Source organism: Triticum urartu, chromosome 1A (genome assembly GCF_056163025.1).
Source record: "Triticum urartu cultivar PI428250 chromosome 1A, HENAU_Tu73, whole genome shotgun sequence".
Classification (NCBI taxonomy): domain Eukaryota; kingdom Viridiplantae; phylum Streptophyta; class Magnoliopsida; order Poales; family Poaceae; genus Triticum; species Triticum urartu.
In genome coordinates, this window is record NC_141873.1 from 287,239,921 (window position 1) to 287,312,009 (window position 72,089).

Sequence of the window (72,089 nt, forward strand, 5' to 3'; positions counted from 1 at the left end):
GGGCCCACAAGAAAGGGGGCACACCCTACCCCCCTGGGTACACCCTCCACCCTTGTGGCCGCCTCGTGGATCCTCTGACTTGATCTCCAAGTCTCCTGGGTGTCTTCTGCTCCAAGAAAGATCATCGCGAAGGTTTTACTCCGTTTGGAATCTGTTTGGTATTCCTTTTCTATGAAACTCAAAAACAAGGAAAAAATATAAACTGGCACTGGGCCCTAGGTTAATAGGTTAGTCCCAAAAATAATATAAAATAGCATATTAATGCATATAAAACATCCAAAATAGATAATATAATAGCATGGAACAATCTAAAATTATAGATACATTGGAGACGTATCAAGCATCCCAAGCTTAATTCATGCTCGTCCTCGAGTAAGTAAATGATAAAAATAGAATTTTTTATGTGGAATGCTGCCTAACACATTTATCCATGTAATTTTCTGTATTGTGGCATGAATGTTCAGATCCATAAGATTCAAAACAAAAGTTTAATGTTGACATAAAAACAATGATACTTGAAGCATACTAACAAGGAAATTATGTCTTCTCAAAATAACATGGCCAAAGAAAGCTTATCCCTACAAAATCATATAGTCTGGCTATGCTCCATCTTCATCACACAAAATATTCAAATCATGCACAACCCCAATGACAAGCCAAGCAATTGTTTCATACTTTTGATGTTCTCAAACTTTTTCAACTTTCACGCAATACATGAGCGTGAGCCATGGACATAGCACTATAGGTGGAATAGAATATGGTGGTTGTGGAGAAGACAAAAAGAAGGAGATAGTCTCACATCAACTAGGCGTATCAACGGGCTATGGAGATGCCCATCAATAGACATCAATGTGAGTGAGTAGGGATTGCCATGCAATGGATGCACTAGAGCTATAAGTTTATGAAAGCTCAAAAAGAAACTAAGTGGGTGTGCATCCAACTTGCTTGCTCACGAAGACCTAGGGCAATTTAAGGAATCCCATCATTGGAATATACAAGCCAAGTTCTATAATGAAAAATTCCCACTAGTGTATGAAAGTGACAACGTAGGAGACTCTCTATCATGAAGATCATGGTGCTACTTTGAAGCACAAGTGTGGTAAAAGGATAGTAACATTGCCCCTTCTCTTTTTTCTCTCATTTTTTATTTGGGCCTTCTCTCATTTTTTGGGCCTTTTTTTCATCCGGGGTCTCATCCCGACTTGTGGGGGAATCATAATCTCCATCATCCTTTCCTCGCATGGGACAATGCTCTAATAATGAAGATCACCACACTTTTATTTACTTACAACTCAAGAATTACAACTTGATACTTAGAACAAAATATGACTCTATATGAATGCCTCCGGCGGTGTACCGGGATGTGTAATGAATCAAGAGTGACATGTATGAAAGAGTTATGAATGGTGGCTTTGCCACAAATACGATGTCAACTACATGATCATGCAAAGCAATATGACAATGATGGAATGTGTCATAATAAATGGAATGGTGAAATGTTGCATGGCAATATATCTCGGTATGGCTATGGAAATGCCATAATAGGTAGGTATGGTGGCTGTTTTGAGGAAGGTATATGGTGGGTGTATGGTACCGGCAAAAGTTGCGTGGCACTAGAGAGGCTCGCAATGGTGGAAGAGTGAGAGTGCGTATAATCCATGGACTCAACATTAGTCATAAAGAACTCACATACTTATTGTAAAAATCTATTAGTTAGCGAAACAAAGTACTACGCACATGCTCCTAGGGGAATAGATTGGTAGGAAAAGATCGTCGCTCATCCCCGACCGCCACTCATAAGGAAGACAATCAATAAATAAATCATGCTCCGACTTCATCACATAACGGTTCACCATACGTGCATGCTACGGGAATCACAAACTTTAACACAAGTATTTCTCAAATTCACAATTACTCACTAGCATGACTCTAATATCACCATCTTTATATCTCAAAACAATCATAAGGAATCAAACTTCTCATACTATTAACTGCACTTTATATGAAAGTTTTTATTATATCCCTCTTGAATGCCTATCATATTAGGACTAAATTTATAACCAAAGCAAATTACCATGCTGTTTAGAGACTCTCGAAATAATATAGGTGAAGCATGAGAGTTCAACAATTTCTATAAAATAAAGCCACTGTCATGCTCTAAGAAGATATATGTGAAGCACTAGAGCAAAATTGCCTAGCTCAAAAGATATAAGTGAGCACAAAGAGTATTCTAATAAATCACGATTCATGCATGTCCCTCTCAAAAGGTGTGTACAGCAAGGATGATTGTGGAAAACTAAAAAGCAAAGACTCAAATCATACAAGACGCTCCAAGCAAGACACATATCATGTGGTGAATAAAAATATAGCCTCAAGTAAAGTTACCGATAGACAAAGACGAAAGAGGGGATGCCTTTCGGGGCATCCCCAAGCTTAGGCTCTTGGTTGTCCTTAAATATTACCTTGGGGTGCCTTGGGCATCCCCAATCTTAGGCTCTTGCCAATCCTTATTCCATAGTCCATCAAATTCTTACCCAAAACTTGAAAACTTCACGACACAAAACTCAATAGAAAATGTAATAAGATCCGTTAGTATAAGAAAATAAATCAGCACTTTTGGTACTGTTGTGAACTCATTATTTATTTATATTGGTGTAATATCTAGTGTAGTCCAACTTTTCCATGGTTCATACCCCCCCCCCCCCGATACTACCCATAGATTCATCAAAATAAGCAAACAACACATAGAAAACAGAATCTGTCAAAAAGAGAATAGTCTGTAGTAATTTGTAACTCTCGAATACTTCTGTAACTCCAAAAAAATTAAAAATAAGGACAACCTAAGCAATTTTTTTATAAATCTTCTTAAAAATAATCAGTATTATCACGCTTCTGTTAAAAATGAGAATTTTTTTTCTTGAGCGCAAAAGTTTCTGTTTTTCAGCAAGATCAAATCAACTATCACTGTAAGCCATCCCAAAGGTCTTACTTGGCACAAACACTAATTTAAAACACAAAACCCCATCTAACCAGAGGCTAGATGAATTATTTATTGCAAAACAGAACCTTAAAAGCAAATAAAAAAATAAAACCGGGTTGCCTCCCAACAAGCGCTATGGTTTAACGCCCTTAGCTAGGCATAAAACACAAATAGATCTAGGTATTGTCATCTTTGGTATGCAATCCATAAGTTGCTCTCATAATAGACTCATAAGGCAATTTAATTTTCTTTCTTGGAAAGTATTCCATGCCCTTCCTTAACAGAAATTGAAATCTAATGTTTCCTTCTTTCATATCAATAATTGCACCAATCGTTCTAAGGAAAGGTCTACCAAGAATAATAGGACATTTAGGATTGCAATCTATATCAAGAACAATGAAATCTACGGGAACATAATTCCTATTTGCAACAATAAGAACATCATTAATCCTTCCCATGGGTTTCTTAATAGTGGAATCCACAATATGCACATTAAGGGACAATCATCAAATTCATGGAAACCTAACACATCACATAAAGTTTTTGGAATCGTGGAAACACTAGCACCCAAATCACACAAAGAATGGCACTCATAATATTTAATATTAATCTTAATATTAGGTTCCCACTCATCATAAAGTTTTCTAGGGATAGAAACTTCTAATTCAAGCTTTTCTTCAAAAGATTGCATCATAGCATCAACGATATGTTTAGTAAAAGTTTTGTTTTGATTATAAGCATGAGGGGAATTCAACATGGATTGCAATAAGGAAATACAATCTATGAAAGAACAATTATCATAATTAAATTCCTTAAAATCCAAAAGAGTGGGTTCATTGCTACTTAAAGTTTTGACCTCTCCAATCCCACTTTTATTAATTTTTGCATCAAGATCTAAAAACTCTGAATCCTTGGGATGCCTTTTAACTAAAGTTGACTCATCTCCAGTCCCATCTTTATCAAGATTTATATTGGAAAACAAAGATTCAATAGGAGCACATCAATCACTTTAAGAACTTCATCATTATTTAAAGACTCCGGTTTAGCGGCCATCTTATTTACTAAGGTAGCTTGTTTATCAGAAATTTGTCCTACTAAATTTTCAGCATGAGAAAACTGAGATTTCAAACCATAAAATTCCTTAGACATATCATCGAGCTCTTTATTCATGTACTCCATAAAACTTTTCTGCTCCTCAAGCTCATTTCTAAAGAAACTATTATGCTCAAATTGTAAAGACATGAAGCTCCTAACATTATTTTCAAATTATTCCAACCTCCTAAAGTGAGGCTCAACGCTCTTTGGTTGAGCCATAAAGGAAAGCAAGCACACCGACGCACGGGCAAACAAAAAGCAACGAAGAAGATGAACGGAAGAGGGGTGTAGAAAAAGGCAAATCTTTTCGAAAATCATTTTAGAAGTGGGGGAGAGGAAAACGAGAGGCAAATGAAAAATAATGTAACGCAAGAGATGAGAGTTTATGATGGGTAATTGGTATGTCGTAACTTGGCATACATCTCCCCGGCAATGGCGCCAGAAATTCTTCCTGCCACTTCTTGAGCTTGCGTTGGGTTTTCCCTTAAAGAGGAAAGGGTGATGAAGCAAAGTAGAGATAAGTATTTCCCTCAGTTTGAGAACCAATGTATCAATCCAGTAAGAGACAACGCACAAATCACCTAATACCTGCACCAACAATCAAACAACTTGCATTCAACGCGATAAAGGGGTTGTCAATCCCTTCACGGTTACTTACAAAAGTGAGATCTGATAGAGATAGATGAAACTAAACAAAAGGGTAAAGTAAATATTTTTGGTTTGTAGATCGGAAAGTAAAAGATTGCAAAATAGTATATCAGAAACTAATACGATGGAAAATAGAAGATCAAAAACTTATATGATGAAAAATAGACCCGGGGGGCATAGGTTTCACTAGAGGCTTCTCTCAAGATAGCAAATAATACGGTGGATGAACAAATTACTGCCAAGCAATTGATAGAAAAGCGCAAAGTTATGATATATCTAAGGCAATGATTATGAAATATAGGCATCGCATCCATGTCAAGTAGATCGAAACGATTATGCATCTATTACTATTACTCCACACATTGACCGACTCCTGCCTGCATCTAGAGTATTAAGTTCATGAAGAACAGAGTAACACATTAAGTAAGATGACATGATGTAGATGAATTAACTCAAGCAATATGATGAAAACCCCATATTTTTATCCTCGATGGCAACAATACAATACGTGCCTTGTTGCCCCTACTGTCACTGGGAAAGGACACCGCAAGATTGAACCCAAAGCTAAGCACTTCTCCCATTGCAAGAAAAACCAATCTAGTTGGCCAAACCAAACCGATAGTTCGAAGAGAATTACAAACATATCAAATCATGCATATAAGAATTCAGAGAAGATTCAAATAATATTCATAGATAAGCTGATCATAAATCCACAATTCATGGATCTCGGCAAACACACCGCAAAAAAGTATTACATCGAATAGATCTCCAAGAATATTGAGAGAACATGGTATTGAGAATCAAAGAGAGATAAGAAGCCATCTAGCTTCTAGCTATGGACCCGTAGGTCTGAGGTAAACTACTCACACTTCATCGGAAGGGCAATAGAGTTGATGTAGAAGCCCTTTGTGATTGAACCCCCTTCCGGTAGGGTGCCAGAAAAGGTCCCTAGATGGGATCTCACGGGTAAAGAAGGTTACAGCGGTGGAAAAGTGTTTTTGTGGATGCCTCTGGTGGTTTGGGAATATATATGAATATATAGGCGAAGGAATTAGGTCAGGGGAGTCACGGGGGGCACAAGATAGGGGGTGCACCCTACCCCCCTGGGCGCGCCCTCCACTCTTGTGGCCGCCTCATGGCTCCTCCGACTTGAGCTCCAAGTCTCCTGGATGTCTTCTGGTCCAGAAGGTTTTATTTCGTTTGGACTCCATTTGGTATTCCTTTTCTGCGAAACTCAAAAACAAGGAAAAAACAGAAACTTGCACTGGGCTCTAGATTAATAGGTTAGTCCCAAAAATAATATAAAATAGCATATTAATGCATATAAAACATCCAAAACAGATAATATAATAGCATGGAACCGTAAAAAATTATAGATACGTTGGATACGTATCACGCACATCGGCGCTTATCTCGTCATCGAACTCATGCAACAGACGCCTGCGAGGATAAGATTTGGGTGCGCTATGGTGTCACTCTTCGAGATCTTGTTCAACCGAGAGTACTTCAACCCACTTTTTCTTTAGTGCATCTATATTGTCTTGTAGCTGCTGCTCCTTGCCTTTCATACTTTGGGCGGTGGCAACGAGGCGTGTAAGTGCATCTAGTGCCCCTTAGTGATTTTTGTGTATTGAAGACTTATAGGAAAAGGGACTAATGCGTTTGTGAGTGTACACAGGACTATAAGTCTATGAGGAGTTTGATATTTATAGAGAAAGTCGACCCCTAAAAATGAATGTCTTCAACTGAGACTTTGGATTTTTGAAGACTTTCTGAAGACTTTGAAAGTGAAGAAATTGGTGTGACTGTGAAGACTTGGTATTCATGCGAGCAACATGAAGCGTGAAGACTATTGTTTTCATAGTTTCATTTTCTCTTTCTTGAGTCATAGGAAACACCGTACTATTAAACGGGTCGAGGTAAAACTAAGGAAGAGTTTCCAAGTGATCCTCATCTCAAAATCCTACACCTACCAATCCCTTTGAGTGAGCCATTGGAAATCTCATATAGTTCAGTCAATTTCTTCAGTGAGTAGAGACGAAGTTCTTCTGCTCTCTGAGGAATTTGTTCTGACTGAGGAGTTATGAATTCGCCAGTGCGGATTGCCTACGAGTGAGGAACATGATAGCCCTGAGGAATTTGAACCTCAAATTTCCGACCGTTCTTGTGCTATGCGCCAGCTGTCCCAAAATATCTAGTCACCTAACGGTCATATCATTGAAGGGCATTTATGTCTTATCATGTTGGGCTGCTCCCTAGGCTATAAATAGTCGCGCCCCTACAACCACTAGCTAGTTGGCTGCTCCGCGAGAAACTGACACTTGTCATTGAGAGCATCCCATCCTTCGAGGACTTTGAGCGGAAATCATCAAGTGAGGAAAAACCAAAACCCCAAACCAAACACCTACAAACCCAAAGTGATTAAGCATCACTGAAGAGATTGTTCATGTGTGGAACTAACGATTATTACCTTTGAGTACTGTGCATCCTCCAGACGGTTAGGCGTCATGGTCTAGAGCATCCAAGAGGAAATTGTGGATCGCTGAGTGACCGAGTATGTGAAGGTTTGGAAGTCACCTGAAGACTTACCACGAGTGATTGGACAAGGCCTGTGTGACCTTAGTTCAAGGAGAATACGGTGAGGACTGCGTGTCCGGGACTGTGTCCTCGGGTTTAAATACCTAGCCGCTCCAACCAGATGTACGACTGTCACAGCAGTTGGAACTGGTCTACCAAATCATTGTCTTCACCGAGCTAACTGGTTCTATTTCCTCAACCCTTCCATTTCCTCATTACTGTGTTGTGTACCTGTTCATATCTGTTTGAAGACTTTGACTGAAGACTTTCTCAATTTCCTCGGTTCAATTTCTTCAGTCAGTTTGTCTTCAGCCTGCATATCCTGTGTTTACGCTTTCTGTACTCTGCGCTTGCTTTCATTTCTTCATGATGACTCTGCTATGCTCTGTTATGTTTGCACCTGAGTACTTATTCCGCCGCAAGTAGTTCTTCGCTTAGGAATTTCCTCACCCTGAAATTCCTCAATGAAGAATTCATAAAAATCGCCTATTCACCCCCCTCTAGTCGACTTAACGCACTTTCAATTGGTATCAGAGTAAGGTACTCCCTTGTTCTGTGTGATTTTGGTTTAACTGCCTGGAGTTTTAGTTATGTCGACCGCGGGAATGAAGACAGTGACAAGCCCCATCTTTGACGGTCATGATTATTCCAAGTGGAAGGCCATGATGAAGAAGCGCCTCATGGCGATGAACAACGAACTTTGGACCATCACTGAGATTGGTCTTACTGACCTATGCAAGATGGAGGAGGCTGATGATATTCAAAAGTACACTCTACTCAACCTCACGGCGAAAGACATCATCTGCTCTCGCTTGTTGCAAAGTCAGTTCAGGAACGTTATGCATCTCTGCCATGCGAAGCTCATCTGGGACCGTCTATCTGAGGTCTATGAAGGTCATCGAACTCATCATGATCCCTGGTTTGGGGAATTCATGGAATCACGAAAGGCTATGACCTTCAATCTGGGAACATCATCCTCTTCACCATGCCTTATGGCAAAAGGTGCCAAGGTAACTGAATGTTATCTATTTGAGTCCAGTGATGATGAATCTGGTGATGAATTTGGACCCAGCTATACCAAACTTGCTTCCTTGCCATTAAACAACAAATAGCTTTGGAAAAATTTCAAAACATGTTGGATGAGAACGATGATATGTTAGGTTAAGAAATGGATAGTCGAAAGCTTTGGCTGAAAGTCTTCAGAGACTTCAGACTCAGTTTGATAATCTTCAGAGTCATCATAACACTCTCTTATCTGATCATGAGAAGCTTTCTTATGAATTTGTTCAAAGAAAGCATGATTTTGAGAAGTTAAGAGTGAGTTATGAAGATCTTCAGAAGGAGCATGATTCATTACTTGCTCAACAAATCAGCGCTACTCAGAAAGAATGTATTCCTCCATGTTTGAAGTGCATTGAACGTGAATCTGCTTATTCTTCACCTGAAAGTTCAAATGCTTCTATTTCTGCAAATTGTTCACCTGACTATGTTGTCACAAATTCCTCATCTGAGGATGCTGCTAGTATCACTGACCATGCAGGGCTAAAGGAATTGTATTTGACAGACATGTACAAAAGCCTCAAAGGGCATCAGGCTCTTTGTGATGTGCTTAAGAAGCAGATCCTCAACAGGAACCCTAGAAAAGATGGTATTGCCTTTGAGAGGAAACTCAATGCTGATGGGACCTACTGGAAGCCTGAGCAGTATCCCAAAACCTCATGGGTTGCTGCAAAGGGACCTTCAATGGATCCATCTACTTTATCTGGGTTTACATGTGAATCTTCGTATTCTTATGATGAGTCATTTGACTCCAATTATAAATCGTTCAAAAATCAGAATGGTGAAGTATTTGCTAGATATGTTGGCACTAACTGCAGGAACGGTCCTCCTATGAAGAAAATCTAGGTTCCCAAAAGGTGCCTTGAAAGTCTTCAGGTGAATGTCATCATGACACCACCTGTGAAGAATAGGAACCCCAGATCAAATTCTTCATATGGACCAAAGTCTTCTTATGGACCAAAGTCTTCATATGGATCCAAGTCCTCATATGGACCACATTCCTCACATGGATCAAAGTTCTCATATGAACATTATCGTGCTAACACCTCTGATTTGCAGGGAAAGGCTAAGGGTTATGGATATGTGCATTATTCTTCAAATCATTATGTTCATAAATCCTTGAAGAATTTCTCTGCTTACTCATATGCTTACCCTAACCCCTCTTATGTGAAACGAAGTGGATTGGCATCTATGCCACCTTTCTCTTATGGAGCTCGCAGAATGATGAACTCTTTGCCACCCCTCCAGATGTGGGTGGTGAAGAAAAAGAACTAACTTCTTATGCATGGTCAGGTCTCCAAACGAACCTAAACGTCTGAAGAATTTGCTGGAGACCTGAATATGCTTGAAAGGACGCAAGCTAATCATGAAGAAATGAATTTTCATTTCTCATGTCCTCATACTACTTTACATGTTCTATCGCTTGATGAAATTGATCCAATAAAACTGATGTCATATTCTTCACTGATGAAGTATATGAGATCGTAGGATGCACCAATTCATCTGCAGGATGATCAAGCCCAAGCCACCGAGTGGGGCCTCGATAGTGGATGTACAAATCACATGACTGGTGACAGGAGCTTATTGATGGACATTGCTTTATCTCCATCGCATCTGAAGCATATCACCTACGCTGACAAAGGAAAAAAGCAAGGTATTGGGTCTAGGCAAGGTTGCAATCTCAAAGGATTGACACATGGAGAAAGTCATGCTTGTCGAGTCCTTAGGGTTCAACCTCATGTCTGTCTCAATGCTTTGTGATCTTGATATGGTTGGTGTGTTGTGATCATGGAAGCTGACAATTCCAAAGTCTTCGAAGGCTTTAGGAGAGGAGATTTGTATATTATTGATTTCTCTACAGGACCACAACCTGCTACATGTCTACTTGCAAAAGCTTTAGAAGGCTGGCTATGGCATCGATGACTTGGTCATGCTGGCATGAGGAACTTGCACAAGCTCGCGAAGAAGAAGCATGTCATCGGCATCGAGGGTGTCAAATTCCTCAAGGACCATTTGTGTGGAGCTTGTGAAGCCAGAAAGATGACCAAGGCCAAGCATCCCTCAAAGACCATCATGACTACCACTCGTCCATTTTAATTTCTTCACATGGATCTCTTTGGCCCTACTCATTATGCCACATTTACCAATGCTGCATCTCTATATGGCTTTGTCATTGTTGATGATTATTCTCATTATACATGGGTGCATATCATCACTTACAAAACTGAAGTGCAGGAAGTCTTCAAACGGTTTTCCTCGAGGGCTTCAACCAACTTTTGTGTGAAGATCAAGCACATCAGAAGTGACAATGGAACTGAGTTCAAGAACACCGTTCTTGATGACTATCTTGATGAACTTGGTATTACTCATGAGTTATTTGCTCCTTATACTCCTCAGCAGAATGGCGTCGTGGAGCGCAAGAACGGGACTCTTGTTGAGATGGCTCGCACTATGCTTGATGAGTACAAGATGCCTTCTCACTTCTGGCCTGAGGCAATTGATATTGCGTGCCACATCATCAACATGTTATATCTTCACAAATTCTTCAGAAAGACCTCATATGAACTCCTCATGGACAAGAAGCCCAATGTGAGTTATTTCAAAGTTTTCGGTGCTAAATGTTGGATTAGAGATCCGCATCACAATTCTGAATTTGCACGGAAAGCACATGAAGGTTTCATGCTTGGTTACGGTAAGGACTCGCACACCTACAGAGTCTTCAACACCTATCACCACAAGGTTGTTGAAACTGTAGATGTGCGGTTCGATGAGACTCATGGCTTGCAAAGAGATCACCTACCTCCTGTGCTAGATGAAACACCACCTAAGGAATCCATTAAGTTCAAGGCTACTAAGGATGTCATTCCTACCGAAGAATCTACTAAAGAAGTCATTCCAGAACGTGAAGAACATTATGCTGGTGCACCTGAAGAAAATGGCTCTGAAGAAAATGTTGAGCAAATTCCTCGTCGTCAACCAGCTCATCCTCGCGTTGCTAATGAAGTGGAGATTGAGAGAATCATCAACGACATCAAAGCACTAGGTCCTCTCACACGCTCAAAAGCTTCACATTTGTCTAACTTCTGTGGGCACTTTGCTTTCGTCTCTATCACAGAGCCCACTAAGGTAGATGAAGCATTTCTGGAGCCTGAGTGGATTCAAGCGATGCAAGAGGAATTACATCAGTTCGAGCTCAACAATGTGTGGGAACTTGCCAAGCGACCAGACCCTCGCAAGCACAATATCATCGGCACAAAATGGATCTACCGCAACAAGCAAGATGAAAATGGCCTTGTGGTGATGAATAAGGCACGGCTTGTAGCTCAAGGCTACACACAGGTTGAAGGAATTGATTTTGATGAAACTTTTGCACCTGTTGCTAGACTTGAGGCTATTCGCATATGACTTGCTTATGCTAACCATCATAATATCATCTTATATCAAATGGATGTGAAAAGTGCATTCCTCAATGGTAAGCTTGAGGAAGAAGTATATGTTACTCAACCCCCAGGTTTTGAGGATCCAAAGCATCCTGACAAAGTCTTCAGACTCAATAAGGCCCTCTATGGCCTCAAGCAGGCCCCTCGGGCGTGGTATGACACTTTGAAGGAATTCCTCATGAAGAAAGGCTTCAAACCCGTGATGAATTTGCCTATATGATGAGTGAAGAATATCAAGTGTCTATGATGGGGGAATTAAAATTCTTCTTAGGTCTTCAGATTCGTCAACAACGAAATGGCATATTCATATCTCAGGAGAAATACCGCAAGGATGTGTTGAGGAAATTCGGCATGCAAGATTGCAAAGGCGTCAAAATCCCTATGCCCACAAATGGCCATCTATGACTGATGAAAATGGTATTGACTTCGATCAAAAGGTATATCGCTCCATGATGGCTCCTTATTGTATTTATGTGCATCTAGGCCAGATATTATGCTTAGTGTTTACATGTGTGCCCATTTTCAAGCTACACCAAAGGAATCACACCATAAGGCTGTGAAGCATATTCTTCGATATCTAGCTCACACTCCAACACTTGGATTATGGTATCCCAAGGGCTCGACTTTTGATCTCATTGGATATTCAGATTCTGACTATGCTGGTGATCGTGTGGACCGCAAATCAACATCAGGCACATGCCATTTCCTCAGACGATCCTTGGTCTGTTGGTCTTCGAAGAAACAGAACTATGTATCACTTTCTACTGCTGAAGCTGAGTACATTGTTGCTGGTTCGTGTTGTGCTCAATTGCTATGGATGAAGCAAACTCTCAAGGACTACAACATCAATGTGAAGAATGTGCCACTCTATTGTGACAACGAAAGTGCTATCAAGATTGCTCATAACCCACTTCAGCACTCAAAGACAAAGCACATTCAGATCCGTCATCATTTTCTTCGTGATCATGTGTTGAAGAGATTTAGCATGTTGCGGTGTGAGCTAAATATCTTAGAATCTTCGAATGTCCTTTTAAAAGGACACACATCCTAACACTTATGGAAATTGATGACTTAGATGTGCAACAAGCGAAGTAACATTTTTCGTCAATCAATGAAGACTAACCCTCTAACTGTGAAGAAATTAATGAAGAATTTGATTTGCAGAGCCCTACGCCAATTGTACGCGGCATCTGAAATCAACATTCTTATACGGTGGGTCACGCCACCAACAAAATTTGAAAATCTTCAATTTGAGTTTTTCTTTAGTCTTGAAATTCCTCAGTTGATTTCTTCAACTTTGCAATGTCTTCTATCTCTCCGTCGTTTTTCTTCATTGACTATATATATTTATATGAGCTGATGTCCTCTACAACATTCACTTATAGCTATTTCTTCAACTTGATCTTTCTGCTAAGTGAATGTGATCAGACCCTTCCCCCTCTATGCTATACTCAACCCAGTCTGTTCACAAATTCTTCATGTGCGTTCTATTTGAAACCCGTTCAAAATTTTCACTGTGTCCTTGTCAGCTGAAGATTCTGCGAACGAAACCTTAAAATATTCTAATCTGAATTTTCGGCTGTTGCCGCCTAAACCGTTCCACGTCCCACGATAATACTTATCTTTTCACCCATGATCTCACACGATCTCCACCTCTCCGTACGTGGGTGACACATGTCACAAGGATGAGAAAGGTCAGGGGCACGTTCATCCATTTTCCTTGGGAGAGCAGTTTTTCGTCGTGGCTATAAATACCCCCTTCCCTTCCTCACCCCCTCGCTCGAGCTCTCAAAACCTAGTGCCGCCGCTGTCGGTGTCAAAACCGACATATCTCGGGTAGGGGGTCCCGAACTGTGCGTCTGAGGTTGATGGTAACAGGAGACAGGGAACACAATGTTTACCCAGGTTCGGGCCCTCTCGATGGAGGTAAAACCCTACGTCCTGCTAGATTAATATTGATGAGTATGGGGGTTACAAGAGTTGATCTACCACGAGATCATAATGGCTAAAACCCTAGAAGTCTAGCCTATCTGATTATGATTGTCTCCATGGACTAAGCCCTCCGGTTTATATAGACACCGGAGGGGACTAGGGTTATACAAAGTCGGATACAGAGAAAGGAATCTTTATATCCGAACGCCAAGCTTGCCATCCATGCCAAGGAGAGTCCCATCCAGACACGGGTGAGAGTCTTTGGTCTTGTATCTTCGTAGCCCATCAGTCCGGCCCATGTCCAACAGGGCAGACGCTCGAGGACCCCTTAGTCCAGGACTCCCTCAGTAGCCCATGAACCAGGCTTCAATGACGAGGTGTCCGGCGCGCAGATTGTCTTCGGCATTGCAAGGTGGGTTCCTCCTCCGAATACTCCAATACAGTCTTCGAATACGACTAACATGTCTGGATCTGCAAAACAAGTACTACACACCACCGCAGAGAGTATAATATTTCACGAGTCCAATCTGCTGACAATTTTTTATAATGTGACACCACGTCATCACCCGGTCATTATTTCGAACCTTTTTTGTCCTGCCGCTTCGAGATGCGGTCTCATTGGCATGTCTTGTCAAAGCAGAGATCGTGTACCCTTATTACGGCATTCTCATCAATACGGGCATGGGTAATCAAACCGTGCCATTTGCACAGCCCTTGGGAACAGGCGAGTTTTAAGGTGAGTGGGGAGGCACCCAAGTCCTCATCTTTTTCGCCTCAAGAAAGCACTCGACCATGTCCGGATCTGGAGCGCAAGGCAAGTGGATGGCCTCCTCCGTCAAGGAGAAGGACATCACCGATCTTCGGGAGGCCGGGTACCTGGCGAAAGAAATCGCCCACCGGCTTTCGGCCAAGGGTCAAATCATCCCCACCCTGAAGCCCAATGAGAGGGTGGTGTTCATCCCCCATTTCGTCTGCGGGTTAGTGTTTCCTCTCCACCCATTTGTCCGCGGACTCATGTTCTATTATGGGCTAGATTTCCATGATCTAGCCCCAAACTCCTTCCTCAACATCTCGACATTCATTGTCGTGTGCGAGGCCTTCCTCCGAAATCCACCCCACTTCGGACTGTGGCTCAAGATCTTCAACGTGAAGCCGGAGGTGGTGGACGGCCAATACGCAGAGTGTGGAGGTGCCATGGTGCGCAAGATGCCCAATGTCCAGTGGCCCAAAGGTACCTTCGTGGAGACCATCAAGGGGTGGCACAAGCTGTGGTCCTGGGCCACAGCTCCCGAATTCAAATCCGGGGGCCCCAACGTGGCTTATCTCCTGGCAAGAGAAGGGCCTGGATTGGTCTTCGTCGGACGAGCTGACAGCGCTTCAGGCGCGCATCAGGAGCATGATGGACAAGAACGTCCAGCTTGTTGATGTGATTCAGGTGATGCAAATTCGTCGGATCCTTCCATGCCAGAGCTGGGCTTGCCACCTATGGGAATTTGATTCGGCCGAACACAAGACCCTGCAACGGTTCTTCGGGACTACACACGAAGACATCTGGAAGGTGCTCTTCAAGGCCAATGAGACGTGGCCGAAGACAACCGAAGACCATGGGCACGACCTGGCTCATCCCGCCAGTTCGGTAAGTTCTCCATGTTTCAAGGCATATCCCTTACTTGCTTACTCAAGGAGGATGTCCCAACTTCCCTATCTGTTTTTTTTCAGGGTTGGGCGAAGAAGGCGGAGTGGATTCAGTGTCCGGCTCCGCTGCCTGAGGACCCAGCCATCCCGCGCTTGGCGAAGATGCTAGTTCCGACGCCCTACAAGGCACCGAAGAAGAAGGCCAAGAAGAAGGCCAAGGGGACCAGAGGTGGCCTCCGCCCCAAGGGTACTTCGGACATGGTGTCCGAAGACGCCGAAACTCACTCCGCCGCTGAAGATGACAAGGAGGAGGAAGAGGAAGAAGAAAGCAACTCCCCCTCCCCGAGGGGGGAAAGAAGAGGGCGGCCTCCACAAATCTGGAGGCGGAGGTGTCCAAGAAGGGGAAGACCTCCCTCACGGATAGCTCCGCATGGGACGTCGACAGCAGCCCAGAACGGCGCCCCAGGATAAGCCCCTGGTCGAATCATGAGTATCCGAAGACCCCGACGCATTCATATACCAGCCTTTTTTACTTTATGATTTTAACATGTTGAACCATGTACTTGTAGTCCGGCTCATTCCGCCCTTGAGGGATCCTCGTCTTCGGGGAACTCGCTGGACCCGAAGGCGATGGACAGCGGGTCCCTTCCGACGGCCTCCTCTCCCAAGGTCATGGATGACACCGAGGTGTTGTCCCGAAGGATCCCAGGCCAGGGAGAGACGCAGGAGGCTGTCAGGTCGGCGCCAGAGGGCAAGACCTCAGCCGCCGAACACATGGGGGAGCAGATCCCCATGGAGACTGGCGATGGGGGTCATGTCCAATTCGGCCCCCAGCCGGATACGGTCCTGGAGACCTATACGGCTCCGAAATCTGGCAGACAGCCTCCTTCATCAGAAGGAGGTGTGCCTATTACGCCGGTGAACTCTATCCAACCAGAGGCACTGGATACTCTACTGGAAGCACTAGAAAGTGCTTCCATCGTTGAGGAACACCGTACCCTTACGGGTGTGGTGATTGAGAAGATTCAATCCGTGGAAAGCGGACTGACCGAAGCATGCACAAGTCTTCTAACAGGCTTTGAGGTAAGCAATGTAACTTTGTGAAAAGAAAATCACAGTATAGATAGTAGCCCCTAAGACTCTGTTCGGTGTTTGGAAAGAAGAGCCGAACAGAGGATCAAACAGTTTTTTGTAGGAGACTAACCAGATATGTTTATGTGAATAAGCAGGCGTCGCTGTTGGCCGCGACCTCTCATGCCGACAAAGTCTCCGTACTGAAGCAGAGGTTGGAGCAGACCGAGGAAGAGCTCGGTCATGCGAAAAAGCAGCTGGAGGACAATCAAGGTATTCAATGTTTTTGTGTATATCCGGGAGGGATGAATGTTTGTGCACTGACCATAGTGCCGCGATATTTTCGTAGGGGCGGTGACCGAGGTAGAGGCCCTCAAGAAGGCGCTGGCCGAGGCCGGGGAGAGGGCGGCAGAGGAACGAGCCGCCCGAGAGAAGCATGAGGCCCGGATTGGTGAGCTCCAGCAGGAGCTCCAAGATGTCGTTAAAAATACGAGTCCTTGGAGCGCCAAAATGCGAACCAAGAGTACGAACTTGCGAGGGTCCGCCAAAGTGCACAAGAGGCCCGGGCTGAAGCCCAAGGCGCCCTCCAGGAAACCCAAGAGGCCAAGAAGAGTGCGCCGGGTAAGGCTTTTATTATGCAAAGCAAGTATGTGAAGACAAGATATCTCTTACTGACCCGGATTTGGAGTTCTCCAAGGGCGTTTGCGGACTTGCCGCGCAACGTTTCTGACGCTCCGGCATTCTCCCGAGCCGAAGAAGGGGGCGCAACGGAGAAGCTGTTCTGGTCACAATACCTTGCACCAGAACATCCGGTGCCCTTTAGCGACGAGCTAAAACAGCTGGTCGAGCTACATAGGATCGCCGAACTAGCCATAAAGGACTTAATAATCCGGCTGTGGCCTGTAGAAGCTATGCCCGGCAGCTACTTCGGACTCGTGAAGCGGCTGGTCCATGCCTACCCTCGACTTGACGCCGTCAAGCGGTCGGTCTGTATAGAAGGTGCGCGGATGGCCTTCGCTCGTGTCAAGATGCAATGGGCGAAGATGAATGCCATCAAGCTCGCGACTGAAGGACCGCCCGAGGGAAAGGAGCACCGCACGCCTACGCGGTATTTCGATGATGTCCTGGAGGGATCCCGCATTGTAGCGGAGCAATGTGCTAAGGACATTATTTTTGAATGAGTATATTCATGTTATCCCGTCCTGTAGTATTAAACAGAGCTGTTATGTAATAGAATGCTTGTTTATTTGTTGAAGTTTTTACCTCCTGTGCGGCCGTTTTTATTAAATCTGAGGGTTGGCCAGTCGTCGGCTTCAGCCCCCACGTAGGTAGTACGGGGGTGTTCGGGATGAATCTAAACACTCTTTATCCCAACATTTGGTCCTTAAAGGAGGTGTTTAGCACTACGAACCAGGCAATCAGACTATGTGGCTTTATCACCCTCACTTAGCCATAGGAGTTTGATAATAAAAATTTAGGCGCAGCCCCTAGTATCCGAACTAGGGTGCTGTAAACACCTGACCGGAAAAGAACCGATTCATCACATAATGCGGAAAAAATCGCTAAAGATTTGAAACCTCCGAAGAGCTGACCGGCTCACGCCGCATCATGACAGTCAGTTTTCAGCTTTCTCTACTGAGGTGCTCATCCGGATAAACCAGGACACAATCACAGTAGTTCTCCCTTTACTACCCTAGCCGATATAGAGGAATGTAAGGTAGTAAGCACAGCAGCCGGGCAACCCAACTATTGACCAAAGACATGATTCGGAGCCGATGCATATAATGCTAAATTCGGGGTGCCGAACTGTATTGTAAAAAGTGTTCGGACTTTGTTGTCGTGTTATGGGGCACAATGAAGCCCCTGGCGGAATAAAGTGTACCAAAGTGTACGGGTGCGATTTGATAAGATTATAAAAAGAACAAACTAGTGCCGCAGAAGTTGGGCTGCAAACTGTTTCCATTATAGTTTGATTAATATGTCAAAGCGTATTTTGTACAAGTAGTGCGATAAGCAACAGTGCCTATTTAACATGCCAAGACCAAGGAGGAGCTGTGTACGGGTCCTGAAAGCGGGTAGAATGATCGTCGAGAAGAACATCTAGAGATTCCCTGGCACGTCTATGCTACTTGCCACCTTGGTGTGTCCGTCCTTCGAAAGGACCGATTAGGAGGCCGTTGAGACGGGCCTGCGGAAGAGAAACCTAAAAAGGAAAAAAGAAAAAAGAAAAAAGTGAAAGTATGTGTGTCCAGGGGAGGTCAAGCCGTATTATGGATCCCAATCTGGTTATGCCTCCGTCTATGCCCATGGTATTTTGAGTGCGTAATTATGTACGCGCGGCACGAACGCCGCCACTTGGTGGGGTCTGGGACGGAGGCCAAATTGCTAGTCGAGCTCTTGACGAGCTGGGCTGTCCTGCTGTAGAGTAGTCCGGACTCGTTTGACAGTGTCCGGGAGTATGGCCGCAGAATTAAGGTTTTGCTTATGGAGGCCGCTCTGTATCTCTGGTGCCAGGGCAACGGTGTGCTCCTCGGTACGGAGGGAGCGCTCCGTGTTTCCATTCACTGTTATGACACCGCGTGGTCCGGGCATCTTGAGCTTGAGATAAGTGTAGTGTGGCACCGCATTGAATCGGGCAAACGCAGTTCATTCGAGCAGTGCGTGATAGCCATTGCGGAAGGGGACAATATCGAAGATTAACTCCTCGCTTCAGAAGTTGTCCGGAGATCCGAAGATGACCTCCAATGTAATGGAGCCCGAGCAGCGGGCGTTTACACCTGGTATAACTCCTTTAAAGCTAGTTTTGGTGGGCTTGATACTTGATGGATCAATGCCCATTTTGTGCACTATATCCTAGTAAAGCAGGTTGAGGCTACTGCCACCGTCCACCAGGACTCGTGTGAGGTGAAATCCATCAATTATTGGGTCGAGGACCAGTGCAGCTGACCCTCCATGACGGATGCTGGTCGGATGGTCCCTGCAATCGAAGGTGATCGGGCATGACGACCATGGGTTGAATTTTGGGGCGACTGCCTCTATCGCATAGACGTCCCTGAGCGCGCGCTTGCGCTCCTTCTTGGGGATATGGGTAGCATATATCATGTTCACCATTTTGAGAGGGAAACTTCTTCTGTCCCCCTGTGTTTGGTGGACGGGGCTCCTCGTCATCGTTCTCGCTTTGCTACCCCTTCTCCTTGTCTTCGGCATTTAATGTGCATGCCTGTTTGAAGACCCAACAACTCTTGTGGGTATGATTGGTTGGTTTATCAGGGGTGCCATGGATCTGACATGGGCGATCGAGTATGCGGTCTAGGCTGGAAGGGCCTTGATTATTTCTTTTATATGGCTTCTTCCGCTGTCCAGACTTGGAGCCACGGAATCCAGCGTTAACCGTCGTGTCATCGGTATGATCACCGTTGCTTCGACGCTTGTGTCTGTTGCGTCGGGGCTTGCCGTTGCTATTTCTGGCTTTCGAAGTGCCAGGTTCGCTTGTGTTGTTATTGCTACGAGCCAGCCAGCTATCTTCGCCCGTGCAAAAGCGGGTCATGAGTGCCGTGAGGGCTGCCATGGACTTTGGCTTTTCCTGGCCGAGGTGTCGGGCGAGCCATTCATCCCGGATGCTATGTTTAAATGCCGCTAGGGCTTCGGCATCCGGACAGTCGACGATCTGGTTCTTTTTGGTTAAGAATCTAGTCAAGAATTTCCTGGCTGACTCTCCGGGCTGTTGGATTATGTGACTTAAGTTGTCGGCATCCGGAGGTCGAACATATGTACCTTGGAAGTTGTCAAGGAAGGCTTCTTCCAAGTCCTCCCAGCTGCCAATGGAGTTTTCAGGCAGGCTGTTTAGCCAGTGTTGGGCTGGCCAATTGAGTTTTAGGGGGAGGTATTTGATGGCATGAAGATCATCGCATCGCGCCATGTGAATATGGAGGATAAAGTCTTCAATCCATACCGCGGGATCTGTGGTTCCATCATATTCACGGGTTTGAACCCTTCTAGGAATTCATGTTCCATTACTTCATCTGTGAAGCGGAGGGGGTGTGCGGAACCTCTATATCGGGCCAGGTCGCGACGTATTTCGGATGGAGTCCGTCTGTGATTTTCGGCTCGGACGTAACTGTGCTTGCCGTGTTCGGCTCGATAGCCGTTGTCGCGCGTCGGGGCACGCCCCCGTGATCCATAGATCGATCTGGCCAGACCTGCTTTATTCTTCAGGCCCTACCGGAGATCATATGTGTATCCTTGAGCAGTTTTGTCTCTGTCTTTACGGCGAGGTGGTACGGGCTGGTGTTCGGCTTGGGTTGCCGCTTTGTCCCAACCACATGGTGGTCGGTCAGCCGCATTGTGTGCTGATGTGCAACGCCCCGGACACACCCGCCGGTGGTCGTTACTCCTGGCGGGATCTAGACTGGCCCCACAGATCAATACTAGTCTTTTCTGCGCACTTTGTCCTCACTCATGCGCACCCGGGAGCAACTTCCCGGTCAGTCACCCATCCTGAAATTACTCCAAGCTGAGCACGCTTAACTTTGGAGTTCTGTCCGAATGGGCTCCCGGAAAAGAAGGAATTCCTTATTGATATGAGTAGTATATCATCCCTAATTGGCGTGCTCAGCTTGGAGTAGTTTCAGGATGGGTGACCGACCAGGAAGTTGGTCCCGAGTGTGCACGAGTGAGGACAAAGTGCGTAGAAAAGACTAGTATTGATCTGTGGGCCAGTCTAGATCCCACCGGGAGTAACGACCACCGGCGGGTGTGTCCGGGGCGTTACAAGTTGGTATCAGAGCCGACCCTCGCGGTTACACGGATGGTTGCGGACAGGTGTGTGGTCATGTTGTTTATGACATTTGTGACCCGTCATGGCACATGGCATGGCATATGTACTGGACTGGAAGCACAGACGTATGTGCCAAGAGGGAACATTCATGTGGCCCGATGAGGACGTCGGTTCCTCTGAGTGGGGGTGTATGTGACGGCCTGGCTTATTAGGGATGATAGACTACTCATATCAATAAGGAATTCCTTCTTTTCCGGGAGCCCATTCCAACAGAACTCCAAAGTTAAGCGTGCTCACCTTGGAGTAGTTTCAGGATGGGTGACCGACCGGGAAGTTGGTCCCGAGTGTGCACGAGTGAGGACAAAGTGCGCAGCACTAGTATTGATCTGTGGGGCCAGTCTAGATCCCGCCAGGAGTAACGACCACCGGCGGGTGTGTCTGGGCCGTTACATGATGGCACGGGCTCCAACGCCTCGTCATCGAATTGAGGTAGTAATTTGCGCTTCGGGTAACTTTTGAGTGGTCGCTTGAGGCCGTACTCCTCGGTTTCCAGGACGTTAGTCCATCTGTCATTGAGTAGATCTTGATCAGCTTGAAGATGTTGCTGCTTCTTTTTCAGGCTCCTTGCAGTGGCTATTAGCCGGCGCTTGAAGAGCTCCTGCTCGAGAGGTTCCTCAGGCACGATAAAATCCTTGTTGCCGAGGCTCCCTGTCGGTGTCAAAACCGGCGGATCTCGGGTAAGGGGTCCCGAACTGTGCGTCTAGGCCGGATGATAACAGGAGGCAAGGAACACGATGTTTTACCCAGGTTCAGGCCCTCTTGATGGAGGTAAAACCCTACGTCCTGCTTGATTAATATTGAAGATATGGGTAGTACAAGAGTAGATCTACCACGAGATCAAGAAGGCTAAACCCTAGAAGCTAGCCTATGGTATGATTGTTGTATGATGAAGTTGTCCTACGGACTAAAACCCTCCGGTTTATATAGACACCGGAGAGGGTTAGGGTTACACAAAGTCGTTTATAATGGTAGGAGATCTAAATATCCGCATCGCCAAGCTTGCCTTCCACGCCAAGGAAAGTCCCGTCCGGACATGGGACGAAGTCTTCAATCTTGTATCTTCATAGTCCTGGAGTCCGGCTGAAGGTATAGTCCGGCTACCCGGACACCCCCTAATCCAGGACTCCCTCAATAGCCCCCAAACCAGGCTTCAATGACGACAAGTCCGGCGCGCAAATTGTCTTCGGCATTGCAAGGCGGGTTCTTCTCCAAATTCCGTGTACCTGCTAAATAATGTCCGATTTTCGTAATGTAGCGCACCTTGGCTTCCACGCCCAATAATGGCCGTCTTCCACGTGTCAAACGAATGCGAAAAGTCGGGGTGTTTTTACATTCACACCCCTAGCCGCATAAATGAGCCGCCTATTTAATGGGATGGGGATTCAGATCCAAACCACACCTTCTCCTCCCCGCAAGTAATCATCAGAGCGCCTCCAGCAAAGGTCCATTCCAACATGGCCAGCCGTCACAGCTCCTCCTCTCGCCCTTCCAGTCCTAAACCTGGATACTGGGAGAGGTGCTCCATCCCGCACAACGAGCTAGTGTCGCTTCAGGCCAAGGGATTTCTCCCTCAGGCCTATATGGTCCCGGTCCGAGCCGGACTCGCCACCTATAATGGTGGAGAGCAAGCGGAGAGCACCCCCAATCCCTCCAAAGGAGAGCGGGTGTGCCTCGTCCCTTATCTAATAAGAGGACTTGGATTTCCAATTCATCCATTTCTCTGTGGGCTTCTGGAGTTCTATGGCCTCCAGCTGCACAATCTCATGCCCGCCTCTATATTGCATATCGCGGGCTTCATCGCCCTTTGCGAGCTATTCTTGGGTGTTGAGGCTCATTTCGCGCTGTGGAAGAGGTTATTCTGCTTGGTACCCCGCTCTTAAGAGGGGTCTATATATCAAGTGGGCGGAGCCGAAGTGTGGCGTATCGCCAGGACCGGATATCTATCCGGAACCCCAAAGAAGGCGTTCGAGGACTGGCCTTCAGAATGGTTTTATATAGATGATGTCCCGCTGCCAGATCCTATCCGGGTCGGTCTCCCTGAATACAATAGTGCTCCCTTAAAGAAACGCCTAAGCTGGCGTCCGCGGAGCTCTCAGAGAGAAGGCGACAGGGGCGTCCTTCACCTGATGGGTCGGATAAGACTATTGGCTCATTCCGGACTAACCATGATTGGAGTCATGGCCGCATGCATTATGCGGGGGGTGCAGCCGCTTCAATATAGAGGCCACCCCATGTGGGATTTTAACGGGGAGGATGACGCCACCCGTTACGGTCGTAAGGGGCCAGCCTCAGCTGCCGCTCTAGTAAAGACCTTATCCTCTTTGTACAAGGAAGAAGAGGAGGAATTCCTCCCCATCAACCCACAGGGTGGATTTACTATGTACAACCCTCCGAGTTGGGTAAGTGGACAATTGTGCTTACCCATCCGTTTTATATTCCCATGATTAAATATGTAGTCTAACGATTTCAACGCAGGAACTGCATCAGGAAGTAAAGGATATAAACAGCCGTCCCCCATAGCCCGAGGATCCAGAACGGTCCCTCGATCCGGACTCCGAAGAGGATCTGGACATATCGGTGGAGCTGATTGACGGGGTGTTTCATTAGCTAAGCAAGGACAATACCTTGGTGGCCATTACGGCTGATTACCCAGGGTTAATCCCGGCCTCCCAGGTAACAGAGAGCGGAGTCTCATCCCCTTGAGAAGGAATCCATTCTCACGCATTTCAGTTTTCCTGACACGACCGTGTTTTGCAGGGGAGGTTTCTGAGGCAGGAGGCTGAACCTGCGGCGGCTAGCCAACGAGGGGCCGCAGGGCCCCGTGGGGTAAAAAGGAATGTAGTCCGGACTGAGATGCCGGCGCAAAGGTATAGCGCACCCTCTTTTTCCCTGGTGTTATTCCTTCAGGGCATATTAACGTTCGTGCTATCTTTAGGACGAAGAGACCTCGTCGGACTATATCCGGAGAGGTTGCCAATCGCGCCTCCACCAGCCAAGCTCCAACGCCTGGCCCGGAAGCGGAGGCAAACACAAGGCACGCACCGGACGCTCCTCCAACAGAGGATGCGGACAGGCTGTCTGCCACCAATTATGAGGTGGAGAGTGCCATGAACCACAGGCGTCGCCGGACAGTTCTTCGCGACGCTTGTTTCTCCCAAGAGGCATTAGATGCCTTCAATTCGGGAGATGCGTACCTCCGTGCCGCTCAAAATGGTTTAGCCAGAGCCACGGAGCAATATGTAAAAGACATACGGGTAAGAAAATTTTGGCAAATATATATATACCAGTAGCCCTCGAGACTTGAAACAGTTAGAGTAACTGATTTAAGGATCATTGTTATGCAAGTTCTTACAGAGAAGAATATCGTACTGTCCCAGGAGCTGGAAGAGTGCAAAGCCCAACTGGAGGCCGCACTAGCCGCGGCAGGGGAGCCCAAAGAGACCCCCTCTGGTAAGATACACTTTGAAATATTAGTATTTTGCGAAGTGCGGCGTGGGTGTAAATCTGACAAATCATATTGCAGATGGCGCCGGACTGGATCCGAAGAGGCAACAACTCTTACGCCGGCTAAAGGCCGGTGAGAGTATGCTGACAAGGGTGAGGCGGGAGAAGAATGATCTTCAGGATGCCAACACCAAGCTGGACGTTGAACTTAAAGATGTTCGTGGCCAGCTGTCAGACTCTACTAAGGAGAATCAGCGTCCTCGACGCGGCATATTTAGTAAGTGCTTAAGCGAATCTTTGAAAGAAAAGAGTTCGGCGAGGAAGTCGACTAACAGAGTAATGTCTGTAGGTATGCTAACGGGTCGTCCTGCAGAGGAGATGCCCGGTTCGATGGGTGACCTTCTTCCCGAGCTCTTGCAACTGCACGAGCGAGTTCGGCAGGTGATGCGAGGCATTGCCCAAGCCTTATGGCCTTCCCACTCCATGCCCGAGGGCCTTGGAGAGCTTTCGGAGAAGCTTAAGGGAGCTCGGCGGCGCTTCCGGTTGTGGAAGATATCGGCCTGTTGACAAGGCGCTAGGGAGGCCTAGGCCATGGTGAAGACGCGGTACACGAAGTCTGACCCAAACCACATGGCCGAGGTCGGACCTGTGGGGCCTGACGGGAAGGAGATCCATGTAAGCTTAGTGTACGACCAAGTAGAATTGGCCGCAAAGTATTCCCAGCAGGACTGTAAGTTAGACAGCCTGCTAGATGGTATTGAAGAGGAATACAATCAGTCAGAGTGACTCTGTAATTTTTAATTGACATGTGTAATGCCTTCTAGCGGGATTGTAGATCGTTTGTAGTTGCCGACCTTTTCGCTTCAACCTCAGGACCTGACGGTCCGGAGTGTGTCCGAATACCCTACCGGTTATGTAAGAACCGGGGTATGCATGGAGACCAGGCGTAGGGGTCATTACTGCTTTATCAGACAAGTGCCCAACTAGTTATGTTATATTACATGGTTAGTAAGAAACATCTTCTAGAGAGAATAGTTCCGTTAGGGGTTCCTTTCTCTGGGAGGCATGCCCTAAAGTGCATGTCCGGACTGCAAACGCTGGAAAATCATCTGGGGGCATATATATAAATAAGTAAAAAAGGTCATCTTTTAGTTCATCGACCGAATATTCCCTTAAGAACGCTAGCTTTCGGCTTCACCCAGTCTGAGGTACACATCCGGCTGATCCGACAGTAACAATGGCAGAGGTGCTCCCTTTACCACCTAGCCGAACAATCGGGAACGTAGGGGTAAGCACAGGAGCCAGGCAACCCAGCTTGGCCAAAACTTAAGTCATATCGATGCATATAATGGTGAAGAAAAGGTACATGCGGAAGTTTGACACATGTGGTGGGCGTGAAGCCCGTATAAATAAGCTTCTGTTAAAGAAGCCCCCAGGTTTAATGAGCGCGAGTAGCACGTCACTTGAGGAGCCTTTAAGGGCTATAAAAGAAAAGAGGGGAAGGAGAGAAATGTAAGACAGAAAATGTAAAAAATGGACAGAGGAAGGAGACAAACACAGAGTTCGGCGCTAGGCATAGAATCTTCCGAGACGGGCTGTGTTCCATGGGTTCGGCTCGAGTCGGTTATCAGACGCATCTCGCAGGCGGTATGCTCCACCATTCAGGACTTGGTCGATTATGAAGGGACCTTCCCACATGGGCTTCAGCTTGTCCTTTTTCTTGTCCGGCAGGCGTAGAACTAATTCGCCAACGTTGTAGTTTTTGGCCCGCACTTCTCTGCTTTGATATCTTCGAGCCTGCTGTTGATAGAATGCGGAATGGGCTTTTGCCACGTCGCGCTCCTCCTCTAAGGCGTCCAAACTGTCCTGCCGATCGAGCTCGGCTTCACTTTCTTCGTACATGTGCACTCGAGGTGAGTCATGAATTATGTCGCAGGGCAAGACTGCCTCTGCGCCGTACACCATAAAAAATGGTGTGTATCTGGTGGTGAGATTCTGCGTGGTCCGCAGCCCCCAGAGTACGGAGTTGAGCTCCTCTACCCAGTGCGTGTTAGATTCCTTGAGGGACCGCACAAATCTGGGTTTGATGCCGCTCATGATGAGACCATTTGCACGTTCGACCTGACCGTTAGTTTGTGGGTGATAGACGGAAGCATAATCGAGCTTGATGCCCATGTTTTTGCACCAGAGTTTTACCTCATCGGCCGTAAAGTTCGTGCCGTTATCGGTGATGATGCTGTGGGGGACGCCATAACGGTGTACGACCCCGGATATAAAGTCTATCACAGGTCCGGATTTGGCCGTCTTAACAGGCTTGGCTTCTATCCATTTGGTGAACTTATCCACCATGACCAGTAAGTATTTTTTCTTGTGGGTTCCGCCTTTAAGGGGTCCCACCATGTCAAGCCCCCAGACCGCGAAAGGCCAAGTGATGGGGATAGTTTGGAGGGCGGTGGGTGGCATATGGCTTTGGTTTGCAAAAAGCTGGCAACCGACGCATCGTTGGACCAAGTCCTGAGCGTCCGCCCGGGCCGTTGGCCAATAAAAGCCTGTACGGAAAGCCTTGCTTACAAGGGACCGGGCTGCGGCGTGATGGCCATTGAGTCTGGCATGAATTTCAGCCAGCAGGTTCCGCCCTTCCTCTTCGGAGATGCACCTTTGAAGGACTCCGGTAGTGCTTTTCTTATAAAGTTCTCCCTCATGGACTTTATAGGCTTTAGATCGCCGCACTATACAGCGTGCCTCGTTTTGGTCCTCTGGGAGTTCCTGCCTAGTAAGGTAGGCTAGGAATGGTTCTGTCCACGGGGCGATAACGACCATTAGTACGTGGGCTGAGGTTGTGATTTCATTGGCAGAGCCTCCGATTATGTCAGATTGTTCGGCGTCGGACGATGCGGTTGGGTCCGGGCTAATATTGCCATGTTCCCCTTCCCATACTACGGATGGCTTGAACAACCTTTCCAGGAAGATGTTGGGGGGACCGCATCGCGTTTTGCGCCGATGCGTGCCAGGACATCTGCCGCCTGGTTGTTTTCTCGGGCTATATGGTGAAATTCGAGCCCCTCAAACCGAGCTGACATTTTGAGGACGGCGTTGCGGCAAGCTGCCATTTTTGGATCCTTGGCATCGAAGTCTCCATTTATTTGGGATATCGCGAGGTTTGAATCCCCGCGCACCTCTAGGCGTTGAATGCCCATGGATACTGCCATCCGGAGACCATGTAAAATGGCCTCATATTCGGCTGCATTGTTGGAGTCCGTGTACAAAATCTGGAGTACATATTGAACTATGTCTCTTGTGGGGGACGTCAAAACGACGCCGGCCCCTAGTCCGGCCAACATTTTGGAACCGTCGAAGTGCATGATAGCTCGCCGTACTCTTTAGGGAGTTCGGCCTCCGTCCATTCTGTGACGAAGTCGGCCAAAACTTGCGACTTGATAGCTCGCCGTGGCCTATAAGTTATGTCGAACGGGAGGAGCTCAATGGCCCATTTTGCAATCCGGCCCGTTGCGTCACGGTTGTTTATAATATCGTTGAGTGGTACTTCCGATGCTACTGTGATTGAACACTCTTGAAAGTAGTGTCGTAGCTTCCGGGATGCCATGAATACCGCGTATGCAATCTTTTGATAATGTGGGTACCATGATTTGCATGGGGTGAGGACAGTGGACACATGGTAAACCGGCTTTTGAAGGGGGAATTTGTGTCCGTCCGTTTCCCGCTCGACGACGAGTACTGCGCTGACAACTTGATGGGTTGCTGCAATGTACAATAGCATTGGTTCGCCGATGTTTGGCGCGGCCAGGACAGGGTTTGTTGCCAATATGGCTTTTATTTCCTCGAGTTCGGCCGTGGCGGCATCCGTCCACTCAAAGTGTTCGGTGCGCCGAAGGAGGCGATAGAGGGGTAGCGCCTTTTCTCCCAAACGGGAGATAAAGCGGCTTAGAGCCACCACGCATCCGGTTAATTTTTGTATTTGTTTGAGGTCCTTTGGGGTATCCAATTGTGACAAAGCTCGGATCTTGGCTGGATTTGCTTCGATTCCTCTACCGGATACAATGAAGCCCAAGAGCTTTCCGGCTGGAACGCCGAAAACGCATTTTTCCGGATTTAGCTTGATGTCATATGCTCGGAGGTTGTCAAATGTAAGCCTCAAGTCGTCTACTAGAGATTCGACATGTCTTGTTTTTACGACCACATCATCCACGTATGCCTCTACTGTTTTGCCGATCTAGTTTGCCAGACATGTCTGAATCATGCGCTGATATGTTGCGCCGGCATTTTTGAGCCCGAAAGGCATTGTGTTGAAGCAGAATGGGCCGTATGGGGTGATGAATGCCGTTGCGGCTTGGTCTGACTCGGCCATCTTGATTTGATGGTAACCGGAGTATGCGTCGAGGAAGCACAACGAATCGTGTCCTACAGTGGCGTCGATAATTTGATCGATGCGGGGGAGGGGGAAGGGATCCTTTGGGCAAGCCTTGTTAAGGTCTTTGAAGTCAACGCACAGGTGCCAGGATTTGTCCTTCTTTGGTACCATCACCAAGTTTGCTAGCCAGTCCGGATGTTTTATGTCTCTGATGAATCTGGCCTCCAATAGTTTGGCTAGCTCCTCTCCCATTGCCTGTCTCTTGGGCTCAGAGAAACGCCGAAGGGCTTGTTTGACAGGTTTGAATCCTTTTAGGATATTTAAGCTGTGTTCGGCCAGCCTGCATGGGATTCCCGGCATGTCTGAAGGGTGCCAGGCAAAAATGTCCCAGTTCTCCCGTAGGAATTCTCGCAGTGCGGCGTCTACATCGGGGTTTAATCGTGCCCCGATGGAAGCTGTTTTATTGGGGTCCGTTGGATGGACCTGGAATTTGACTATTTCATCCGCTAGTTTAAAGGAGGTGGACTTGGATCTTTTGTCGAGTTTCACATCGTCCCTGTTTACCATGGAGCGCAGCGTAGTCACTTCCTCAGTCGCTAGGGCTTCGGACAGTGCCTCAAGGGCCAATGCGGCTGTCTTGTTTTCGGCGTGGAGTGCTATGTCCAGATCACTAGCAAGAGTGATGATTCCGTTCGGCCCGGGCATCTTGAGCTTCATGTACCAGTAATGGGGTATTGCTTGGAAGATTGTAAACACTTCCCACCCCAGCAGAGCGTGGTGTCCGCTACTGAACGGGGCCACTTGGAATGTGACCTCTTCGGACCTATAATTATCCGGCGTGCCGAACACCACATCTAGTGTGATTTTTCCTGTACAGCGCGCTTCCCAACTGGGGATTATTCCTCTAAAGGTTGTGCTGCTTCGCTCAATGTGGTTCCAGTCTATTTCCATTTTTTGAAGGGTTTCCTCATAAATGAGGTTCAATCCGCTGCCTCCATCCATGAGTACCTTGGTGAGGCGAAAGCCGTCCACTATAGGACTGAGTACCAATGCGGCTGGTGCTTGAGCTGTTCGGAATTTAGGTTCATCACTGGCATTAAAAGTAATAGCCGTGATACTCCATGGGTTTATTGTTGCTACTTGATAGACTTCGGCGAGGCTGCAGAGTGTTCTTTTTCGCATACTATTTGATGCGAAAGTCTCGAAGACTGTTAAGACTGTACTGGAGTCCCTGAGGTGGCTTTCTGCGGCCTCCGGAATTAGGAGATCTTCGCCCCTTTTGGCCACCTGCCAGAGTATCCAACATGCTCTAAGGCTATGAGTTGATGTGGCGTCCTCTGTACTATGAATTTTATAGGGTCCATTGAGCCATCCCTCCAGTACGGTTCCATGCCCTGTAGAGGGTTTTGGTTTTTTGGTTTTTAACCCAGGTGTCTGATGATGATGCACCCTTTTATTTCGGACGAGGTTTCTATTCAGGGCCGGATTGTCCCAAAATTTAGTTTCGGTTATCCGGGCGCTTTCCATCGCACAGTACTTTTGTACTATGGTCGCCAAGTCAGCGAAGCGTGTAAGATCACGATGACCTGTGGCGTTGAGGATTCCCTTGTCCGTGCAATTATTGCAGAAGATTGAGATTGCGTCTTCCTCGCGGCAGTCCTTTATCCTGTTCATAACCAGGAGGAACCTTGCCCAGTAATGATGTACTGTTTCTTCGGGCTTTTGCCTGATTTGGGATAGATCGCTTATGTTCGGGTGGGTGGGTGGAATTAAATCCGGAACTTCACCCAATCTAAGACTCAGAGTCCAAGGAGTTTCCGAACTCTGAAGTTTGGATTCTTGGATGTTGTCCAGTGAATCTAGCCCATTGCCTGATTCTAAGTTCAGGTCTTGAGTTACATCCTCCCCTCCGCGGGTATCCGGCTTGGAGGGATCGGGAATCCGGACATAGCTAGTCCTTAAGATAGATGAAGAGTCGCCGCACTGTGCCTCTACCACGGCAACATGATGGGTGACTTGGGGAGAATTAATTTCTCTTAGATCGGGTTTAAGCCCAACCTGGTCATAATCCGTAGTGACCCCCAAGGCGGCGATGCGATCCAAGAGCTCGTTTATGGAAGAGAGCTCCATTGGATCTAACTGCTCGACGAGTTCCGAGCTGACGTGAAGATTGCTTTTGATGACCCGAGAGGTCACCGTCGGTGCAACGGCCGAACAGGCGGTCATGAGAAAACCGCCTAGCCGAAGAGTTTGGCCGACAGCCAAGGCTCCCTTAGTAACGGCGCCGTCTTTAAAGACGGGAAGAGGCATCCTTCCTGATTGCGACGGCACAGAGGAACTCTCAATGAAAGCACCAATGTCAGTGTCAAAACCGGCGGATCTCGGGTAGGGGTCCCGAACTGTGCGTCTAGGCCGGATGGTAACAGGAGGCAAGGAACATGATGTTTTACCCAGGTTCGGGCCCTCTTGATGGAGGTAAAACCCTACGTCCTGCTTGATTAATATTGAAGATATGGGTAGTACAAGAGTAGATCTACCACGAGATCAAGGAGGCTAAACCCTAGAAGCTAGCCTATGGTATGATTGTTGTATGATGAAGTTGTCCTACGGACTAAAACCCTCCGGTTTATATAGACACCGGAGAGGGTTAGGGTTACACAAAGTCGGTTATAATGGTAGGAGATCTAAATATCCGCATCGCCAAGCTTGCCTTCCACGCCAAGGAAAGTCCCATCCGGACACAGGACGAAGTCTTCAATCTTGTATCTTCATAGTCCTGGAGTCCGGCTGAAGGTATAGTCCGGCTACCCGGACACCCCCTAATCTAGGACTCCCTCACTCCCTCATCCTCAGAAAGTGGAAGATAATTGTTGTCCTCCGAGTCTTCATGCACAGCCTGTTCATCACGGCTGACTCGCCCATCTTCCTGTTCATCTTGTTCGGAAGTTGCCTCAACAGGGTCTTCATTGTCTTTGGCACCGTCCGGAGTGTTATCTTCTCCTGTGCCTGTGTTGTTGTCTTTGTTGCGGCGTGCTTTAGAGCGGATTCACTGACGCCGGTGTTTTGGTTGTATCTCAGGAGGTTTATCCTCAACTGGATCTTCCTTGTCATCGCCACTATTCTCTTTTGGTGCATCTAGCATGTATACATCGTATGAGGAGGTGGCCGTCCATCGTCCGGTGAACGGTGGGTTTTCGGCCTGCTCCTCTCTAGCATTGTCGTCCATACCGTCGATGTCTTCGGAGCCGTAATCAAGCATGTCGGTTAAGTCTTCGACAGTGGCTATTAAGTGGGTGGGGGTGGAAAGCGGAATTCTTCGTCGTTAGCCTCCAGTTCAAACCGGATATAGTTCGGCTGAGAGTCCCCCCGCTAAGGAGAGCATTTTTAATGAGTTTAGCACGTCACCTAAAGGCGAGTGCCGAAAGATGTCTGCGGAGCTGAATTCCATGATCGATGTCTGATAAAGCTCGTCGTACGCGGACACGCATGGTTCGGAACTTGTAGCCGGAAACGGGTCCGAGGTTTCGGTGACACGGATCCCACTCGAGGTTGGGTCGGTGTGCGGCTCTAACGCCGCTGAGTCTGCGGTTTCCAGGGTGGGGTTGAGCTTCCCGTCCTCGGATGGCGCAATATACTCCAGATCTAGGGCCAGAGCAGTTACAGGCGCTATCCCTTGGGCATGGTCCGATGACAGATTTAAGTCATGTTCATCGTGGCGATAGGGAGCGGCTGCCATGGTCTCGAATCCATCGAAGATCAAGTCTCTGCGGATATCCGCGACGTAGCTCAATCTTCCAAATCTGACCTGACGGCCAGGGGCGTAGCTATAGATCTGCTCTAGATGGCCACGCGAGTCGGCCTGCAATGCGAAGCCGCCGAATACGAAGATCTTTCTGAGGAGGAAGGTTTCTTTCTAGACAACATTGTTGTAGACGATTGACGGGGCCATCGAACCTCCTGACGACGACATGGTGGAACTCTCAATGAAAGCACCAATGTCAGTGTCAAACCCGGCGGATCACGGGTAGGGGGTCCCGAACTGTGCATCTGAGGCTAATGGTAACACGATACAGGGAACACAATGTTTACCCAGGTTCGGGCCCTCTCGACGGAGGTAAAACCCTACGTCCTGCTAGATTAATATTGATGAGTATGGGGGTTACAAGAGTTGATCTACCACGAGATCATAATGGCTAAAACCCTAGAAGTCTAGCCTATCTGATTATGATTGTCTCCACGGACTAAGCCCTCCGGTTTATATAGACAGCGAAGGGGACTAGGGTTATACAAAGTCGGTTACAGAGAAAGGAATCTTTATATCCGAACGCCAAGCTTGCCATCCACGCCAAGGAGAGTCCCATCCGGACACGGGTGAGAGTCTTCGGTCTTGTATCTTCGTAGCCCATCAGTCCAGCCCATGTCCAGCAGGTCGGACGCCTGAGGACCCCTTAGTCCAGGACTCCCTCAGCCACTACTCCCATCGTCACCGGTGAGGAAGAGCTTCGCTGCCTCGACCTCGTCGTCGTCGTACTCGCACCGGCCACGGATTTCTTCACTCCGTCGCCGCCATAGTTGTCTTCCTCTGCCAAGTTAGGGCGTGGAAGATCTGGACTGATGAACTTCCAATCTACATTCCCAGTTCGTCATGTTCTTCGTCAAGGGTAATTAAAAGCTACTTTTAATGCCCTTATTGATTCAAGTGATTTCTTCGAAATCTTCAAAAGGTGTTTATTCTTCAATCTTCACACTCTAAACACCTCATACAAACATATGTTCTTGATTTGTTTCCCTAAGCAACATTTTTCTTCAAGATTCCTCAATTGTGTGGATTTTCAATCCATACAACTCTGTAACCTAAGTCAAAGAACGCTTAGTGAAATTCCTCAAGACACATCTGGTCAAATTCCTCAAACTTGTTCTTATTTGCAAGAACTTCTGAGAACGCATATGACCTCTCCAAATTCTTCGCACCTATACTCTGTTCACGGGTACTCATGTCTGCTACTGAATCACTAGGTTCTCATCAACTTAACTCATTTGCAGTGTTCCTTGAAGAAAGACTGCATACCTCTTCAGAGAACTCAATAGTTCATAATCCTCAGCTGAAGAAAATGGAAGATGGGAAGAAACCTCATAAGAGAGGCAAGAAACTAGAAGTCAACACAGCTTTTGAAATCCCTGAATATATCTATGATGGGTACTGCACACCCCCTCAAGAAACCAAGAATGAGCGCACAGTGCGCATTCAGAAAATTGAGAGGAGATGGGCAAGAGAATGGAGGGACTACCGATATGTCACTCCAAGTACATGAAGAAATTCGCTCTTCACCCTCCTTGTCCAAGACCTCCATTGGCACCTGGCCAAATTGCAGATCACACCGGCCTCAAGCGCGGTGAGGATTATCATGATGAATGGGCAAAGCGTCAAGCTAAACTGACCAAGATAGCAAAAGAAGCAGTGAGGAAATTCAATGAAGACTCTGCTACTGCTACTGCCACTGCTGAGGCCTCTGCTAGCAAGCCCAAGAAGGCTATGCCAAAGAAGCCCGCAAATAAGCCCAATGCTTCTTATTCAATGCCCTCATGGCCAAGCTCCTCAGCTACGCCCTCATGGCCCAGTTCTGCAAAGCCCTCACGGCCAATTCCTCAAGCTGCCCCAGTTCCTCAAGCTTCAAAACCCTCAGGTCCTCCGGCAAAGTTCTCAACACCTGTGCATATCGCCTCGTGTCAAAGGACCACGGGCAAATCAATTGCCTCATAAGACTCTACAAGATCTTCAGCTCCTCCGCATTCATCAACATGCCCCACATTGCTGAAGACTAATGCCACTGCTGGACGAGGCACTAGACCAAGTCCTCAAAAGAAGCAGGTCGCCTTCCAAGTACCGTCCACTGATGACGAAGCTGATGATGAGGAACTCGCCGAAATCATGATAGACAGACAACAAAGGGCCACTAGAGCCAAAGGCACAGATGTGTCTATGCTTTTGGATCCAAAGTTGATCCTCGACTTCATTGACCTCTGGCACAAGGATCCCAACACTCCTATGCCTAACTTCAACCTCACTCCTGGCCAAAGTCACATGTTGACCGCCTTCATAGGCGAAGAAAAGTGGAAATTTGAAAAGGCCAGGAAATTGAAGAAAGTGCAGTATAAGAAGGAGTGCTTTCTGAAGAAGAACATTGTCAAAATGACAACTGATGAACTTGTGGCTATTCAATCTGAAATCAAAAATCTCAATGATGAATTTGATGCCTACCATGCAGATTGCAAGGGAGCCGAAGTCATTGTTGTGAAATTGGCAAAGACATTCACCTCCAATATTGCTACTCAAACGTACACTGAAATTCCGCAGGCTGACGCTTCTGCTCAGCCGACTGAAGAACATGCCAGCACCGCTGATGAAAATCAGGTTGCTGATGAAACTGCTAGTACCAGGGCTGATGACTCCATTCCAGCCTCTGATGAAAATGCCAGGGCAACCACTAGTGTTTCGCCTGAAGAACAAGCCAGGCCAGCTCAAGCTTCAACCGCTGTGCTTGAAGAAACTAAAAATGCCAGAGCAACTGCATCAATTGCGCCTAAGGTTACTGAACCAATTTCCTCTGCTCCTCCTGCACCAACGCCAAGTCCAGTTCTTCCTTCTGCATCAAAAGTGAAGAAACCCAAGGCTGCGGAGCGAGCAGCAGTGAAGAAAAGGAAAGCATCTACTCCATCAGATTCTTTAGCACCGAAGAAGATGAAGAAATTGACAAGCTCTTTTGTGAATCCAATTGATGCTATTCCAGTTTCAAGCATGCCATCAAAGGAACTCGTTCCCTTTGGTGAGGATTATGAGATCCCAAGCGGATCTGATGAAGATGTTCCTTTTGCTGCTTCTTCAGAGCAGTTGGACGAAGAAATTGAAGCAGATAATATCCCTTCAACCCCAGTCATCTCATCGCCTATGCCTCAGTTCACAGCTGAAGAGGCAGGCATTGAAGAATTGAATGAAGAAGATGAAGACGTGGACATTGGGTGCTCCACTCCAGTGCTGAATGATGATTATTGGGATAGTCAGCACCCCAACTCTTCGCTCTTCACGCCACTGCAACAAATTCCTCAGTCCCCAGTGCACACTGAAGTTCAAATGGGTTCTGCAGATCATCACTCCACTCCTTCCATTCATGAAGAAATTCTAGCCACTGGTGCTGATGTTAATGTTGATGAAGAATTGAAGACCCATGCTCAAAATGGCAATTTTCCCCGTGGGGGCGGGTATACGTGGGGATTTACCCGCTAAGAAGCGGTGATGGGGATCAAAATCCCCCCATGGGTATAACGGGGCGGGTACCTGAGAAGCTAGCGGGGCGGGGATGGGGGGCAAACTGGCTCCATGGAGGCTCCAGGGATACCCGAGACCCCACCTATCAATCAAACATCCAACTGAATATATAAAGAAGAAACCCTAAACTGCTCACCTCTCCACTCATTTCCTCCTCGTTCCCCCGACTCGTAGCCGCAGCCGCGTCGGCTCCTCCTCTCGACCTCTCCCCATTCCCTAGATCTAGCCGCCTCCTCTCCCTAAGTCCCCATCACCAGATCCACCACCACCGGCGGCGGGCGGCACCGGCCGGCGCCTCATCCGGCCGCCCTTCCCTTAATCCTGTCGCCCTCTCCCGCTCCTCGCCTCCTCGCGACGTCGCCTCGTCGTCCTTCGCATCAAGGCACCGTCCGGCACCTCATCTGGTCTCGTCACCGTCTCCTACTCCTCGCCTCCTCGCGACCCCGTCTCCTCGACTCCTCCTTCACCTCAAGGCCAGGCAAGGCGGCTGCAAGTGCAGGGTGGTGGCAATGGCAAGTGCTCCTCTTCCTCATCCTAGGTGACCGGCGGCTTCTTCATCGACCCAAGAGGCCGAGGCCATCAGGGTAAGCAGCTAAAACTTTCTGTTCTTGTAGTTGTTAGTTGTTAGTTCTTGTTGTTGCATCTTGAATCTTGCTGCTGACTGTGTAGGATCTTGTAGTTGTTAGTTCTTGTAGTTGTTATTTCCCCATGTAATTGAATCTTGATGTTCAATGTGTATGGATCTGTTATTCGGTCAGTTATGAGTGGGTTATGTTCACTGAATACTACAGTCGTGTTTCGTCCAACAAATTAAATCAGTGTGTGCTTCTAATGTGGAAGAAATAGGTGTTAGATTTACTTTTTGGTTGGGGTGGGTGCTTATCATTGATCAATATCTGATATTTCTCGCCCACATTAGTTAGTACCTTTTTTAGTTTTAGTTCATTTTTTGGAGTATATTTGAAGTGCTGGCATTTGCTTCTCAAGATGGCTTTAGTAACACTGAAATATCTTTGACTTGTGACTGGATTGATTTATGTATCGTGAATTGAGTGCCAGCATGTACTTCCACCTCATAATTTCACAAAAAAGCAATGCATCTGTTTGGTACCCAGATCATGCTTCACACTTACCTAATTCTATCATATGTGTTGTGTCATACATTTTTTCCTGACTGCCTTTCAAAGAAATATAATGTTCACTCACTGGAGTTCTACAATTGTTCTGTGAATTATTTGTCAGAATCATCTAAATATTTGGTCAGTCACAATTGAATGTGTATGTATCAATTATATGTGATCCTTTTATATTTATTCCAGCAGTCCACATATCCTTTTATTCCTGATTATTGTGTTGCTTATCTATGTCAAACTTCTCTAAATATTTTGTTGTGTGCCTTTGTAGCTGACCGCGACGACGACCGGAAACTCGCATCCTCTTCCTCCACCTCAAGCAAATATGCATCGACCCAAGACCATCAAGGTGAGCAGCTCACCAGCGACCCAATTAAATGTCAGGTTCAGGTGAATATGTTGAGCAAGATAAGCCACTTCATGTGAAGAGAAAGACCACATCTGTGGTTTGTAATGAGTTCAATAGGGTTCTTGTTGAGAAAAAATGGAAGGTTGAATGTGTATGGTGTCACGGGCTATTTTGTGGAGATCCAAAGTATGGAACCTCACATCTGCATGCTCATTTAGCAAGATGTGCTTCTAGGCAGGCCAATGGTAACTTGCCATCCTCAACCATCATCTTATTCTTTAATCTTAAGTAATGTTTCCATTTGCCAATGGTAACTTACTAATGTTTCCACTTGTCTAATATTCAGGTTGAGGAACTGTCGACTTACTATATGCCTGCACGGAGCATTGAAGAATGAAGATTGAAGTCCTAGATATTTGATGTTGTGGGATGTGTGTGCTTTGTTATGTTTGCCATGCTTGCTTTTGTTAAGTGTTAAGGATAGGAACTTTCAGTCGGGTAATCCATTTGCTGAATATTTGGTCAGTCATAATTGAATATGTATGTATCAATTATATGTCAAAATTATCTAAATATCCAGCAGTCCACATATCCTATTTATCTAAATATATTGCAATCCTGATTATTGTTATAATTGAATGTGTATGCTTCCATATTATTGTGACTATTGTCATCCTTTTATATTTATTCCAGCGGTCCACATATCCTTTTTATTCTTGATTATTGTGTTGCTTATTTTGTTGTGTGCCTTTGTTTTAGGTATGCTTGTTTGGATCAACAATGGCATCAAGTCCAACACAATCAGATGCAAGTGCATCGGCTGCGAATGGAGATACACCAGCCTCTAGTGCAGCTCCCACTCCAACGCCAAGCTCTAGTGCCAATACAACGCCAGCTGAATCTGTTGACTTGGAGGTGCCATCTCAAACAACAAGAGCAACTAAACCGCAGGATGCACACAAGTTGGCTGGTGTGAAGAGAAAGCTCAAGTCTAAGGTGTGGGATGAATTTGAGAGGGTTCTCGTGGGCTGAAAATGGAAGGCTGAATGTGAGTGGTGCCATAGTAATCTTGGAGGAGAAACAAAGGATGGAACATCACATCTTCACGCGCATTTGGCAACATGTGCTGCTAGGCAGACCACAACAGCCTGGAAGCAAGCAAAGCTGAAACTGACCAAGGCGGAAGATGGGAAAGTGAATGTGGAGAATTACATTTTTGATCAAGAACTATGTAGGAAAGAACTTGCTTTGATGATATGTTGTCATGAGTACCCACTTGCTATGGTAGATCATGTAGGTTTTAGGAAGTTTTGTGCTATGTTGCAGCCTATGTTCAAGGTTGTGTGTAGGAATACCATCCGGAAAGATATTCTAGAAATGCATGAAGGACAAAGAGATAAGTTGATCAAGTACTTTGCAAACTTCAAGAATAGAGTTGTTGTGACTTCGGATATGTGGACTGCTGGACATCAAAAGAGAGGATACATGGTTGTAACAGGTCACTACATTGATGGTTCTTGGAATCTAAAATCATTCCTTCTAAGGTACAATACCATTGCCCCTATCTTACTGCTTGTCTGAATACCTTTGCTCTTATTCATGCTTTCTAACCCAATAATTTATAATTTTGTAGGTTTGTATATGTACCAGCACCGCATACATCTGAAGTGATTTGTGATGTTCTACATGAAGTTCGAGGAGAGTATCATCTCGAGAGAAAGATATCAACTATTACTCTTGATGATTGCACAACCAACGACAAGGCAGTGGAAGATCTCCTAGATAAGTTAGACTCCTCCTCTCTCATGCTAGGTGGTAAACTGTTGCATATGCGTTGTTGTGCTCACATATTAAATCTGATTGTGAAAGATGGGCTTGTTGTTTTTGGGGATGGTATTGAGAGGGGGCGGGATAGTGTGGGGTATTGGTCAGCAACTCCAAAAAGACATGAGAAGTTCGAAAAAACTTGTCGCTTGATGAACATTGAGTACTCTAGGAGGTTGAACCTTGATTGTAAAACCAGGTGGAACTCCACATACATAATGCTTAGTATTGTTGTGCTGTATAGGGATGTTTTTTATTGTCTTAGTCTGCGTGAAATGCTTTTTAATTGCTATCCAACAACTGCTGATTGGGATTTTGCCAAAGAGATGATTGTTAGGCTCAAATAATTCTATGATGTCACTACCTTATGGTCAAGAACTAGTTATGTTAGAGCAAATATGTTCTTCCCTAAGGTTTGTGGTATTAAGTTGGCAATTCGCAAATGGACTACACCTGATTATGAGCTGTTGCAAGATATGCCCATTGATATGAAAAAGAAGTATGAACTGATGCAACAAATGTCCAAGGAGATGAAAAAGAAGTTTCAGAAGTATTGGACAGATATCCATGGTCTGGTGGCTATTGCCACTGTTCTTGACCCAAGGTACAAAATCCATATGGTGCAGGCTTTGTACGGTCCTCTCTATGGACCTGAGGCTGCAATTCAAGAGGTTGCGCGCGTGAAGCAATTGCTCCGCGAACTGTTGGTTCAATACCAAGATGCCTCTTCTGCGGGAACATCAAATGTTGCTAGTGCTACACAGTCCATTACTTCAGCTTCACAAGAAGAAGTTTTTGACATATTTGAACAGTACATGTCTTCACAACCTACTGCTTCATCTTTGTTGGTTCATACAAAGCTAGACATGTATTTATAAGAGCCAACCTTGCCAAGAACACCAGATTTTGATATCATCAATTGGTGGAAGTTTGGGGGGACAAAATATCCAACTCTACAACTTATTGCTCATGACATCTTGCCTATTTTGGTCACAACGGTAGCATCGGAATCTGTATTCTCTACAAGTGGTAGAATCCTTAGCCCTCACCATAGTAGGCTCACACCAAAGATGGTTGAAGCTATAATGTGTATGCAGGCTTGATCTAATGCTGACATGCTAGGTAAGACAACTCAAATGTTGCTCTTTTGCTCCTATTCTACTTTTGTTTTGTTGTTGCTACACTATTTTTTTCTTGCTTAGATAATTTACTAGAATATGTACCTAAATCAGTTACACTACTGCCATCTAAAGTTACATTGCTTGCAATTTTAGGTGAGAACAATTCATCACTCTCTACTGAGTTTCAAACTTGTCTTGATGATGAGGATGAACCAATGGTAACTTGACATTCTCAACTTTCATATTATGTCTTGATTTCATTCGCAACTTTCATTTGCAACTTTCAATCTTATGTCTTGATTTCATGCAACTTTCCAAATTATCTTGTACTATTTCCATTATCAGGATGAGGAACTCTCCACTTGCAATAACTATTAGGCTTGTTGCTTGCCTCCATGGACTCAAGAATGAAGAAAATGGAGGACCGAGGAGCTACTGTGATGGGCTCTTCAAGTCTTCATTTCATTTATTCTGCTTACCATGCTTGTGTTGTGTTAAGAATTAGAACTTTCGGCTTGTAATCGTACTAAGTATTGCCGTCGTTTGTGCCAATCATACTTCCAGTTTATCAATTATGTCAGACTTGAGTTGAGATGATTGAATCTATCAAACTTATGTGGTCAGACCTGGGATAATTAAATTTGTCAAAATTATTGTGTTTGTGTTGTTAATTTACTGTTGTGTAATGTGGTTGTGCTTCTGTACAAGAAGATTGCTGCCAAAATTATTTTGGTTTGTTATGCCAATGTATTGTTGTTTTGTTGCTATAATGGATGATTGAATCTGTCAAAAAATATTGTGGTTTGTGCAATTGTGCTCCTATTTTATTGTTGTTTTGCTGTTGTTGGTCTCCATGGGGATCCCCATGGGGATCGGGTACCCGTTGTTAGCGGGGATGGGGACTGCTTCCCCCCCCCCCACCACCACCAAGGTTGGTGGGGCTAGCGGGGACGGGTATTAGCGGAGATCGGGGCGGGGATGGTGACATGCCCCCCAGTGATCCCCGTCCCTATTGCCATCTTGAACCCAGGCTACTACTGAAGCAGAAACTGAAATTCATCAGCCTGTGATTCCTGAGGCTGTGATGACTTTGACTGACGCTCCTCAGCCCAAGCCGAAGAATCCCTTCTCCAAGAAGCAAAAATTCAAGGCTGATGACTTCTTCCATGAGCAGGTATTCTTCACAGATTACAATCCGTATGACTCTGCTCGTCTGAGAAGGAAGCGTTTCTGGACCGCAAGCCAAGCCAACTTCTATTCTTCACTGCTTTTCGATAAGGACAAAGTATTTGATCATGCACATATTCCTCATGTGGGCATGGAATCACTACCTTGCTTCACACTGGTCCTGAGTGTTCTTCATGAAGCTGGGCTACTCAACTTCTGCACCGACATTGTAGACTGGAATGAAGAACTAATTCTTCAGTTCTATGTGACGTTGCACATCACAGGAAATGCTGAAGATGTGACTTCCTGGGTGTTAGACTGGATGACCGATAACGCTCACTTCAAAGCACCAGCATCTGAATTGCTTCATGCCTTGCCTGTCAGTCCTCCCCTTGAAGGTGCGCATCTGATCTATCATGAACTTGAGCTTTCAGATCACTACATGCAAGTGCTGATGAAACTGCTGAAGCCTGGTCAAGCCCCAAGGACCAAATTCCTTGTGAAGGAACTGTTGTATGTGCCACGGACTGTCTATCGCATTTTTAGCAAGACGTTGAGTCCAATCAAAGGCCACGACTCGAATGAAGAAGAGGTCGTTGGCATCATGAAGAATCTACTTTTCAATATCATCCATGGAGTTCCAATCAACTACCATGATTTCTTCATGAGGACTCTGGCAAATGTTGCATTATCAGCTTTTGAGTTGAAGCCTTACGCTCCTTGGATTATGAGATTCCTCAGATCAAGGTCTTCAATCAATTGCAAGGCTGATTTGCAGAATCACGTCAGCTATTTGCCCCCAATTGAAGCCTTCAAGCGACCTATTTCCTCATTTGATGAGAAGGGCAAGGCACATGCTGTTATTGATGAAGGCATTTGTCCATTGGATGGCCAGTTCCGCAAAGCTGCATCTTACTCCACCAATGATGACTCTGCCACTCATGACTCTACTGCCAATGCTTCAAAGCAAGATCCTCAAGCCACAACTCCAAGGGTATTGGCTGATCGTGAGCTTCTCCTCAGTCTTCACCAGAAGGTCGATCGCAACCACAAATGGGCCAAGCGTTAGTTTGGTTCAATTCTTTGGAACATGACCATCACTCAGGATTCAGTGAAGAAGAACCATTACTACCTCCATGAAGTATTTGATTGCACCTGGGTTGTTCTGTCTCATCTCTACGGTGAAGATGATCTCAACAAGATGGGCTTCAAGCAGGACTTTGATTGGTCTCAGCCACCTTCAAAGAAATTCAAGAAGGTCAAAGTTCCTCACTTGGTGGCCAGCTCTTATTCTTCATCGTGCGAGACGGATGAGCATGAAGTTTGGACCACACTGCGGCATGCCCTACTTCAACAACCGACCCCAACAATGCTGGCGCTCCTCCATTGACTCAGTGATGATATTCTTCAGGGGCGTTAGTCCTCACTTTTCATCCCTTTTGGTCATTCGATGACAAAGGGGGAGAAATTTTGAATGAGTCTTCAAGCGGGGTCTATCTACATGAGCATTTTTTGCTAAGTTACAACTCTCGTTCTTCTGAAGATTTATTGGAACGAGTTGTAAACTTAAGTCTGATGGTGGTCTGATACTTTTGATATGTTCTTCTGCATGCTATTTCCTCATGTATGATAATGCACGCATGCTGAATTACATCAGCCACCATATTTCATCATGCATTTGTATGAATTACAAGATATAGGGGGAGATCTCCATGATTCCACTCTTCAAATGTGCATTGCTTCAAAAGAAAATTCCTCACTATGCACATCTTCAGGGGGAGTTCTTCTATATCTTGCAATCAAATTCCTCAATATCAGTATTTACACTTCATATGCTTATCCCCGTTGAAAACTTAACTTATATTGTCATCAATCACCAAAAAGGGGGAGATTGTAAGTGCATCTAGTGCCCCTTAGTGATTTTGGTGTATTGAAGACTTATAGGTTAATGGACTAATGTGTTTCCGAGTGTACACAGGACTATAAGTCTATGAGGAGTTTGATATTTACAGAGAAAGTCGACCCCTAAAAATGAATGTCTTCAACTGAAGACTTTGGATTTCTGAAGACTTTCTGAAGACTATGAAAGTGAACAATTTGGTGTGACCGTGAAGACTTGATGTTCATGCGAGGAACATGAAGCGTGAAGACTGTTGTTTTCGTAGTTTCATTTTCTCTTTCTTGAGTCATAGGAAACATCGCACTATTAAAGGGGGTCAAGGTAAAACTAAGGAAAAGTTTCCAAGTGATGCTCATCTCAAAATCCTACACCTACCAATCCCTTCGAGTGAAGCCATTGGAAATCTCATATAGTTCAGTCAATTTCTTAAGTGAGCAGAGACGAAGTTCTTCTGCTCTCTGAGGAATTTGTTCTGACTGAGGAGTTAGGAATTCGCCAGTGCGGATTGCCTACGAGTGAGGAACATGATAGCCCTGAGGAATTTGAACCTCAAATTTCCGACCGTTGCTGTGCTATGCGCCAGCTGTCCCAAAATATCTAGTCACCTAACGGTCATATCATTGAAGGGCATTTATGTCTTATCATGTTGGGCTGCTCCCTAGGCTACAAATAGTCGCGCCCCTACAACCACTAGCTGGTTGGCTGCTCCGCGAGAAACTGACACTTGTCATTGAGAGCATCCCATCCTTCGAGGACTTTGAGCGGAAATCATCAAGTGAGGAAAAACCAAAACCCCAAACCAAACACCTACAAACCCAAAGTGATTAAGCATCACTGAAGAGATTGTTCATGTGTGGAACTGACGATTGTTACCTTTGAGGACTGTGCATCCTCCAGACGGTTAGGCGTCATGGTCTAGAGCATCCAAGAGGAAATTGTGGATCGTCGAGTGACCGAGTCTGTGAAGGTTTGGAAGTCACCTGAAAACTTACCACGAGTGATTGGACGAGGTATGTGTGACCTTAGTTCAAGGAGAATACGGCAAGGACTCTGTGTCCGGGACTGTGTGTCCTCAGGTTTAAATACCTAGCCGGTCCAACCAGACGTACGACTGTCACAGCAGTTGGAACTGGTCTACCAAATCATTGTCTTCACCGAGCTAACTCGTTCTATTTCCTCAACCCTTCCATTTTCTCATTACTGTGATGTGTACCTGTTCATATCTGTTTGAAGACTTTGACTGAAGACTTTCTCAATTTCCTCAGTTCAATTTCTTCAGTCAGTTTGTCTTCAGCCTGCATATCCTGTGTTTACGCTTTCTGTACTCTGCGCTTGCTTTCATTTCTTCATGATGACTATGCTACTACTCTGTTATGTTTGCACCTGAGTACTTATTCCGCTGCAAGTAGTTCTTCGCTTAGGAATTTCCTCACCCTAAAATTCCTCAGTGAAGAATTCATAAAAATCGCCTATTCACCCCCCCTCTAGTCGACTTAACGCACTTTCAAGGCGCCGCCGGAAGCGCTCTTGCTCAAAGGGGTCTTCGGGAACGATATAGTCCTCGGTGCTGAGGCTTTCGTCTTCCTTGGACTCGGGCATATAGTTGTCGACGGCCCCTTCAAAGAGGTCATCGGGGTCTAGGTCCTCGGGGATTCCTTCCGGGGTGTCGTGACGTTCTGAGGAAGTTTGAAGATCTTCCCCTAGGTCATCAGCCATCTGCCGCCGTGCCACCGTTATCGGCGATGGTGTTGTTCCCGCTGGGTTCCCCGTTGGTGCCCCGCCCGCATCTGCGTCGACGCCTGGGGGGTTCTAGGAGTGTCGACCATGTATACATCATAGGTAGATGTTGCGGTCCACTTGCCGGTATTTACTAACAACGAAGTGTTTTTGGTGGGGCCATCGACATCTTCATCCAAGTTCGTGGCCTTGTCATAGTCTAGCACATCGATTAAGTCATCGACCGTGGCGACTAGGTTGGTGGTGGGTGGGATGTAAATTTTCCGATCGTCGGCTTTAAGTCCAATCTCGTTGTAAACTGAAGTCTTGCCATTCGAGATTGACGTGCTCTGGATACGGTCAAGCATCTTGTTCAGGTGAAATAGATCTTTGCAGTTAATGGCTTGGCTGTAAGAGGGGCTAGCCCGAAGTACGCCCGACGCATAACTTCACGTGTTTTCGGCGAGGTGATGATCCGAGGCAAATTCCAGATCCTGCGCCCGGGTAGGTTCTAAATCCAACCTTGCTTCCGAGATGGGGAACGGACTAGCATCCGGGCCGGTATTCAAGGTGAGATCGCCTGGGACCACTAGGCTAGGCGCCTCCAGTGGTGTCAGGGAGCCTGATCTGATGTCCTCGAAGGAGATCGGTTTCAGAGTCGAGCCTCCGATGCTTGGTAAACCCTCAACCCGGTCCGGCATCCAGCCTGATAGGACAAGCTCGCCGCGAGAGTCCGCGGTGTACTCCAGGCCTCCGAAGGTCATGATTTGACCCGGGGCATAGTTCTCGATGGAGGTCAGATGGCCTGTCGAATCGACGCAGAAGATCATGCTTCCGAACACAAAGAGTTGGCCGGGGACGTAAACGTCTCCGTGACCGGTGCCGTAGTTGATCTGCAGATGAGCGATCGATCTTTTTGTTGATCTCATAGTAGAACTCTCAATGAAAGCAGCAGTGTCGGTGTGAAATCCGGCAGACCTCAGGGTAGGGGGTCTCGAGCTGTGGATATCGGATCAATGGTAACAGGAACATGAGAGACAATGTTTACCCAGGTTCAGGCCCTCTTGATGGAGGTAAAACCATACGTCATGCTCTTTTTTATATTGATGGGGATGTATCAAGTACAGAGTTGATCTACCTCGAGATCATAAGTTGTGTTCTACCTCAAGGGCTGGGTGAATGTAATTGTGATTCGGTCCCCTCTACAGGCTAAACCCCTTGCCTTATCTACACGCCAGGTAGGGTATCTAGGGTTACATGGTCTGTATCCTGAGGATCGCATGGAGGCGGCTGGGGATATCTTGGAGTGCACGTCAAGTCTTCGGAAGGTACGGTCTTGATCTCATATAGGCGTACAGCTTCCGGAGTCTTCCTTAATGAGAATGCGGGCCCATTAGTCCGACTCGGAGACTAGGGGCCGACTAGGTTAGTACCCCCTAGTCCAGGACACCGTCACTCCTCCTCCTGGTTGAGGTGATAAAGCCTCTTCCAATGCACATGTGCTTGGATGGAGTGCTAGGTGCTTTAAAGAGTTTAGCAACTAAAGACCTCAATGCATAGGTGCTTAGTTTGTTGTTGCTAAGCTTCTTTCCTTTAATTGTTTAATAACTAAACTCTTTCATGCATAGGGCAAACTTCTTTCATTTAAGTGTCTTGCATAGGTCCGCGTCGTTCTTCCTGGGGTTAACATACTCATCTCTCTCCTCTTTCATTATCAGATTTTTTGCCTATGTGGCATGCTCAGCACCCGTACATAGTGGACCACCAGAAAGGGTCTAAGGGAGCGCTCACGTGAGGCACTGTTGTATCTAATGGGTGCGGCCGCTCACGTGTCGAGGCATCTTGTGCCAAGATTCGCGAAGGGCATCTGATGGTAACCAACACGTTCGCTGCGAGCTCTAAAAATCCGACAGATATTTAGCCTTTTTGAAAGAAAAAAAAGAACACTAGCCTACCACCACAAGGGCATGAACTATGATGGCACTACCTATCTACTACCTCATCATTACCATATAGAAAAATAGCATGGAAACTACTGTCCCAAAATCCAATGCCCAACGCAGCACTATCCTCAGGCCGGTCTTTTTTACTTCTCATATTTCTCTCTCCTATTTTATCCAAGTCTCAGCCCAACACTTCGTTAATCCTCTCTATTTTCTCTTCCCTTCTCTTGTCTTTCATTGACTCGTTACACTTTTGTCAGGGAGGAGATGACCTCCTCTACAAGATCCTTCTTTAGTCTGTAAGTCTGTAAGCATCACAAACAGCAATCAAGGACCGCCCAAACCTACGCGGAGCGTTGGGGCATCTGTCCACCGTGTAGTGTTGGCCATGCCTAAAGTCTCCTTGATAAGTTCGTCGCTTTCCCCGCAAAAAAAAAAACAGTTCGTCCTTTCCAGTTCATTAAAAAAAAATCGGAGTTTTTCCTATTTACGGTGGCTCCATCAGCCTTGAAAAATCGATAAAAATGGCCCAGTTATTATACGATCCAGACTTGTTAGGTGAAGGAGGGCCGGCGCGGCTTTGCAGAGGTTGATCCGGTGGTTTGATTGCAGTACCAAAAACTGCGCGGATGTCGTATAGTCAACAGTACCCGTGGAGAGACATCACGGAAAATGCTCAACAGTGCTTCGCGGAAGGTCGCTGTCCTGGTCCAGCGCAGCGCCCCCTCACCTCAAAATCCCAACCGTCCCTTAAAATCGACGTGGCATTCAAATGCTCGCCAAATCTCGCGATTCCCTTTTTTGTAAGTGGCGCGGAGGACGGGAGCACTGGAGGGGCCGTTGGCAGGCCACGATCGATGGGATCGATCGAGAGAGCGGCGCCTCGGTGGAAGCCGTGGCCGGAGTAGAGACGAACTACGCGTCCGCTACGAGATGGAGATGGGATCATGGGGAGGACTTTTGTTTGGGCGGTCGGCCAGTGGCGCACGCACGGCTGGCCTCGGGCCGCGGAGGCATCCATCGCCCCAAACCCCGCGCACGGCGCCTCCTCCTCCCGCTCTCTTTTCTTGGATCCAACGGCGACGAGAGAAAAGAACGACAGCGTTTTCACGGCGCACTCTCCACCAAGAGTTGGCACGTCACGAAACCCCGAGACTTGGACATTTTTTTTCCTTCAGTTCACAAATTCGGTGTCAAAAATAAATAAAGTATAGCAAACGGGGTAGTACTAGTACAGTATGATCCATGCAGATGCAGATACAGATGCGGCCCGTGGCCAGCTGCAGTGGCGCAAAAGAGGAGGGAGAGGTGCGACATGTCCCAATCGGTGTTCCGTGGGTGGGTTGCCCTGGCTCTGAATTCCCGGCGATGGGTTCGCCCCCGGGCCGGAAAGGGAAGACACAGGAGTTGAGACGAACAAGGCACAAGATTCGCCCATTTCCGGATCATGCAATCAGTCGCTGCCAACACCAACTTACGGCCGCGGCGCACAAATGCTTTCTTGTCCTCTCCTCTCTCCCAAACAACCAAATTTCGACAGCTTATTACTACCATGTGTCGTCGCCTTCCCTCGCAGCAGATGAGACGAGGATATACACATGCATCGCGTCGCGTCGCGTCGCACGCGTGACAAAACTGTTTTTTTGTTTTCTTTTCTTCCGGGTCCCACCCACCCCAACCAACAAAACGCTGCGAGCTTCGCAACAGCGGCGAGACCAAATAAATGGGCTCAGATCTGAGATAATCTAGCTGTTTTGTTGGATTTTAAAAACATTTCCCCCTCTTTTCAGATTCAGAAACACTAAAAACAACACGAAAACCCTCGGCTCTTGTCGCCACTCCCTACTTCCTAGTCCGGGCCATCAAGGCCGCGGCCCACCGACAGCACAAAAGGCAGCCACATGGCCCCACAGCCTTTATCACCGACACGCCGGCCCCACCAGTCATCTACGGTTGGTGCGCGTCGCTGTTGGCTGTGCGAGCCAGCGCAGGCGATCTGGTGGGGCCGCGGCTCCACTGGGGCGCCCGGCCACTGCAGCAGCGAAGCTCTCCCCTATCTATCCATCTCTCTATCTATCTAATGGCCGGGAAGACATCCAAAGAACTCGCCATAATTCCAAACCACTGTGCCGCTGTAGCGCAGCGCTCCCTCCCTCCTCGTCCTCCCTCCCTCTCTCAAGAACACGGAAAAAATCGGGGCCTTTTGGGTTCCGGACACCAAGGATTGGATATTTATTCTGCTTTGCTTTGCTTTGACCGGCGCGGCGGTTCTTCAACTTGGGATGGAGTTGCAGGGGCCGGGGGAGGGCAGGGGAGGCGCCGTCGCCTGATGTAGATTTCCCTTTTTTCCTTTCCTTTGCTTTGTTTATTCCGGCTCTGGGCGTTCACATCTCTCGCAGAGCTTTCGCGATCTGCCAATTGGAGGCCATGCGCGCGGGCCAAACAGGTGCTTGCCTTTCTTGCTTTTCTTGATGTTGATTTGCTCTTTTGATGGCCGTGCCCGCCATGGATTGATTGCGTGTGGAGTTGGGTTTGCTGTGCGGTGGTTTGCGAATTTGATGGAGGGCAATTTGGTGGCAGGTTTGGTGTGCGGGAAGAAGTGATCGCATTTCGTGGCGGTGGTTTTGGGTGGAGATGAAGGAGGTGGGCGAGGAGAGGTGCCTGGACCCGCAGCTGTGGCACGCCTGCGCGGGCGGCATGGTGCAGATGCCGCTGCCGCGCTCGCGCGTCTACTACTTCCCGCAGGGGCACGCCGAGCACGCCAACAGCGGCGGCGGCAGCGCGGCCGCCGAGCTCGCGGCGGCGGTCGGGCCGCGTCCGCTGCCCGCGCTCGTGCTCTGCTGCGTGGCAGGGGTGCGCTTCCTGGCTGATCCGGAGACGGACGAGGTGTTCGCCAAGATCCGGCTGGTGCCCGTCGGCCCCGGCGAGGCGGGGTTCCGGGAGCCGGAGGGGCTCGGGGGCGACCCGGCGGAGGCGCGCGAGAAGCTGGCCTCCTTCGCCAAGACGCTGACGCAGTCCGACGCCAACAACGGCGGCGGCTTCTCGGTGCCGCGCTACTGCGCGGAGACCATCTTCCCCAAGCTTGACTACAGGGCTGACCCGCCGGTGCAGACGGTGCTCGCCAAGGACGTGCACGGGGAGGTGTGGAAGTTCCGCCACATCTACCGGGGCACGCCGCGCCGGCATTTGCTCACCACGGGCTGGAGCACCTTCGTGAACCAGAAGAAGCTCGTCGCGGGGGACTCCATCGTCTTCCTGCGCACCGAGCACGGGGAGCTCTGCGTCGGGATACGCCGGGCCAAGCGGGTCACCTGCGGGGGCATGGAGTGCATATCCGGCTGGAACGCGCCAGGGTACGGGGGGTTCTCGGCCTTCCTCAAGGACGAGGAGAACAAGATGATGAATGGTGGCCCCGCCGGTTACGTCAAGGGCAGGGGGAAGGTCAAGATCGCCGATGTCGTGGAGGCGGCCACCCTCGCGGCCAACAGCCAGCCATTTGAGGTGGTCTACTACCCGAGAGCTAGCACGCCGGAGTTTGTTGTCAAGGCCGCGGCGATGCAGGCCGCCATGAGGATCCACTGGTGCCCTGGCATGAGGTTCAAGATGGCCTTTGAGACCGAGGATTCCTCAAGAATCAGCTGGTTTATGGGGACCATATCTTCGGTTCAGGTTGCCGATCCACTCAGATGGCCGAATTCACCATGGAGACTTCTTCAGGTTTGTTCGATCTGATGATATCCATAGTCGCACTCCATCCTTTCTTCTCAATAAAGATGCATAGTACATAACATGGAACTGCAAGGGATGAATGCAGTGCATCATTTACACAACATTAGTAGTATGGAGGCTTCTCATTCAGATGCCTTGAATGGAACTAGAAGTTAAGGTACTACCATACAAAACATGGCCAGCTTGCCGCACAATGTTGCCAAATTAGTAGTAATGGTAATAATAATGATTCCCAAACCCCTGATATCAACAAATTAACCTATTAATTAGTTCAACAACTGGCTTAGATTTACTGGAGTAAAACATCACATCCTCCTTCGATTTTGACTTTGTATGAATTGGTGGTACAATCAATAAAGCTGTTGGAATGCAGAATTCACAACTGCATGGTAGTTATGGATGAAAAGGCTTGTGGTCCTTTAGTAGCTTTGTTGGTTTCCAAATTTGGATTATCAGTCTGCATGTTCTTCAAGTACTAGCTCTCTTATTTATCAATAGTGGGCTCCTAAACTTCCGTATTCCTTTTAGTATGATATCAAATTCTTGAATAGTCCGTCATCATCGGTTGCTCAAATGTCACAGCTTGATGTTTGGTCTTTAGCACCCAACATGATACTTGGCATGGGAATACTTGGCAAACTTTTAACTAGAAACAGAATCCTTTAGCATGGTTAGGTATGACTAATGTGGATGAGAAACGATTTGTCTAATTACATTGACCTGGAACAGAAAAAAATTGTACACAAATCTAATGAAAATGCCGTACACAGTAGAAGGGTCAAACTTTTATGTACAAGAATCTACAAGCTACATCATCTGTCAGATTTGTTCAGCTTCTCTTATGGAAGTTGTTCGTGTACAAATAGTAAGAGTGCAGCAGAGAATTGAGATCGGAGTCTTCATTGCCAACAGCTTCGTTTCTAGTCATTCGTTTGTTTCAAAGCCCATCTATCAGGGCTCCATGCTAGTTCTTGCAAAGTTTTTTTATAGCCTAATAAACAAATCCAATAAAGTTCGGTGTGGAATACTGCATCTTACTATAATAAATACCTGATGCTGGTACTACGAGTATTAAATTTCAAATGTGGGTATTGAATTAATATGACGCTCATGTAGTATGATGATGATCCCTGTATAAACTGTTCGTGCTGAAGGTACTTGATCCTCCCTCTATTTGAAAGTCCTACCGCACATTTGTCTATCTGATCAGTCCCGTACTCCAACCATAAGGTTTCTGTCTGTACCTTGGGTAGCAGATGCTGAAATTGGTATATTTGGCAGTTCAACATAACATGCTTGGTCTATTTATCTATCATTTTTAGTTCTCTCAGCCGTTCATGCATATTGCTACTTCATTGAATCTTATCTCAACGTTTATGTTACCCACTTACGTAGGATAGTGAATGATGTCTTTCTAGTAGTTTTGAGATAGTGGAGGTCTATGTTTTCATCAGTATCATTAGTTATATCAGATTTAATACGAAAATGGGTCATCGATTTTAGTTGGTGTTGTGCTACTTTGCGCATTTTAGTTCTGCAAGCACCAGGGTACTTTTTGTTTAGTCGATTACAGTAATTCTCTTTATTAACATGGTTCATGGTTGCAAACTTCTTGCAGGTCACATGGGATGAGCCAGACTTGTTACAAAATGTGAAATGCGTGAGCCCATGGCTTGTGGAACTTGTATCAAGCATTCCACCAATCCATTTGGGACCATTTTCTCCACCACGAAAGAAGTTACGGGTTCCCCAACATCCTGATTTTCCATTGGATGGTCATCTGTTTAATCCAATTTTCCATGGGAACCCACTTGGTCCTAGCAACAGCCCCCTATGCTGTTACTCGGACAACAACTCTCCTGCAGGCATACAGGGAGCCAGGCATGCTCAATTTGGTTTACCATTAACAGACCATCAGCTTAATAAGCTGCACCTTGGTCTGTTCCACGGCGGCGGTTTTAACCGGCTTGACGCTCTAACCCCGTCTTCCCGGATATCTAAGGGCTTTGTGCTCAGCAGCGCACCAGCCCATGACAGCGTCTCTTGCTTGTTGACAATCGGTACACCACAGAGCACAGAAAAATCTGTTGACAGAAAGACACCACATATAATGTTGTTTGGAAAGGCCATTCTTACCGAGCAGCAGATGACTTCAAGTGGATCAAGAGAGACACTCTCCTCTGGGGCTACTGGAAATAGTTCACCTATCAGTACTGCGCTCAAGGCAGGAAATGCGTCCGATGGTTCCGGTTCATCAATCTGCATCGGATTCTCATCCCAGGGTCATGAGGCTTCTGATCTTGGACTGGAAGCTGGGCACTGCAAGGTATTTATGGAATCGGAGGATGTTGGTCGCACCATCGACTTGTCTGTCTTCGGGTCATATGACGAGTTGTATGGCCGTCTGGCTGACATGTTTGGCATCGAGAAAGAAGAAATCATAAGCCATCTCCGTTACCGTGACACGGCTGGTGCTGTCATGCACACTGGTGGATTACCGTTCAGGTGAGAAGTCCCTGATGATATGTGCAGTATTCCTTAACTCGTGCGTGATAATATCTTCTTCATCTTCTAATGTTGCAGCAATGTTGTAGTGATATGTATCTAATTCATTCTGTTCATGTAACAGCGACTTCATGAAAGTGGCACGGAGGCTGACGATAATAAGTGGCGAAAAGGGAGGACTGGCGAAACCTCTCATCGAATGCATGGTTCAGCGGGTGTGATATCTTGATGAGCTCCAGCACGAGCTTCATCGAGAAATATTAAACCAGAGTGAAGGACTACTCTCCATATGCATGCGTTTTATTAGCGTTTGTTTACCCGTGCTGTCAAGCGGAACTGCGTCGTCGTTAGTACAATCTTGTGGATTGGTTTTTAATATGTACTCACTGTATTTGTCTGTTAGCTGTTTGTTCAGCGCCGTTGATCGCCCAAGTTAAGGGCTGGTCATCCGGCGGCTGAGTTGGAAGTCTATAGGTCATGAGGCTTCTGATCTTGGACGGATTTGCTTTGCTTGGAATAAAGTTTCAGTTGGGTCTTTGGAAATTAAAGCTGGCGTTGCCTGGGCAGATGAAATGCTTGAGGATTAGAGCGCGTTTGATGAGAATTTATTGGTGTTTTTTCTTACTTTATTTATTTATTAGGACATTATTTCTTGGCCATTGTTGTCGCTGTTGTGCTTTTTGCCGGCTTGATGATGAACAAGTTGCGGTGGTGGTGGTACGAGAGGGAGGGAGGGAGGGAGGCTAGGGTGGCGTAGACGCTATAGGCGTGACCCATCCATCGCCGCACCCGCACGGGGTTGTCATGCGCGTTCCGACGTTGCCATCTCTCCGTGACCGTGAGAGAGACACAACCCAACCCTCTCTTTGTTTTGTTTTGTTTTAGGCGGGTGGTTGGCCGAGCCGAACCTCGGTCGGAGCCGTGACGCGAGAAAAACGGCGCGAGGAGGAAGAGAAAGGGGGCCACCCTCGAGTCGACTAGGCTGGACACGCCTCTAGGATTGGAGGCTTGTGGGTCTGGCAGGCTGCAACGTCGTCCTAGTGTGGTGCTGGTGCTACACCGTCGTGTGGTGGCCTGTCACGCTACCGGTTATGATCGAGGCCGTCCTAGGTTGAGCTGTTTTACTGACACAATTGCTCTGTACTACAGTGTCCGTGATGATGACCATGACCATGACGCCGGCCCCACACTCGCATAGGTCTCGCCTTTGGAAAAGTCTATAGGACGTAAACGGCGTTTAGCCCATTTATTATTTATTGGTCTAACGGGTCAAGCAAGCTTTTCTTCCTGGAAAAAACCAACTATCGAGCTCTAACGGAATTGCTATTGCACATGTAGATTAAAACGATCCACCGCCTTGCGGGTCGTTGGATGTGACATAATCCTATGGCTCAACGTCTCTCTTTACTTCGCAACAAAGATCTTGTTGCGGAAACATTTACAATAAAAGTTATGTTGCAGAATATATTCTGCAACATAGGTTATATTGCGGGTTTTTTTTACAACAAAGTTTTTGTTGTAGATTTGTTTTTTACAACAAAGGTTTTGTTACAGTTTTTTTTTGTAACATAGCTGATGTTACAAAAGATTGTCTAAGTTGCAGTCGTCTGGTTCGGAACACCACCGTTGTTCCAGGATAAGGTAGAGGACACGTGGTAGACAAGAGAAATAACGGAGTGTGTGTGCGAGCGTGGGTGACGATGCATGGATCAAGGCGATCCAAGGCTGTTATGCGTAGGCTGGCGGATCTTTTAAAAAGGCCTGTCGGCTCGCGAGCCATCGGATCAGGTGGATTGAGCGATCGAGCATCACTTTTTATCATTGCAATACAGGTCATGTTGTAAGAAATTCATGCATCACTGGTCATGTTATAGAATTTTTTGCAACATATGTTAAGTTGCAGATTTTTTTACAGCACATGTCTTTTTACAAGTTTTTTTTTCTTGTAACAGAGCTCTTGTTGCAATTTAGTTTTTTTACAATATTTTTCTGCAACACAAGTCTTGTTACATTTTCTTGCAACATATAGTTTGCTGCAGAAAGTATTGTAGAGGACAGTGAACAACGCTCAGCGGTCACATTGACTGAAAGAAAGAAAAAGATAAAACCATCCAGGCAGGACATGCGCCACATGAACAAGCCGGCGGATCGCACCGCGAGTGTTCGCCGGTTGAAGCCAAGCTTTTTCCATATATTTAAGGAAAAGCTTACCTTCAACCGGCCGATCGCAAGGTCCGTCCGCCGGCTCCGTGTCCGTCAGATCATCAGCTGATCAGACGGACGAGAGCAAGCCCACCCTCACCTCTGTGTACACATCGTTTCTGCAACTGAGCAGTTGTTTTGGAAGGGAGTCTCAACTTACTGGCCCTTTTTTGCAGCGGCGCTCAGTGACTCTTGCAGCTGGAGGGCAATGGAGGCGAGGAATCTCACCAGATCCGACAAGGATAGGGTGCGGGCAGGAGGCGGGGACGTCCGGGAGCCATGAGGGACGGCGACTCGTGCGGCTAGGATTCCAGCCGGATTCGACGAGGATGACCCGCGGGCAGGAGGTGGGGACGTCCAAGAGCGGCGGGGGCTCGTCTCGGCGAGGTTCGGCGGGGTTGACGGCGAGCGTCATAGCAAGGACCTGCGACGGCAGCGGCTCACGGTGCTCTTTCTGCACAGTATGTTTTCTGAACAAAGCTCTTGTTGTGATAGTAAGGTGTGTTTCTGAAACAATGCTCTTGTTGCAAAGAGAAACCATATGCAGAGATGCTTTTGACAACGTCGTCAAAGTTTCTGAAACAAAGCTCTTTTTTTACAATATTCACTGGTGTTTCTGAAACAAAACTCTTTGTTGAAATAGTCAGCATTATTTCTGAAACAACACTCTTGTTGCGAAGTGGGATAGTATGTTGAGAAACTTATATCAGACGGCTGGCGAGGTGGCGAATATTTAAAAAAAATCCATCGGCCGACGCGTAGCACTCCCCTTAATTTAGGACGCCAATAACTGCCACACGTGTGGCATATCGTGATGCGGAGCATCCCACATTTATCCCCATGTACACTCCGACTACTCTCCAAGCCCCAAGAGGACATATGACAAGACCTCGAACATACGCCATCGGACGCAAGGTGAACTCGCTCCTCTTCGAACCATCACTTTCCATACGTGATACATGGCTACTACCTCAAACATGTGTGCTATGCATGACCAGGAACCAAGAGGAAGCCCATGAACGAAAAAGTGAGGACACCAAGCGCGAGGAACGAGAAGAAGAGATGCAGAAGAAGCTCCAGCCACTGGACGACAGGTCTGGACTGGACGTCCGACGCCTGAAGACCCACCGGACGACCGGTTCAGACTGGACGACCGGCGACCCCGCACCCGAGCCAAAATGAACGGACGTCCGACACACTCCAGCATCCGGACGTCCGATCGTCCCTGGAAATCTGGTGCCACCTCATCCGAGCCGAAACGCCGGACGTCCGACAAGTACCGGACGACCGGACCCTCGCGAGCCATCGGACGTCCGATACCTATCAGACGTCCGACGCCTGTCTGTGCACAGAGATCGGGCCCGAGGGCCATGTACCCCTTCACTTCATCCCCATTTGCACTAAGACTATAAATAGACCTTCTCCACCTACTAGTGAGGGTTAGCGCCGTGATAGCTCATTTGAGAGATAGAGCTACGCTCATCCATATTGGGTCTCCTCCTTGCGAGAGACCGCGACCTCTTCGGAGAAGATCCCTTTGGATTCAAGCCCCCTTTCTAAGGGAAGATCCCCCGTGGATTCAAGACCTCCCCACGGAGAAGACCGGTTACCGTGTATCATCCCTAGTTGATCGTGTACCGTGTATCGTTCCATGTATCCGAGGATCTAGCACATGTGTGACCTATTCAAGTTGGTTTGAGTGTTTTCTCTTGTTTTCCCCTTTGTGTTCTTCGTGCTCTTCGCGGGATTCCGCTCCTTTCGTGAAAGATCGGACGATAGGGTTCCTACCCTACATCATTTTGGTATCATGAGCCACGTTGATCACGATTTCGGAGCCTCCCCTCATTGTTTTCTAGCCTAATTTTGTTGTGTTCTTCCCCAAATTCGAAAATCCCCACCAAAAATAGCCCCAAATTTTTTTGTGATTTGTTCGTTTGATGAAGCTTTGTTGGATTTGATCCATGGATTTGCTTGGTTTCGAGTGGATCTAGCATTTCCCCAATTTTCCCCACTTTCCATCCACGAAATCTCATCAATTTTGACCCCAAAATCTCCATTTTCCGCCCAAAATCGCGCCCCGGATCTCGCATCTCGCGTTGACCCCGACCCCCGGACGACCGGCCCTTTCAAGGACGTTCGAAGCCCCTCGACCGACTGGACGTCCGACCTTTTCCGGACAAGCAGAGCCCCTAACCCGAGCCTAATTTGCGGACTTCCGAGCCCGCCCGGACGTCCGGCCCCCGGACATCCGACACCTGTAGTTTCCCATTTCAGCAGATTTTTGTTTCAGCCATAACTAATTCATTCGGAGTTCGATTTTCGCGTTCTTTAGCTCGTTGAAAAGCTCTTGACATCCTCCTTCCCACAAAAATACAACCAACATCTTTTGACTCCATCAATTTTTTGAAACTTTGGCATCTTTGCCTAGGGCTTCCACCACATCATCCGCTACACCACCACCGACTTCCGCAACCTAACCAATTTTGTTCCCCATCGCATTAGTGGTTGCTTGAGGAGTGATTTGAGTCTCCTAAGGTGTCTAGGCTACTTAGGTACGATTGCTTCTTCATCAACCACCACCACCATCATAACTTCCTGATACGTCTTTGTCGTATCTACTTTTCCAAACACTTTTGCCCTTATTTTGGACTCTAACTTACATGATTTGAATGGAACTAACCCGGACTGACGTTGTTTTCAGCAGAATTGCCACGGTACTATTTATGTGCAGAAACAAAAGTTCTCAAAATTACCTAAAACTCCACGGAGCGTATTTTTGGAAATAATAAAAAATACTGGCAAAAGATCAAGACCAGAGGGGCCACACCCTAGCCACGAGGGTGGGGGGCGCACCTGCCCCCCTGGGCGCGCCCCCTACCTCGTGGCCCCCTGGAGCTCCTCCGACCTCAACTCCAACTCTATATATTCACTTTCGAGGGAAAAAATCAGAGAGAAGGATTCATCGCGTTTTACGATACGGAGCCGCCGCCAAGCCCTAAAACCTCTCGGGAGGGCTGATCTGGAGTCCGTTCGGGGCTCCGGAGAGGGGAATCCGTCACCGTCGTCTTCATCAACCATCCTCCATCACCAATTTCATGATGCTCACCACCGTGCGTGAGTAATTCCATCGTAGGCTTGCTGGACGGTGATGGGTTGGATGAGATTTATCATGTAATCGAGTTAGTTTTGTTAGGGTTTGATCCCTAGTATCCACTATGTTCTGAGATTGATGTTGCTATGACTTTGCTATGCTTAATGCTTGTCACTAGGGCCCGAGTGCCATGATTTCAGATCTGAACCTATTATGTTTTCATCAATATATGAGAGTTCTTGATCCTATCTTGCAAGTCTATAGTTACCTACTATGTGTTATGATCCGGCAACCCCGAAGTGAAAATAATCGGGACCACTCCCGGTGATGACCATAGTTTGAGGAGTTCATGTATTCACTATGCGTTAAAGCTTTGGTCCGGTACTCTATTAAACGGAGGTCTTAATATCCCTTAGCTTCCGCTAGGACCCGCTGCCACGGGAGGGTAGGACAAAAGATGGCATGCAAGTTCTTTTCCATAAGCACGTATGACTATATTCGGAATACATGCCTACATTACATTGATGAATTGGAGCTAGTTCTGTATCACCCTAGGTTATGACTGTTACATGATGAACCGCATCCGGCATAATTCTCCATCACTGATCCATTGCCTACGAGCTTTCCATATATTGTTCTTCGCTTATTTACTTTTCCGTTGCTACTGTTACAATTACTATAAAACACCAAAAATATTACTTTTGCTACCGTCACCTTTTGCCACCGTTACCAGTACTATCATATTACTTTGCTACTAAATACCTTGTTATAGATATTAAGTTATCCAGGTGTGGTTGAATTGACAACTCAGCTGCTAATACTTGAGAATATTTTTTGGCTCCCCTTGTGTCGAATCAATAAATTTGGGTTGAATACTCTACCCTCGAAAACTGTTGCGATCCCCTATACTTGTGGGTTATCAAGACTATTTTCTGGCGCCGTTGCCGGGAGCATAGCTCTATTCTTTGAGTCACTTGGGATTTATATCTGCTTATCATTATGAAGAACTTGAAAGTTCCAAGAACCAAGATTTATCCCTCAACTACGAGGGGAGGTAAGGAACTGCCATCTAGCTCTGCACTTGATTCACCTTCTGTTTTGAGTAAGCTTGCGACACCTAAACCTTCTTCTGCTATTTCTGATATGTCGCATGTTATTGATGATGCCACTTCTGCTATGCATGATACTTATGATGAAACTACTTCTATGCTTGATACTACTATGCCACTTGGTGAATTTCTTGATGAACAACTTGCTAGGGTTAGAGAGAATGAAATTATTGAAACTGATAATATTGATGAAAGTGATGATGAAGACTCTCCCCCTAATAAATATGAATTGCATGTTGTTCCTGAGGGTTATGTTATGGATGAAGAAGCTACTAGAGCTATTTTAGCTTGCAATGATAGATATGATCTAAAGAGGTTATTAGCTAAATGGAAGCAGCAATCCCTTAATGCTAGAATGAAACCTGACCCTGCTTTTGCTATTTCACCTATCTGTGTTACTGATAAGGATTATGAATTCTCTGTTGATCCTGATATAATTACTTTGGTTGAATCTAATCCTTTTTATGGCTTTGAATCTGAAACTGTTGTGGCACATCTTACTAAATTAAATGATATAGCTACCCCGTTCACTAATGATGAGAGAACTCGCTACTTTTATATCCTTAAAATATTTTCGTTCTCATTAAAGGGTGATGCTAAGATATGGTTTAATTCACTTGATCCTGGTTGTGTGCGTAGTCCCCAGGATATGATTTATTACTTCTCTGCTAAATATTTCCCTGCTCATAAGAAACAAGCTGCTTTAAGGGATATATATATATATATATATATATATATATAATTTTGTGCAAATTGAAGAAGAGAGTCTCCCACAAGCTTGGGGGAGCCTTCTCCAATTACTTAATGCTTTGCCTGATCATCCTCTTAAGAAAAATGAAATACTTGATATCTTTTATAATGGACTAACCGATGCTTCCAGAGATTACCTGGATAGTTGTGTTGGTTCTGTTTTCAGGGAAAGAACACCGGATGAAGCTGAAATTCTATTGAATAATATGTTGACTAATGAAAATAATTGGACACTTCCTAAGCCTATTCCTAAACCAACTCTGAAGAAGAGAGGTGTTCTATTTCTCAGTCCTGAAGATATGCAAGAGGCAAAGAAATCCATGAAAGAAAAGGGTATTAAAGCTGAAGATGTTAAGAATTTACCTCCTATTGAAGAAATACATGGTCTTAATTTACCGCCTACTGAAGAAATACATGGTCTTGATAACCCGACACAGATAGTAAAGGTAAATTCTCTCTATAGATATGATAAAGCTGAAATCCCATTTACTAAGTTTGCTAGCCCATGCTTAGATGAGTTTGATAAATTTATGGTTAAGCAAGAAGACTTCAATGCTTATTTTGGTAGAGAATTAAAACGCAGTGCTGATATGCTTGAACACTTGGGTGATTATATGGCTAATGTCAAAGGTGAACTTAAACTTATTAGTAAACATGCTTCTATGGTTACCACTCAAGTAGAACAAGTACTTAAAGCTCAAAATGATTTGCTCAATGAATTGAATAGTAAGAATAATGATTTTGTTGTTAGAGTGGCTACTAGAACTGGTAAAATGACTCAGAAACCTTTGTATCTTGAAGGCCACCCTAAGAGAATTGAAAGGAAGAAAAAGAAGAATGATAGGACTTTGCATGCTTCTAGTGAACCTATTACTGAAACACCTGAGAATCCAAATGATATTTCTATTTCTGATGCTGAAACACAATCTGGTAATGAACCTGAAACTAGTGATAATATTAATGATAATGTTCATGATGATGCTCAACCTAGCAATGATAATGATATAGAAATTGAACCTGCTGTTAATCTTGATAACCCACAATCAAAGAATCAACGTTATGATAAGAGAGACTTTGTTGCTAGGAAACATGGTAAAGAAAGAGAACCATGGATTCAGAAACCCATGCCTTTTCCTCCCAAACCATCCAAGAAAAAGGATGACGAGGATTTTGAGCGCTTTGCTGAAATGATTAGACCTATCTTTTTGCGTATGTGATTAACTGATATGCTTAAAATGAATCCTTATGCTAAGTACATGAAAGAAATTGTTACTAATAAAAGAAAGATACCGGAAGCTAAAATTTCCACCATGATTTCTAATTATACTTTTAAAAGTGGAATACCAAAGAAACTTGGAGATCCAGGAGTACCCACTGCTCCATTAAAAGAAACTATGTTAAAACTGCTTTATGTGATCTTGGAGCCGGTGTTAGTGTTATGCCTCTCTCTTTATATACTTATACTTGATTTGAATAAGTTGACACCTACTGAAATATCTTTGCAAATGGATGATAAATCAACCACTATACCTGTCGGTATTTGTGAGGATGTGCCTGTTGTGGTTGCAAATGTTACTATTTTAACGGACTTTGTTATTCTTGATATTCCCGAGGAGGATAATATGTCTATTATTCTTGGAAGACCCTTTTTGAATACTGCAGGGGCTGTTATTGATTGCAAAAAAGGCCATGTCACTTTTCATATTAATGGTAATGAGCATACGGTACACTTTCGGGGGAAACAACCTCACGTACATAGTATCAATTCTATTGGAAAAATTCCATCGATTATTTTTGGAGGTTTTGAATTTCCTCTACCTACTGTCAAGAAGAAATATGATATTCTTATTGTTGGGGATGTGCATATCCCCGTTGAGGTAACCTAGTGTTATTCGAAAATTCTCGGTTCCATGTTATTCGGAATGAGTTTGTTAACAAGACTTGATCAACCTTTTTAATGGATTCATTGTGATGATCATGAGATGGATTAAGTTAGAAAGCACAACCCCGTGTACCCTCCTTTTACCTTCTGTTATTTATATTAAATAAAGTAAAAATAGTATTTTCTGTCTGTTATCTGAATTATCCGTGCAATATAAAAATACCTAGAAAAAAAGTTCTCCAAATGCCCTGAAATTTAAATATGATTTTTTCTGGAATATTTGAGAATATTTGGCACTGAGAACACAGCAGGGGAGCATCCACCTGTCCACAAGGGTGGAGGTCGCGCCCTACCCCCCTGGGCGCGCCCCCCTGCCTCATGGGCCCACGGTGGCCCTCCTCCACTTATTCCTGCACCCACACACTCCTTCTTCCTCCCACAAACACCATTATCCAGCTCAAGCACGAGTTCTAGATCATTTTGCTGTGATTTTCGATCTCCTTGCTCAAAACACCTCTCACAAAACTGCTTTGGGGGATTGTTCCTTGGTATGTGACTCCTCCAATGGTTCAATTAGTTTTTGTTCTAGTGCTTTATTCATTGCATATTTTTGCTGCCTAGGTGACCCTGTTCTTGAGCTTGCATGTCAAATTTATGTGGTTCCAAGTAGTTTTGATGCATGATATAGGCTCTAGGCACTTGTAGGAGTAGTTGATATCAATTTTGTTGAGTTTGGTTCACTTTTATTTGAAGTTACTAAAAATTTCAGATTTTTTCAGAAAATAATGAAGAGATTTTTGAGGGGCTCATCGAGCCGAAGCTCGAAGGAAAAGCAAAATGAAGAAGCAAAGAGGCCCAAATATAATCTGCCTCGTATCGCGGAGGTTCGGCCGTGTGAATGGCCTTGTGATGATTTCTTGAGAGCAGCCGGGATTTATGATGATTTCTATGAATTGGCTGAGAATGCATGCCTCACCGCCTTCCTCCACGACCAGCGCGAACAGTATCTCTTACTCACCAATATCTTTGTGCAAAACTTTCATTTCCATGATAGGAGCTCACCACCTACGGTGGAGTTTTATTTATATGATGAGCATAAGGAGATGTCACTTCGTGATTTTTGTCGGGTTTGTTTGATCCCTTTTGAGGGCATCATAGAGGAACCACATCACGGCTATGTGGATGGGTTTATTGATACCATCACTGCAAGGGAAACGAGGAAGGTTTCCGATGCACGAACTACTAGCATACACTTTCCCGTTCTACGTTACTTTGCTATATTTGCTAGTAGATACTTGATTGGGCGCGGAAACTGTGGAAACCTGAGTGCCCCTGTTATTGTTATTTTGTGCCATGCCTTATTTCATGATGATACATTCAGCATGGGTGCTATTATTGCAAAACGGTTAAATCTTAACCGTACTAAGGGCCCCGTCTTTGGAGGCATCTTCCCCTCGTGCCTAGCTACACATTTTAACATACCTATTAGGCATTATGAGAAGGAAGACAAATTGCTACCTCCTGTTTATTTAGATTATAAGAGTATGGTAGCACACGATTTTATTGCTAAGAATAGGGGAAATGAGCTCAAATACAAATTGTTCTTTGATAAACATCATCCTGAGACTATTACCCTGCGTGCTCCTTCCTTGTTTGATTTATCTGCAGGCAAGTACCTTGTTCCGTTGGAGGCTATTCACGCCTACCGGAACCCTACATCAGCCATAGAGCCAGAGTCGGAACCACAAGTTGATCCTCCACGACAGTCTAATTACCAGTGGGATCCGGAGATGATTACCAACAAGTGGCAATCAGAGTCTTCTTCTTTGCAGTACGACCCCAACTATTACTATGGATATCCGACAGGCCAACCGTGGCCATAGACCAACTTAGGCGAAAAGCCTAAGCTTGGGGGAGTATGTATTTCCCACTGACATTACATTCATGTTCACACACTCATTGCAAGATATCGGTGCTCATACTTTTTCATTGTAATATCCATGCTAGTTTATTTCTTTTTTATGCTTTCTTCTTGTGTGTTTGATAAACCTTAAGAAAACAAAAAAAGCTGTAGCTTTTAATTAGTTTACTTTCCATGCTTGTAGTAGTAATTAAAAAGAAAACCCAAAAAGATTTCCTGTTCTTCTTTTTGCTTGTTGCGAGCTTTCCCGTGTAAATAGTTTTATTTCTTTTCTTTGGGGGTCGATAGGAGAAGACCATGATTAAATTGTTAAAGTGGCTCTTATTTGCATTATTGTTGATCTAACAAAAGAGCCCATATTGACTTGTCTTCTCCTGTTTATTGAATGCTTGCAGATTCCAGCTTAGTCCAATGCACGTGCATTGTTATTATTATTAACATCATTCGGTCGTGCAAGTGAAAGGCAATTATGACGATATATGATGAACTGATTGAGATGGGAGAAGCTGGTATGAACTCGACCTCTCTTGTTTTTGTAAATATGATTAGTTCATCATTCCTGATTCAGCCTATTATGAATAAACATGTTTGCAATGACAATTAGAGATCATAGTTTCTAATGCCATGCTTAATTAACTAGGAGCTTATAATGGTTTACCTTGCATGCCAACATGTTATTAAAATGGTTGTGATGTGGTATGATAGGGTGGTATCCGCTTTTGAACGATTCGAGTGGCTTGACTTGGCACATGTTCACGCATGTAGTTGAAACAAAATCAACATAGCCTCTACGATATTTATGTTCATGGTGCAATATATCCTACCCATGCTTGCATTCGGTGTTGATTAATTTTAATGCATGTTCATGACTGTTGTCGCTCTCTAGCTGGTCGCTTCCCAGTCTTTTTCTAGCCTTCACTTGTACTAAGCGGGAATGCTGCTTGTGCATCCAATCCCATAAACCCAAAAGTTATTCCATATGAGTCCACCATACCTACCTATATACGGTATCTACCTGCCGTTCCAAGTAAATTTGTATGTGCCAAACTCTAAACCTTCAAATAAACATTCTGTTTTGTATGCTCGAATAGCTCATGTATCAACTAGGGTTGTCCGTATCTTCCATGTTAGGCGGGTTATTCTCAAGAGGAGTGGACTCCGCTCCTCACTCACGAGAAAATGGTTGGTCACCGGGATGCCCAGTCCCATGCTTTATGCAAATCAAATCAAAATAATTGGAGACAAAACTCCACCTGGGACTCTTGTTAGTTGGAGGCACTCGTTGTTTCGAGCAAGCCATGGATTGATGCTTGTTGGTGGAGGGGGAGTATAAACTTTACCATTCTGTTTGGGAACCGCCTATAATGTGTGTAGCATGGAAGATATCGCTATCTCTTGGTTGTTATGTTGACAATGGAAGTATACCACTCAAAATATTATTCATCTCTATTTTAAAATCGAGCTCTGGCACCTCTACAAATCCCTGCTTCCCTCTGCGAAGGGCCTATCAATTTAGTTTCATGTTGAGTCATCATCTTCTTATTAAAAAGCACCAGTTGGAGAGCACCACTGTCATTTGCATTCATTACTGTTAGTTTACATTGAGTATGACTTGACTGGATCTCTTTTACCATGAATTACAATGTCTAGTCAGTCCTTGATCCTTAAAGGTGTTCTGCATTTATGTTTTGCGGTCTCAGAAAGGGCTAGCGAGATACCATCTTGTTATATCATATTATGATAGTTTTGAGAAAGTGTTGTCATCCGAGATTTATTATTATTGCTCGCTAGTTGATTATGCCATTGATATGAGTAAACATGAGACCTGAGGGTCATTGTGAATATGGTTAGTTCATAATCTTTGCTGAAAACTTGAATGCTGGCTTTACATATTTACAACAACAAGAGCAAACAGAGTTTGTAAAAGTTTTTCTTTATCACTTTCAGTTTGTCAACTGAATTGCTTGAGGACAAGCAAAGGTTTAATCTTGGGGGAGTTGATACGTCTCCGTCGTATCTACTTTTCCAAACACTTTTTCCCTTGTTTTGGACTCTAACTTGCATGATTTGAATGGAACTAACCCGGACTAACGTTGTTTTCAGCAGAATTGCCATGGTGTTATTTATGTGCAGAAACAAAAGTTCTCGGAATGACCTGAAACTCCACGGAGCGTATTTTTGGAAATAATAAAAAAATACTGGCAAAAGATCAAGACCAGGGGGGCCACACCCTAGCCACGAGGGTGGGGGACGCGCCTGCCCCCCTGTGCGCGCCCCCTACCTCGTGGGCCCCCTGGAGCTCCTCCGACCTCAACTCCAACTCTATATATTCACTTTCGGGGAGAAAAAAAATCAGGGAGAAGGATTCATCGCGTTTTACGATACGGAGCCGCTGCCAAGCCCTAAAACCTCTCGGGAGGGCTGATCTGGAGTCCGTTCGGGGCTTCGGAGAGGGGAGAATCCATCACCGTCGTCGTCATCAACCATCCTCCATCACCAATTTCATGATGCTCACCGCCGTGCGTGAGTAATTCCATCGTAGACTTGCTGGACGGTGATGGGTTGGATGAGATTTATCATGTAATCAAGTTAGTTTTGTTAGGGTTTGATCCCTAGTATCCACTATGTTCTGAGATTGATGTTTCTATGACTTTGCTATGCTTAATGCTTGTCACTAGGGCCCGAGTGCTATGATTTCAGACCTGAACCTATTATCTTTTCATCAATATATGAGAGTTCTTGATCCTATCTTGCAAGTCTATAGTCACCTACTATGTGTTATGATCCGGCAACCCTGAAGTGACAATAATCGGGACCACTCCCGGTGATGACCATAGTTTGAGGAATTCATGTATTCACTATGTGTTAATGCTTTGGTCCGGTACTCTATTAAAAGGAGGCCTTAATATCCCTTAGTTTCCGCTAGGACCCCGTGATAACCCACAAGTATAGGGGATCGCAACAGCTTTCGAGGGTAGAGTATTCAACCCAAATTTATTGATTCGACACAAGGGGAGCCAAAGAATATTCTCAAGTATTAGCAGCTGAGTTGTCAATTCAACCACACCTGGAAACTTAGTATCTGCAGCAAAGTGTTTAGTAGCAAAGTAATATGATAGTGGTGGTAGCGGCAACAAAAGTAAAGACAGCAAAAGTAATGTTTTTGGTATTTTGTAGTGATTGTAACAGTAGCAGCGGGAAAGTAAATAAGTGTAAACCAGTATATGGAAAACTCGTAGGCACCGGATCAGTGATGGATAATTATGCCGGATGCGGTTCATCATGTATCAGTCATAACATAGGGTGACACAGAACTAGCTCCAATTCATCATGTAATGTAGGCATGTATTCCGTATATAGTCATACGTGCTTATGGAAAAGAACTTGCATGACATCTTTTGTCCTACCCTCCCGTGGCAGCGGGGTCCTATTGGAAACTTAGGGATATTAAGGCCTCCTTTTAATAGAGAACCGGAACAAAGCATTAGCACATAGTGAATACATGAACTCCTCAAACTATGGTCATCACCGGGAGTGGTCCCGATTATTGTCACTTCGGGGTTGCCGGATCATAACACATAGTAGGTGACTATAGACTTGCAAGATAGGATCAAGAACTCACATATATTCATGAAAACATAATAGGTTCAGATTTGAAATCATGGCACTCGGGCCCTAGTGACAAGCATTAAGCATAGCAAAGTCATAGCAACATCAATCTCAGAACATAATGGATACTAGGGATCAAACCCTAACAAAACTAACTCGATTACATGATAAATCTCATCCAACCCATCACCGTCCAGCAAGCCTATGATGGAACTACTCACGCACGGCGGTGAGCATCATGAAATTGGTGATGGAGGATGGTTGATGATGACGACGGCGACGAATCCCCCTCTCCGGAGCCCCGAACGGACTCCAGATCAGCCCTCCCGAGAGGTTTTAGGGCTTGGCGGCGGCTCCGTATCGTAAAACGCGATGATTTCTTCTCTCTGATTTTTTTCTCTCCGAAAGCAAATATATAGAGTTGGAGTTGGCGTCGGAGGGTTTCCAGGGGGGCCATGAGGTAGGGGGCGCGCCCTAGGGGGGCGCCCCCCACCCTCGTGAGAAGGGTGTGGGCCCCCTGGTCTTCATCTTTGGCGAGGATTTTTTATTATATTTTCTAAGACGTTCCATGGAGTTTCAGGTCATTCCGAGAATATTTGTTTTCTGCACATAAAACAACACCATGGCAATTCTGCTGAAAACAGCGTCAGTCCGGGTTAGTTCCATTCAAATCATACAAGTTAGAGTCCAAAACAAGGGCAAAAGTGTTTGGAAAAGTAGATACGACGGAGACGTATCAACTCTCCCAAGGTTAAACCCTTGCTTGTCCTCAAGCAATTCAGTTGACAAACTGAAAGAAAGAAAGAAAAACTTTTACAAACTCTGTTTGCTCTTGTTGTTGTAACTATGTCAAGCCAGCATTCAAGTTTTCAGCATAGATCATAACTAACCACATTTGCAATAATTCTCAGGTCTCATAATTACTCATATCAATAGCATAATCAACTAGCAAGTCATAATAATAAATCTCGAATGACAACACTTTCTCAAAACAATCATAATATTATATAAGAAGATGGTATCTCGCTAGCCCTTTCTGAGACCACAAAACATAAATGCAGAGCACCTTTAAAGATCAAGGACTGACTAGACATTGTAATTCATGGTAAAAGAGATCCAATCATAGTCACACCCAACATAAATTAATAGTGATGAATGCAAATGACAGCTGTGCTCTCCAGCTAGTGCTTTTTAATAAGAGGGTGATGACTCAACATAAAAGTAAATGGATAGGCCCTTCGCAGAGGGAAGCGGGGATTTGTAGAGGTGCCAGAGCTCGGTTTTGCAATAGAGATAAATTGTATTTTGAGCGGTATACTTTCATTGTCAACATAACAACTAAGAGATGGCGATATCTTCCTTGCTACACACATTATAGGCGGTTCCCAAATAGAATGGTAAAGTTTATACTCCCCCTCCACCAACAAACATCAATCCATGGCTTGCTCGAAACAACGAGTGCCTCCAACACACATTAGGACCCAGGGGGAGTTTTGTTTGCAATTAATTTTGATTTAGTTTGCATAAAGCATGGGACTGGGCATCCCGGTGGCCAGCCATTTTCTCGTGAATGAGGAGCGGAGTCCACTCCTCTTGAGAATAACCCGCCTAACACGGAAGATAAGGACAGCCTTGGTTGATACATGAGCTATTCGAGCATACAAAACAGAATGTTTATTTGAAGGTTTAGAGTTTGGCACATACAAATTTACTTGGAACGGCAGGTAGATACCGCATATAGGAAGGTATAGTGGACTCATCTGGAATAACTTTGGGGTTTAAGGGATTGGATGCACAAGCAGTATTCCCGCTTAGTACAAGTGAAGGCTAGCAAAAGACTGGGAAGCGACCAACTAGAGAGCGACAACAGCCATGTACATGCATTAAAATTAATAAAAATTGGATGCAAGCATGAGTAGGATATAATCCACCATGAACATAAATATCGTGAAGGCTATGTTGATTTGTTTCAACTACATGCGTGAACATGTGCCAAGTCAAGTCACTTAAATCATTCAAAGGAGGATACCATCCCATCATACCACATCATAACCATCTCAATAGCATGTTGGCACACAAGGTAAACCATTATAACTCATAGCTAATCAAGCATGGCACAAGCAACTACGATCTCTAATTGTCATTGCAAACATGTTTATTCATAATAAGCTGAATCAAGAACGAGAGACTCATCATATTTACAAAAACAAAAGAGGTCGAGTTCATACCAGCTTTTCTCATCTCAGTCAGTCCATCATATATCATCATAATTGCCTTTCATTTGCACGACCGAATGGTGTGAAGAATAATAAGAGTGTACATGCATTGGACTAAGCTGGAATCTGCGAGCATTCAATAAACATGAGAAGACAAGGCAATATGGGCTCTGGGTTAAATCAACAATAATGCATATAAGAGCCACTTCAATAATTTAATTATGGTCTTCTCCTACTGACCCCCAAAGAAAAGAAATAAAACTATTTACACGGGAAAGCTCCCAACAAGCAAAAGAAGAACAGGAAATATTTTTGGGTTTTCTTTTTAAGTATTACTACTACAGCAGAAAAATAAACTACTACTATTTTTTTTGGTTTTTCTTAAGGTTTGACAAACACACAAGAGGAAAGCATAAAAAGGAAAATAAACTAGCATGGATGATACAATGAAAAAGTATGAGCACCGACATCTGGCAATGAGTGTGTGTGCACATAAATGTAATGTCGGTGGGAAATACGTACTCCCCCAAGCTTAGGCTTTTGGCCTAAGTTGGTTTATGGCCACGGCTGGCCTGGCGGATATCCATAATAATAGTTGTTGGGGTTGTACTATGATGAGGAAGAAGAAGGCTCCGATTGCCACTGGCTGGCAATCATCTCCAGATCCCACTGATAGTTAGGCTGTCGTGAAGGATCAAATTGTGGTTCCGGTTCTGGCTCCTCGGCTGATGCAGGGTTCCGGTAGGCGTGAATAGCCGTCAACGGAACAAGGTGCGAGCCTACTATCAAATCAAACAAAGAAGGAGCAGGCAAGGTAATAGTCTCAGGATGATGTTTATTAAAGAACAATTGATATTTAAGCTCTCCTGCCTTATTCTTAACAATAAAATCATGTGCCACCATACTTTTATGATCTAGATAAACACGGGGCAGCACCTTTTCTTCCTTCTCAGCATGCCTAATAGGTATGTTAAAATGTGCGGCTAGGCGTGTAGCATAGATGCCTCCAAAGATGGGGCCCTTAGTACGGTTCATATTTAACCGTCTAGCAATAATACCGCCCATACTAAAAGTGTTATCACTGTATAAACCTTGGAGTAGAATAATTATATCAGGGATACTAAGGTTTCCACAGTTTCCGCGTCCAATTAAACAACGACTAGCAAATAATGCAAAGTAACGTAAAACAGGAAAATGTATGCTAGTGATTCGTGCATCGGAAACCTTCCTGGTTTCTCCTACAGTGATATTATTAATAAATCCCTCCACATCATCATGATGTGGTTCTTCTGTCTTGCCCTCAAAAGGGACTAAACAAATCCGACAGAAATCATAAAGTGACATCTCCTTATGCTCATCATATAAATGAAACTCCACCGTAGGTGGTGAGTTCCTAGAATGAAAGTGAAAGTTTTGCACGAAGGTATTTGTGAGTAAGAGATACTAATCGCATTGGTCATGAAGGAAAGCAGTGAGGCCTGCATTGTGAGACAATTCATGAAAATCTTCAT

The 72,089-nt window shown here is 45.8% G+C and overlaps 1 protein-coding gene and 1 pseudogene across 1 annotated transcript; both read left to right on the plus strand.

Moving 5' to 3' along the window:
• Positions 1 to 15,130: 15,130 nt before the first annotated feature.
• On the plus strand, positions 15,131 to 42,673 carry LOC147990893 (zinc finger BED domain-containing protein RICESLEEPER 2-like; annotated as a pseudogene).
• A 6,962-nt stretch (positions 42,674 to 49,635) lies between these two features.
• Positions 49,636 to 54,346, plus strand: LOC125507269 (auxin response factor 22-like). Its single transcript, XM_048671905.2, has 4 exons — positions 49,636 to 50,010; positions 50,145 to 51,281; positions 52,912 to 53,798; positions 53,923 to 54,346. The coding sequence occupies exons 2-4, from the start codon at positions 50,199 to 50,201 to the stop codon at positions 54,017 to 54,019; spliced, it is 2,067 nt and encodes a 688-aa protein (XP_048527862.1). The 5' UTR covers positions 49,636 to 50,010; positions 50,145 to 50,198; the 3' UTR covers positions 54,020 to 54,346.
• Positions 54,347 to 72,089: the final 17,743 nt, after the last annotated feature.

Bases quoted from the DNA above. Each gene is read 5' to 3' on its own strand.
- LOC125507269 (XM_048671905.2), top strand. From the start codon at position 50,199: ATGAAGGAGGTGGGCGAGGAGAGGTGCCTGGACCCGCAGCTGTGGCAC. The intron at 51,282-52,911 runs GTTTGTTCGATC...AACTTCTTGCAG, and splicing joins CACCATGGAGACTTCTTCAG to GTCACATGGGATGAGCCAGA. The intron at 53,799-53,922 runs GTGAGAAGTCCC...TTCATGTAACAG, and splicing joins ACTGGTGGATTACCGTTCAG to CGACTTCATGAAAGTGGCAC.